Source organism: Vidua chalybeata, chromosome 5, assembly GCF_026979565.1.
Source record: "Vidua chalybeata isolate OUT-0048 chromosome 5, bVidCha1 merged haplotype, whole genome shotgun sequence".
Lineage (NCBI taxonomy): Eukaryota > Metazoa > Chordata > Aves > Passeriformes > Viduidae > Vidua > Vidua chalybeata.
In genome coordinates, this window is record NC_071534.1 from 62398124 (window position 1) to 62470212 (window position 72089).

The following is a 72089-nucleotide window of genomic DNA, read 5'->3' on the forward strand; positions in this document are numbered from 1 at the left end:
CCCATAGCAAACAGAAAAACCAAACCAAACCAGTTCCATGTGCAAAGAGCTGATCTCAGGGAAGTCAGTGGTGTGCTGCTGAGTTTTTTTCAGCAGAACTTGCTGACTTTTTTTCCCTCAAAATTGAATTTCTTCTCTTAGATTTATCTTTCAAAGAAAGAGACCTGAAAACAATACAGCTCATGAGTTGTGGTCAGAAGCTATGTGGCTCCCGAGCTCCTCAGTGGCCACTCCTAAGGGCTGGGACCTAAAATTATTGTGCTGCTTTCTTTCACCTAAAGTTCCTGGAGGGTAGCCCTTAACCTTTGCATTTGTCTCTGTAGAATGTCTCTGTTTCACACCAGGCATCTATTCACTATTCATGTGCAGGCAGACCTGCATCTTGAAGAGCAATCAAAAGCCTTTTGTATGAGCAACAGTCTTTTCTAAGAATTCTTCTCTTTTCCAGAGTGAGTTTTCTTGGTCTACTCTCCCACACCACAGTTGTCTTTACAGGCATGGTCTCTGGAGAGAGTGAGGCAAATGTAGAAATGCCACTCTGCTCCATGCCTTTGCTGTATTTTGCTCTCCAATACAAATTTGCTCAAGTATCCCTGGGTCAGGATTTTGCAGAGGGAAAATGTCCTGCAGTGAGTGCTCTGCACTGTTGCTGAATCAGCACCTAGGGGCACAGATAGCAGCGTGGGGTGGGAGAAAGAAGGGAGAGACACAAAGTGACTTCATCACTTCCACCCTTACAGAGAAGATAATGAGCAAAGCACTTTCCAAACAGAGAAAGTGAAGTGTATTCAGACAGCAAAGGAGGCCGAAAAAACTGCCAAGAGAGGATTGAAGAGAACTTTCCAAAAAACTGTCCTTAGCAGACCATAAATCTCACCCAGAAGACAGTTCAAACACAGCACTTCCACCAGCCCTACTCTTCCCTGTTTATTTTCTTCCTGTCAGCGTTAGAATAGAATAATAAAGTACCAGACAAACAAACAAGACAAACAAGAAAATAAGCAAGGAAACCCAGTAGAGAAGAAAAAGAATCAGCGACCTTGTCTGTCAACAGTGCTGAGAAGTCTCTTGGATCACTCTTTGCAGCAGCCTGTGCAAACATCCCTGCCTCACCATTTCCGATCTTAGAAAGGAATTCACAAACTCTTCTTAAGTATCTGAAATAACCATTCAGAGGAATATGGGAATCCCAAGACTATATTTAAATATTTAACAGGGAAGCGCATCCAGAGGTTTTGCTTTCTGCTCAAGTGAGGTGTTTGCCTGTAAGCTTTAGCTGTCCAAGGTTGCATCAGCTTCACCAATTCCTTCCTGCATTTAGTTGAAAATTGCTTTAAAGGTAAGAAGTATTTTACTATCCTGAAGAATTTGAGAGGGAAGCAGGAAAAAAAGTCCACCCTCCACAGGGTAATTTGGGAAAGATAAGAAACTCTGCTGCCAATTTTGAAAGGCAATGTGCAATACATACCCAAACAGGCGGGGAAATACCTCTTTAGAGGAAGCCACACAGAGAGTGAGCCTGGGGAGGTGTAGCAAGCATGTTGGAGGAAAAACAAATGGATTTCAGTTGGAAACCAGCCTGGTCTCTGTCAAACATACCAATAAAACTGACATGTTCCTGCAGACTGAGTTGGTAAGATCTGCATGTCGTGATGGGAAAAAGCACTGATAAGAAAATTTAGCAGCATTCACGCAAAGGCCAGTTACAAAAAACTGAAAAGCCTTTTTTTTTCCTCCTTTTTCTTTCCAAGCATATGTATAAACCAGGCAGGAAGGTAGGACTTAAAAAAACTTACAAAGAAAGCTAAACGAATTAATGCTCAGGGATTAGTGTTAGGGAGTTATATGAATTAAGAAGTTGTTAACACTAAATAACATCAGAGGGGACTAAAAAAACGCTTGCAAATTCAGCCTGATGTCTCTGCTAAAATAAAAAATAAAATAAAGTGAGAAATCAGCCTGAGAAAACAGGACTTTAGAAGAGACTCCTAACCAAATTAATTAAGATAACAGCCCAGAAAGAGCTCTGGTAAGGAAGCAGGTTTCTACAGGAAGAATATTTGCTTTTAAGGCAGCTCTAAAATTAAGGCCAGCCTCTGGTGATACCTACCAAAAATTAAAGTGGAATAAAAGGAAAAAGGAACTAGTTAGAAGGATCTCCAAAGGCCCGTGCACTCTTTCAATTAGCAGTGTAGATAGAAGTGATTGATTAGCACTGATTCCCTAAAATGTTTGAGCATCTTAAGGCCCAAAACTGAACTTTTTAAACTTCTAAATGTTGGGGCTTTCACATGCAGGTTATAGTTACACCAATGTGTAAAAACTAGAACACAGATGGCTGAAAATTAGCCAGGTCTACTCTGCTTCCAGAACAATAAAAAGCAATCCTAGAACCTGTACATTGTGCCAGGAAGAATAGATACATGTGTCTCTGCACGCATGGGCACGCACCGCACACACCCCCACAAAGACATATGCAAACATGCAATCACTACAGACCTAAGTGTATTGGTTTGGATCCAGCTAATCCAGAGCATGGCCAAAGGATAAGAGGTACATAAGATTTTATTCCAGCTCAGGCTTATACTTCAAATGTTTGTCATCACAAATGTGTCAAATCAAGATATCAAAAATTCATATCTCTGGCTGACACTATAAAACTTCTCCTTGTTATTCTTGGCTAGTTTGAAAGTGAGATAAGTTGTCCTGGTAGGAGAACTTCTCTTTGCATGCTACTGTGGTCCCGTACCAAGGCACTTAAGTTATCACTGCACTGGGACACGGAAAACCCCAGGTTATAATCCTTTTCCTGAAGTATGGGTGTAGACTGAGAATTTGTTAATTAGTTGGCTAGATACCATTGTGAAGATATTTTTGTGCATTTGTGTGGGTGTCATGTGCACTTGTTTCTGTATCCATGTTTAATTTGTGTGCTTCTGGTGCTCAGACCTCTGCCAATGTATGGCTAGTTTGGTATGGATGGCTGTGGAGCACCTCCCCAGGCTTTGCTGATATGGGATGAGTAGAAGCCATCTAGCCCACTAGAATATTCCTTTCCATGAGTTAATGTACTTGATGGCAATCTGGGAACAAACATGCAGGTAGCTGATGGTTGGGCTGCAATGAGTTTTCACCTCCTAAAGGTATTTTGAGGACTTTTTCTGAATATATACAGCAGAAAAAAATATACAGGCCGTGTGGGGACTTTGCCAACAGAAACATAGGTTTCAAAGAATTGAAGGATCAGGCAATAATTTGGACTCATCTGCCTTGTGAGGATGCATAGAAATGGAAAGCAGAGGCTTTGCATTTTTTAAATGCAAATCTTCCACAACTTACACTGCTGTGAACAGAAAGTTTTTGGTGACTTCATTTATTTTTTTTTTAATTTAAAAAGTAAATTTAAAAAATCGAGAAGGAGTTCTGTGATGGCAGTTTTGTAACTGCTCTGTAAAGTGAGAGTCCTGTTAAACACAAGGCTGAACAGCAGATGGCATATTTACACCCAAGACATGAGACTGTTGTTGACATGGTTTGTAATAGCAATGTTGATGTAAATGCATATTTGCTCATTGTGTGACAATTAATCTCAAGAAAAGAAAACCATCTGGATTTTTTTAGTCAGTATTATATGAACTGAACTAAATCCTATAAACTCATATATTGCTGAAGGCAAAATTCTCTCTGTGGAAGAGAAGGACTATATCCTTATTTGTGTGTTACACTAGCCTCATCTAATCTAGTGTATACCTCTAATGTTGTGTTTCTTGACTTATTTTTGATAAATTGTTATGAATTGCACTGTCCTTTATATAATTTTTCTTCCAGTAGAATGCATTAAATAACATAATTGAGGTCAACACTAGCTTCAACAGATAAAACTTGAGATATCTCAAGAACATGATATCTCTTGGACACTGCAGTAGTACATTTATTTGCTCTGGTGGGGAGTTTTTCCATAAAAAATTTATTATTTTGTGTATAAAAGCTACATTAATAGCAACTGCATTCATATTGGGTTTTAAAACTACTGTTCTTCTTCTTCTTCTTCTTAATAATTTATAATGATAAAATTATTGTTGTTATTATTATTTAATGAACAATATCTGAATAGTAAGCAAATTAACCAATTCTCATCTTCAGTCAGACTCTGAGCAAATTTGATAGTCTGTAGTTGAACTTTGATTCCCATCTTTGAAATAAAATGTATACTGTCTCCCTCTGACACTCACTAACAGTCTGGAACATGTCCTGAGCAGAGTACTTCTTCAAGTCAGGATCTGAAACAATGTCAAGACAAAGTCTGAGAGGTTCAGAAGGAAGATTTGGGACATATCTATTAGCCCTAGATTGGGCTAAATAGTGTTTTAAAATAGTGTGTTGACAGTGATTTTAATGCAAGTAGGATCAGGACCTTGGACACAGAAGCACAACTTGTCCTATATCTTCTGTGACCACATGGAGAAACCATTGCATCTTCCCAAGTGTTCTCAACAAAGTGAAGTAGATTTAGCTATTAAGCTATTCTATTGCAGCTTTTCACATCATATAGCCTATGCTATAAATACTGAGACAACATGAAACAAATCTTTTTATTTTAGGGCTTATTTTGTTATTAATCTCTTTATGGTTTGCCTTTTCCCTCCCAGCTGTTTTCTTTCCTATTTATTGCACATGGGTTTTATTGGAACATAGCTGTCCAGAAATCAGTGCTTTTGAAGGCAGAGTAGATGCACAACTGAGCCCTACTAAATGGCCTGCTCTGTTTACATGAGGCTTGTTAAAGAACACAAGCAGTGAGCATCAGTGTGGGTTTCCATCATTTATCATCTGCAGATTACAGTGTTCTTGCAGCTATAAAAAGATAAAGTTATGACAGAATGTAATATGAAGGCAATATCCCTTTAGGGATTTTTGTGGTGCAAATTTGTGTACAAGCAGTTAATTCTCATGGCTCCCAGAAGACACACAGGTCACCTGAACATACTGAAAACTGAATGTAAAATACTATAGCAAAGTATTGTTTTGACATATGGACTATTTATGGATTTTTTATAATTTTGAAAGCATTCCTGCATGATTGAAGTTATTGCAAACTTCCCAGTGATTTCAGGAGTTACTGATAAAATCCATTGATTTTATGGATTGATTAGAAAACCCCCTTTTTGAAAAACAAAAAAAATAAAGTGATATTTGCCATGGAAAACTCAGAATCAGACTTCAAACTCTCTGCATATGAGTCCATTTGAAAAATGATTCACTGTGGATATAGCTGGAGCAAATATATATTTAAATCATCGAAATCACAGTATAACCAGAAATGCTTACAACTTTGAAATTTCAGCTGGATAATGACAAAGAAGTAATGAGCTTACTGTCCCTTATTTGAACTCACCAGAATGCTCTGGTGTTATAGGAGTTTGACAATACTTGGCACTGCTCTGGTGGGGTTAGTAAGGGTGTTGCTTATTTCCTTTTCTGGTAGCTGCTGGCTGGTTCTGGTATTAAGTGCAGCAGCAGCACCAAAGCAGCACCAAAGTTTGTTGCAAGTTATTGGTCTCCTTTGCATCATCTTTTGTACCACCAGTAGTATTAAGTGATACTGAGAGAGGAGCCCTTTCCAGAAGTTTAAAGTGTATTTATACAAATAACTAAAATTCCAAGCCTTTCATACTGGAATTGCAAGGAACTAAAAACTCTAGGAAAATATTTATTTTTAGCTTGAGAACATCCTTTCCACTGCAAATATACTCTCACTGTAACATGCTTAGACCATTCTCGGTGCAGAAATAATTCAGAAAGGTCTTGGTAACACTCAACAAGATCACCATGTATTTGACTCTTTCTTTAATTTTATTTTCAATTCTCAATTGGACACAAGAGGATCTTTACAGCACCAGTCCTCCTTACTTTGCACACTAAAATCCCTCACTGGAATTGGAACTGGGAAACTTGCAGTGGGGTTGTGGCTTTGTTCTTTCAATAAGAAATGTAATGCTAATTAAGTTGTTGTTTTTTATAAAATACTTTATTAAGAATAATAAGAGTAAACAAGGTTACAAAAATACTGACTTTATTAACTAATGAACATGTTAATTACAGAAGATTTGTATTACAAGTTATAACCAGAGTGTTCCCCTTTCATTAGGCATTCATCAAGTTGTACTTAATGGGAGCATTTTTTTTTCCCACTTAAATAAGAAAAAATACTTTTATCATACACTAAACTCCACAGGCAGCTCCCTGAAGTTAGATCCCATGCAAGAAAATGCCATACATAAATGCCCAAGTGTGTGTTTAAAAAGGAACACTGAAAAATTTTAGGGTGAAAAGCCATGTCAGTTCCTGCCAGCAGCCCCAACATACAAAAACAGTAATATACCAGTGCACATGAGGGAGGAAGAAAATAAATGGTAAGGAGGCAAGGCTAAATAACCAACCCAATAGGCTTCCTACAGTCTCCATGGGGGTCAACTGGTTTACAACCAGCTTTCCAGAAGGATGATAACAAAACCTCAACTCCTGCTGAGGTTGCTTTGGAGCTGAGAATGTGTACAAGGATCCATGTGGAAAAGCAATGAACAACTCTTAAGCCTTGCTCTTTTGACAATCTCATTCACTGAATTCAAGGGGCATTTTGCCTGAGTAGATTTTGACCCCCAGAAATATATTTGGACCCTCATCTGAAAAGCTCTAACTCAAGTGAGTAGCTCTGTCAAGTACATTGGCATTACCTGCACGAAGGGATTGCAGAATGCCTCAGAGAATTTTAATCTTAAACTAGAGAAGAAGATTTCAGCAGTAGCAGCAAAAATCTAGACCAGTACATTCCCAATGAGAGCTACATTTTTTCTGAGGGTCATGAGACTTATGAGAGAAAAAGAGATAGGGGAAATTTTTTTTTAAGGGAAAAATGTTTTCTTTAATTAAAGGAAGACATGTTAGCCAGTTCCAATGCCCAAAGAAAGTAGTAATTAAGTTAAACTAACTTCAGTTGCACAAAATCACCTCTTAGGTTTTAATTCCATGATTTTATATTCAAAAATTACACCTTTCAGAGATCGAGAATTAGTTACAGCAAGGAGAATGAGAATGAAATTCAATGGAGTTTAAGAATGTCCTTAGATAAGAATTTAAGTTCTGTAGCCTTTATTCTAATCTGATTAAAATTACAACTATGAAGTAAAGTTCAGATCCCACTGAAGTTATTAAGGGGCTTTTCAGCATTTAGATGGGCACTAGATCAGGTTCCCTTGTTATAACAGAGAGAAAAAAATATTAGAACAGTGAAAAAATATCTACAGAGTGTCCTTTCTTAAGAGAGTTCTGTAGTTATAACAGTTGCCTGGTACGGTACCATTGGTACCAACAAGAAATATTCACAGGAATAAATGCAGTACAGATTCATTACCACATATCATTATTCTTCTCTTCCCTTGCTCTTCAGGATCTCAGGTGCCCTCCATTCTGAGATAGGGAGAGCAAAAGTACCTGGCAAGCAAGTGCATACAAACTTGTTAAATTCTGGAGCATCAACTCTGCACAATTTATTTTACTGAGGCACTGCCCAGAACAAACAGGTAAAAATCCTTACACATTGTCTAAGAAAAAACAGTATTTTTATCATATATATATGTGTGTGTGTGTGTGTGTGTGTGTGTGTGATATATATATATATATATAAATCACAGTCTTCTGCACAGCAGAAGCTTATAACTAAAATATTTTAGGATTCAAATTTTTTAGATAGACATAACAAAATGACTGCAAATATAATACAGTGAGCACATGACAATTCTTAGAATACAAAGAGTGAACATGGAATTGTATATTTTATCCACATTCTCCTTGTGGCTGAGAACAAAACTCACTTGGAGTTTTTAAAAGTCTTTCTTAAAAATGTAATCCTTTCAATAAGATATGGTCAGTATGCACTTAGTATGAATACACTCTTCACCTACATGACAATAATTAAGTGTAAATACAATAGGCTAAATCCTGCCCTCATTAGGCCTGGTAAGTAAGAGAGGCTAAAGGGAGCATGAAGCCTTCAGAGGTGGCCAGAAAAGATCGAGACAACCTGTCTGCATAGCATCCACAACCTTGAATCTGCTGTACAGAGAAGTCACATCTTGTCCAAAGAGACTATTTACATCAGGAGGAATTTCAGAAGCTCTGCTTGCTGAAACACTTCTTCCTATGTGCCAGTAGAATCCGCTGGATATGTGACACAAATCTCAGCAAGCCAAGCCTGTTAAGCATGGCCTGAAACTCATCCCAGTTCACCAGATGTAAGCATACTGAGTCCTACTGAAGTCAAAGTGCACTGCTGAAAAAAATTCGGTGAGTCAAGATAAGGCCTGTCTCCCAAGACATCTCCCCTGAAGTGGTTGCTTTTTGACAGGGCAGAATTCAACCTTGCATTTCTGCATGAAATGTCCTTTTGCATATCTACACCACGGTGTCAGCCTCGTGGCTGTGCAGTTACATATGATACACAGACCAAACACTACTGGAAACATTTACAATTTACACAGTCACAAGTGAAGCAACAGTGCCGTTATTTATGCAATTACATGTACAGTAGTAAAATGAACAATTGGATATATGTCTCATCAATTATTCCAGAAATACCCAATACTGATTAAAGGGTAATCAGTGCCACCTATAACAACGTATCTGTACAAAATTTCCAGACATAAAACTAAATGCCTACAGAAGAATAAGCACTTTTCATAGATGATGATTTTGTGTTCCCTTTCCCTATCATCATAAAGGAAAATGATTGTTCCATATATAGGCAGGAAACAAGCAGCTAAACTATTGGTCATGTTGTCCATATTAAATACAAGATCATATCAATCTCTGCAATTGTTTTATTATCTTGAAAGGAATTATACAAAAGATAGAATTTTGTCCAAATCTAGTTAAGGTTTTATTAAAGTTCTCAAGTCTCTGAAAAATGATTAATATATAACTTACTTTTCCCAATCTTAGGTCTCTCAGCCAGGTGCTAGATTCAACTGTTCTTTTTCTTGCTGCAAATGCAGAGTTTCATGAAATAACTAGAACCAACCAAACTTTTAGTACTTGCTTGTTTAGAAAGATCTGGGTATATTTGATTTAAATTTTTTTTAACACCCAAAATCTTCCGATAGCTAATCAGGATTACTTTTTCAAACGTATGAGATGCCGTCTTTAGCATTGCAAATCCACAGTTATTTCTGGGTCAGATTTTAAAGAAATGATCAATAGTTTGCTAACCAAAATGGGGTTTGAGATATCTTTTAGAGGACCATATATGCAGTGAAGGAACCAAGTGCAGAACTAGTCTGTAAGCATTGTGAAAAAGAAAGTGGTAGTGACTTCTACGAACTCTGCTTATGGCAGGCTTGTCAAAGTCTATCAATAATGAAAAGATTACTTACTAAAAATATGATTTTTTAATAAAGTACTGAAATCTTTGACCTCCTATAAGGGGGAAAGAGAAATATGATCATAAATGCTGTCCTGGACAGATGCATATATTTCTCAGTAGGGCTTTTGTTATATATGAAGAGAAATATATGGCTCATAGAAAGAATAAGATGTGTTAAGTGGAACTGTAATTTGTTTCTCCTAAGATAATCTGAAGAGCAGCATTAAGGAGGTCATATGATCTATTTCTACAAAACCATTTATCATCCAGTAATGTCTTTGCAAAATTGTTTATCCATTCAAGTATCTTCAGGAGATATGTCACCATACTTGCATATACTGTAAGTCACTTCAACATTTATAAAACAACACTGATAGACAAAATCACCAAAAACACCCATAAATATTAAAAGAAGCTCAACAAACTTGACTATCAAGTACTTAAAAAATTGTTGATCTTTACATTACACATTAATTACATGCTGTCCAGAATCTTTCAACGAGAGTTCTTGACTTTTTCAGGGTTTTCTGTAGGTCATCATAATCTTGTGAATCCACCGGGAATAATATGAGACCCGAACAAAAATCCCAGGACGATTTCGAACTGCACATCCACGGCCAGGAACAATGACACCAGTTACTATCTTCAGCCTGTTTTGTTCACAAACCAAAGGACCGCCATAATCTCGCTAGGAAAAAAATAAACATGAGTGTCACTTCTCAAAATGCTTCAAGACATAGCTCCCACCAGTCTACTACCGAATGGTTTCTTTTGGGGATGACAGGATGCACCAGGCAATGGTGTTCTTGCCATAGGACATAAACTAACTTCCAATATCTTTTTTTTTCATAACCAATACTTTTGACAAACAGTGTCAGAGTTGGCCTCTGACCTTTTCTTCCTTTCTGTGCAAATTAAGCTCTGTGATCTGTCTTTACATGTCATTCTAATGACTTCAAACTACCAGATTTCATTCACCTCTTTCAGCTACCTGCAAGCCTATTATTTTTTATGTGAATATAAACCAGATGAGCAGAATGTGAGTTGACAGATAAACATCTTTGTTATGATGACAGGCTTTTCATCAAACACTACTGACAAAGTCAGGTTAATATCTTTCTTTCAGTCAAGCATCTTGCAAGGCCCTAGGATGAGAATCTGTATGTACTAATAGGCAGGGGGAATAACAAACATAACAAAAAGGTAATACTTTTTTTAAGCATTGTTTTGAGACATAACTTGTTAAAATGATATTTTTTGTTATTCTGAATGAATGAGACACCTCTACGCTAGTTTTTGAATTCTGTGAAAATTTGGAGTATGATCCACTGAAATGGATAGATACAATCACACAGATCTGGTACTTGAAGATAGATGCTGCAGTTTCTATCCAGGTTAAAGGTAGACTGGACCCTGCAAACTTGCTGCAAAACTAGACAGCAAATTCTCATATCAGACCATGAGTTATTGTCTCAAAAAATGAAAGCTGACAATTAGCACTGCATTCTTTCTGGATCACCAGAGAAACAACAATGCTTGACCTTTATTTGGTTTGGGATTTTTTTTGACTGACGGCAAACTAGTTCCCAAATGAACAATGAACTATGTCAGAGCCATCAGAGCTGCCCATAAAACACTTTCAGGAGTAGAGTTTCACCTGCCAATCTGATTTTGCTCCTCTGCCTGTTCACTGCTGAGGAAAGTAGCTTCAAAGGAGAACTTAGGGAACAGGAAACTGCTCAGAGATTAAGACTGATTGCTAATATTAATTAATTCCATTTCTTCTTGAAGGGGAAAACAAAGTGCAGGATCCCCAGCAGACTCCCATGCAGATGTTTCATTTATAAACCTTGACAAGTCTAAGACCTCAATTACAATTAAACATTTTCTTTTGAAGAAAATACTTTGCAACAAAAAATGATCCCATAGATTATTAATAACAAATGGAAGAGGCCTCAGCTTTATGAAGATGACCTCTGTTCCCCATGGTTTCCCTACCCTTGAGTAAGGAAAATTTTACTACACGGTTTATGTTGGTATTAGGAAATCAACAATCCTATTTCAGATAATAAATACTTAATAATGTTCATGACTTCCCTCCTTCTAGATATCCTCAGTCAGATTTTCCATTAAAAAAAATTATATCTTCCTGTAATAAATTATTTACAGTTTTTCTCCTCAGATGTCTTTTCTCCATCATCAAAACTAGTGCTAAGCAAAACAACTGTACCAAACTATATAATCACTGAAGTAGTGCTTCTGTCCTCATCAATATGTTGCTCAGGCTCAGGAGACCAAAATGCTCCAGCCTTCTGACTCATAAAAAACGTCAGCACATTTTTGGATCTTTCTCCTTCCTTCATAACTTTATCACCTCTGTTGAGTACTGACTGCTGTGTATTTTGCATGTAACACCTCATCTAAATATATGGAGGTAAATTTGCTCAATCAAAACACACAGCTATTGCTACCAGAGAGCCCACCTTTGTCCTTAGTATACAGAACACAAGTTTGTCTAGTCTAGTGAAGTGTTTTAGTATTTGATTCCTGTAAATCTTTCAATGGTGTGGTAGCACAGTGAAATCAAAGTAATTTCTGCACTCTGATATAAAACAGAAGACTTGTAACATAAATCATTTTCCAATGAAAAAGTTTAGTACAATGAGAATAATTATAAAAAAACCTCCAGTAACTTATTTTTTGGGAAAGAAATAGCCAGGGTCCTAAAAATTTATTATGAAATGCAATATTTACCTCACAAGGCCCAGCACCTATGGTTTCAGCCACAGCACAGATTTCAGACTCATTCACAGTAATCTTCCCTTTGAGATATTGGTTGCATTTCTCATTTCCCAAAATAAACAGGTTTGCTACTTGGAGAAGGCCATCATAGTTGACTACTACAATTGAAAAGAAAATAAAAATTTTATTGTATTTTAGGGGAAAAAAAGTGTTTCAAGATACAGTCTACATAAACTTATTCATGTAATTTCAGTTATTGTACTTTCTCTCTAAAACTCATGTTTTTGTCTATCCCCACTGTTATCATGCTTTTTGTATTTTGGATTTCATATATTTTCTGAAAATGGGATTTGCCAGACATTTGTTTGGTTTTCATGTCTGTTAGTTATCTGAGAATATCTGGATAAGTTTTTTAGTACTAGAATAAAGGGCTGTGTAACTGGACTCACTCTACAGCTCACCACTAGATTGCCCAGTCATCAAAGAAATCAGAAAAAGAGCCTGAAAATGTCATCACTTCCATCAGTAGAGAGAGGATCCTACTCCCTGCCTTAAACACGAGTTAATGTGTAACAGTGCCTGCCATGGCCTAGGGAAGGACGTGTGACTTGAAAAATACAGAGTGGAGTTTTTCTCAATCTGTGCTGGCTCAGCTACCCTGAATGACTTTGTGCCTGCAAGGGCAGAGCCACAGCCTTGTGCAATCTCCATTCATCAGTGTGAAGGTCAGGAAGCAGGAGCCCTGTGGAGCTTACTCTTGTTCTACATGTCGAAAGACAAGCCTGTACAAGCTGCAAAGATAAATAATAGGTCTGGACCTGCCCATTCTCTGCACAGCCATCAAAAGAAAACGCCAAGCTTGCCCTCCACTGACTTATTGTCCTGTTTTCTTTAAAAAAATGGATGTAACACTTCTTCCTTCCCTGACCGGGATTCTGTGAGGATTATATAAAGTAGTGCAAAAAATATAGTACAAAGTCCTTGGATGACAGATGTTATGTATTTACTGTATTACATAACTCCACAACATTGCAAATTCCTTATCAGTTCTCTTAAACTAAGCTTTCCTGTGATGCTGTGCTGTGCTCCAGCCTGATGTCCCTGTCCCCCAGACAGCCGATGCCCCCAGAGGATGGCTAATATGGACATGCTGGGAACATCAAAGGCAGTCATTTGGGAGAGGGCTGGTACAGATTAATTGCCACCCACAAAGAAATGGCAGAGTAGTGGCTATGAGGAAGACAGCCTCAGAATTCTAGCCTAGCTTCTGCTCTGCTTCCAGGGCAGTGTGAGTATATTGCTGCTGCTTACTCAGGGTCTGTGGCAAAACAACATTTAAACACAGTAAATATTGGAGTAATTATTGTCAACTGGCAGCTATTAACTTTTTATCAACACATAATTAGCCAGATATAGCATTTACTAGACTAAATAAATGTCTGTTCTCCCACATATTTGTATTTTCTTCACACAAAACTGTGTTTAATAAACATTAGAAAGGTTGCAAAGTGAAGAACTCAAAAGTTAGGAAATGCCAGACTTAGGTTTGTCTGTGCATCCCTAGTTCACTGTTATTGTGTATGCTAATAAAGTCTTTGATTACATGTTTCTGTATTAGTTTTCCCACAGGGTCCTGCTTTGGATAACAGAAAGAGACTGCTCAAGTAGATGAACAAAGATTTGTCAAAAAGCACTGTTAACATTCTGCAGAGCAATTTTGCTATTTTTGTTTAACATGCAAATTGGTATTTTTCTCTAATTCACTTCTTGAAATATTTGAATCATTTTGCCTGTCCCTGAAACAACAACAAAAATGGACAGTGGAAAATAATTCATATTAAATTAAGTTGGATAAAAGGCTCAGAGATTTACAAAATTAGAAAAAGAAAACAACTCTATTTTTTAATAAGAAGTGTTGGACAACCGTGGCATCAGGCCATACCCGCAGCCTCACCTATAATGACAAGAGGAAGTAAGTTGTCAACGTATTCATTTAGTTTTTAAAAATAGTTTCTTACATCCAGTGTATCCCCATCCATAAACACTGCAGCTGGTCTTCTCTGGAATGGTACATCCAGAAATGGGCAATCGGATTATTTCTACAAAATTTGTCAATATAGCAGGTCTGAAAAGAAGAAAATATATATTATATATATATATAATGGATTTTACTTAAATTTCTCAACTGTGTTTTAACTTACATTAAGTCTATTATAGACCACAGCAATTTAAAACTGTGCCAATTCTTTTCCTTTCATTTTCTGTTTCTGAAGAATGTGATGGATTCTTCTACCTATTTTTTGTACTACAGCTGCCAACTGTCAAAAAATCCTTGAAATGCTGTCACCACTTTTATGCTATTTAACTTGGGTTTTAATCTTAAAAGTAAGTAGTGATGGCATTTCATTTGGATATATACGTTTGTTCATACACAGAAATTTTGAAAGCTTGTATATACACAAGGATCTGAGCTACAATCTGGTGCTTATTCTACAAATTAAAACCATATACTAGTCCATGTGGGTACTCAGTGAGTTTTCTTTAAATCTCCTAACTTAAACACGGTTAACAGGAAGAATAATGTAGGTATGATTTCACAGCAGTAACATCTGTTTTCTGAGTAACATTGATGGACCTGCATTAGTTGGAACTTTACCCCATGGAGACAGCATCTGTAGTACTGGAAATACTAGAGCAATGAACTTGCAAATCTCATTTAGGAAGAATCTCATCCAGCAGATGAAAATGCTGGAATTCACAATAACACCTACTAACCTGCTAAGTTTCAGTAAGACCAAATCTGACCCTGTGGGGCCATATACCAACTGGGAGATGTTCCGGACTTGTTTGCGCTTCTCCTCTCCCTTTCCTTTGATATTATGGACTCCAAGCCAGGCTTTGTAGTCTTTCAAATCTTTGTACCTAAATGAGGCAAAGTTGGTTATAATTTTGCTGACTGTATAATAAAATAACTAAAAAACTCTGCTTGATATGATTATGCTGGAAGATCTTAACTAATGCTCCTTAGCAGAAATGGCTTCATGCTGCCAACTGCTATTCCAAAATCAACATGCTTGGATGTAAGGTTTTGGCCTGAAGCCATTACATAATTTTATCTTTAACTGTTACTAAAATCTATTTGATTCTTCATAACAGTATCCAAACATTTAAATCCTTGGACAGTATGAACCTTTGAACTTTTCTAGATTTACCCGAGTTTTCTCTTTTATTTTGTCCAGTTAATCAGAAGCATGAGATTATTCTCATAAAGAGGCAATTGTCTAACTATGACACTTGGAAAATCTATTTATGCTTCTATGTAAAATAGCCAGGGCTATTTAGATTTACAGCAATAATAACAGAAAATAGCAAGGTCCCACAGGCCTTTTATATCAGAAAAGCAGTGTTAAAGCCAAACAGGAGGAAAAACTGCTGCATTCAAGTTGAAAAAGCATTGTGCTGATAAGTTCCCGAAAATAGATGGATTTTAATATTGCAAAGTTCCAGACTACTGTACCGAGAAGGGAAACACTGCCTTGCTGTAAGAACCCACTCTTCTTTAATCAAAGTACCACCACAGATATGCTTATTCCTGGAGGAAAAAAAGAAAAGGAAAAAAGATTTTTAAAATCTCCAAAACCACTAATATTAGTTTCTACATAGTTAAAAAGTTTAAAGAGTGTTTTGCTCCCCACACGTTTGCTGGTGAAAAGTGGCAGACTGACAATATTCAAAAACTTGTCTCTGTCCCTTTGCTCTACAGTTTCAACACTTAGAGTAACATGACTTTGCAGAGCTTTACTCCAATGTGCAAAAAAACAGAAAGAAAGACAAATTCAGTTACTCTGTTCATTTAGTGGTTTCAAAGCTGAATTTGTAATAAGACACCTAATTTAAAATTAAAAAAAAAAAAAAAAAAAAAAAAGGGCCAATTCTTTGTAACAGGAACTGGATTGAAACTTTCAAGCAAGTCCCCAGACTGCCACCAGATGTAAACAACATTTGGTCATTATTCATGTAAGTATTATTCAAAGCATTGACCTCAAGGTGGAGAGTTCCTATTTGATTACAAGTCCTAAGAGATTTGTGTCCCCACATACTTCAGTTGGAAACAATCTGCAGTGTATGACATCCTACATGTGATTATAGAAAACCTGAAGCATAATATATCAAGTAAAATTAAAGCAATTAAGCATGACAGTTCTTTAAAAAAAAATTACTGTGGAATGTAGATTAATTAGTTTCCTTCTTTGTGACTCCAAAATCACATTTATTTTCTATAGCTCATTGGAAAGTGAATCAGAATTGTCAGCAATTTGGGAAAAGCTTAAAATCTCACAATTTATAAATTCAAATCACACAAATGTTCAGAGCTTTGCAAAGAACTACTGGATGTATACCAGACTATATATGGAGTTCACAGACAGCAGGATAACACAGAGCTTTGACTTTTTTTTTTTTTTTAATCATATTTTGATTGAGGAGCAAAATATCTGGTCCAAAAGGCTGGAGTCTTTTAAAATATAGGTTCTAGCTTTTGTATTATAAAAATATCACAGTTGGGAGAATAGCTATGTTCCTCCATGTTAAGTTTGTATCACTTATTGTTTTATACAGAATTTCATCATCTGTTTTAGAAGATTCATTAATATACATAGAAAGGTCAATTCTTCACTCATATATAGGGCAAATTTAGAGCTGGTTCCACAAAGCAGATGAAATCCATTTAAATACACTTAAATGCATTTAATTACAGAATCTGAATTGGATATACAAGAAAATTTCATTGATCAATTTAAGATTTAAAGCTGGGCTTTAGTTATGAAATATGAATAGTTTCTAAGTTTCACTGGGCCTTCACCATTCAGACACAGCAATTCCATTTTTGAGTGTATGGTTAGGCTTTCTTGCAGAAAGATCAGTTGTCATTAAGATTTTGTTTCAGACAATATTCTATTTGCTTCCTTGGTAACAATACAAAATAAAACTACATTTTTATGCCCGCATGTAATACTTCAAAATATATTTTGCTGCTGGAGTATTCCAGGAATCCCTTATTCATAAAAGGATCTGCTATCATTTAAGCACTCATGTTTCATGGAATATTATTACGTAGCAGAAAATCCAGGTTCAACTACCCTAACAATAGCTATTTCAATTTTAGATACCCAGATGTATTTACCTTACCTGCCTAAAAGTTCATCAGATATCAAGGCTACTTTTAAAACAGTGCAAAGATTAACCTTTCCAGGGAGTGGTTTAGCCTGCCTATTTGTTACTTAGTCTAGGAATATAGTGATCTTCCTCTAGGAATGTCTTTCTGAACCATCTGATGCACTCCCAAAAAGGTCGAGATCTGGTGGACCTCATATGATGCAAAAGTTATAGGGATGGGAAGAACCCGCCCCCCTGCACTAACTTCTCTAGCAATGAAGAGATCTAGAGAATGTATTTTTTTATCTTTTCCTTTACTTCCATTTTTCATTTAATACCTCTTTTAGAACATAGTTTTAAATTAGATGATGAATCATAAGCTAATAGAATTGATCTTCCCTTTAGTCTGGCCCAGCAGACAAAAGATGTTTTTTTAAACTTTTTTTTTTCTTGAGAAAAGAACCAGGGCTGATGCATGAGATATATCCTGTTATAAATTAATGATTCACACTTCCAGCTGATGAGTTATGAACCAGAGTAAAAAGCATAGGAAACAGCCATTCTGTGTTCTGGCTTTTACACAGCAGCAATGATCTGCCATAATATAATACATGTGTTATACACAAGTTGTACTTGTCAGGGTCTTGTTTTACAGAATTAAAAGGATTTCCTTATAGCTCATAATTATTTTTTTTTTAAATACCAAATAAATTTTAATTGTATGTAATGACATAGGAGAAAGCTTAATTTGACACAGGTATAAATACTGAATCCTACACTTCACAACTAAATGCTCTGCCATCAAAGTGAAAATACTGATCTGAAATTCAATTTTTTTCCAACAGTCTCTAAAATAAATAGTTTAATGCTGAATGTGAAGCCAATGTTATGAAAAGGTCTGCAGTAGCTAACTGGAAGAGCAGAACACTATGAATGCTTTGCAGGTTCATGTGTATAAGTTAGCTATAATGAACATGTAAAGTATTTCACTAGCAGAGTGAATACTAAGGCATCGCCAGACATTAGAGGAATGCTGATTCTCTGCTTTTACAGAACTTAACTGCAATGTAGAAATATTCTTTTATTGCTATTAGCTCAACATTTTCTACAATTCTAAAACAAATATCCTAGTAGCTGTATTGCCCTTCTAATCAAAGTGATAATTACCTGTACGTCAAACTAACCACCCATCCTTCGTTAGTTTGTGTTGGGATTCCATTTACAACTCTCAAATGTTTTGTTGAGGCACAAGGAATGGCAGTATCTGAAAGCAGGTCCAGAGATCACATTTTACTAAAAGCAATGGTAGGAAACCTGCACAGTTGCACATAAGGACCACAAGAAGGTCAATATTTATTATGTATTAACTTTCCTGTGCTAATGAAATATATTTCTAGGCCATCAAAACTACTTCAGTGAAGCTGAGTAGGTCTATTTAAATATCCATAGGGAATATAAAATACATAAATTTAAATAGGTTTTTGAGATTTACATAGTTAAAAAGCAAACATTGAAGCTCATTACGAAATCTCACCACTAACAAAACATGACAGTGAGAATAGATAAAGGAATATAACAAAGATATTCCCCATTCTTCTCTTATAAAATTAATTTTGCTCAGTCTGTATGGTGGGATTTTATAACTTTACTAATCTTTATTTTGTTTCCCAATTGGAAAGAAATTTCTGGATTTAGAGGATAGTCATGCAGTGCACAGTCCATACACAAACTTACCATCCAAGCTGGTTGTAATAGGAGTTGTATCACCTTCACCTAGACAGACACACAAGATAGCCATAATACAAAATTAAAATTCATTTAAACATGGAATAAATTTCAACAGCAAATGACATATTGTTAACTTCAATGGTTCACAAAGTTTTAAACTTCAATGATTTCTTCAGTACACTGCAAAAGCATATTCAGTAAGGCTTAACAAGGGGGCAGAATGTCAATAGAATGAAATAAGAAAGAAACATTTTGGAGCAGGGATGTCAAACATTTTTCTTCTTGTCTGAATCCTGAAGACATCAGGCTGCCTATCATGTTCAATTTACATGTTTCATTCAAACAAGCAAATACTGAAAAATTAAGTTATCACTTTTATATAAGCTTTCAGGAACTATAGAAGTCATGTGATTAAATCCATAGAAGACTGAAAGAAATTCTCAATTCCTTAAAGAAACTTTGAAAGACATTTTAGGTTCCTATCAGCAAAAACTTATTCTTATCAAAACATGATTACCAAAATCGAGTTCAGTACTTCCATCTAGTCCATTTAAAAAAAATAGTTACAACAAGTTTACTTAAACTTGTTTCTAAATGTTTACCTTCAGTGACACATACAGAGTGACCCAGCATTATTAGCTAGAGGTACAGGGGTAACTACTGAAAACTTGCACAAGGAAAATTTAAACAGTCTCATCCAACTAGATTTCCATCATTAAGAAAATATGTGTGTATATATAGATACAGACACACACACACACACACAGAGGTATAATCATATATATAGATACAGTTATATCCATAAAAAAAAATCTATGTGCATGTATACACACATGCATATTTGTATGTGTATATATGTATTTATTTGTGTGCATACATACATGTGTTTCTATGTATAACTGTATGAATGTGCATATATATTTATACAGTATTGTAATACTAGTCCATACGAGTTACAATTGTAAAACTGGGCATATTCCCACTCTGGTGTTTGATTGCAGAAATGTACTAGTCACCAGTTCTGGATACCCTACAAATGTTTACTGGGAATACATCTTTAAGAATTCACAGATCCAAATAATGAACTCAGAATAAGCGAACAAAAAGCATATTTCTTCAGCTATTCTTCATTTATATTGACACAAATAACCTTTTGCACAGTTTTGTTTACTCTTCACATAGATTCCAAAATATCACCTGAGACTTCAAATACCACTTTTTAGAGATGCTGGAGTTCAGGCTATGAGGAAATGCTGTAGATTGCCGCTAGGAATGAGTGTAACATTATCCTTAACCTCTAGAGATCACAGACATGCATTCAAAAGCCTGATTTACCATTTAAGTTTTCTCCCAGGACATACAGCAGAGTAACTTAGAAATAAGAATTAAAGAGAAAGATTTTGAACATAAATGTGAATTGCACATTTTTCAGCATAAAACTATCTTTTTCTACTTGTCATCAGTTTATTGCTGAATTCCCTAGGATTCTTAATTCTGTTTATTTAAGCTATTTAGATTTAAACATTCAACTTTGGAGGCATGATTTTCTTAATTCTTGCCGGGAGTTAAATCATCCCATAAACATCCGAAAGCAGAATCTAATCTCTGTAGCACATATACACTTCAGCATATATATAGTGAGTTATCCTAACATTACAAAGACAGATCACACAAAGAGTCTCTGAAGCCTGTAGCCCAGAAGATAACTCTGCCTGGGTTTCTTGAGGCCACAGCCAGCATTCTGACCGCTAGACAATTCTTTGTCTCCGTCCAGCCCTCATTCAATAGCTAGATCTGTTGGAAAATGTTTGACCATCTGTAATAGCCCCTTTGTGCTCCTGCTGCATAAATAAGTCTTGAAATCTCCAAGCTGGTCAAGGAAAAGAACCCCTTGTTCATATATTGCACAAGCAGCTTCTGTCTGCTCCTTCTCAGTCACGCACAATTGATTTTTGATAGAATCACACATTTTCTGCAGCCACAAGTGACAATAGGAAGGTGTGCACAGGCATGTGACACCGTGGCTTCACCAGGACTGCACAGCTGACAATGCCAGTGGTGTGCCAAGTACTCACATCGAGAAATAGGGCAGTAATCCCAGGGCACAAGAGGATCATCTGTGTAACACCAGGGACCATGAAAATCATCATCTGGATTGCGGCAATAGTTTTTCTTCAGTTTACTAACATCTGGTTCTCTGAATATTTGTATATGCCTACAGGGAAAAAAAATTCAAAGTGTTGAAAAGCTTTATACTATAGCCCAAATTTTCAAAGGTTAAATGTTGCTTTGCTCCACATTGCATTATTAGCTGATTGAGAACCCTACAGGTCAGGGTTTAGGGCTGGTTAAAATCAAAGGGAAGATGAGACACAAATATTTTCTGGATCTGGGTCCAACTTTCCTCTGGTTGGTATTTTAAGCACTGTGTCCTCTGGACAGCTGGGAGGCTTCTAGATCTCCCACTCAATCTAAAATCTCTAGATAGAGGGATCATTATACTGATTAGAAGAGTGTCTATAATGCCAGCAGAAAACCCACAGACCCCTTTGTGGAGCACAGGTTCCTTCTCCTGCAGGTTAACAGCACAAGGGAGCATTGAATCTACAAAGTTGAATCAAAGGCAAAAAGAAAGGCAAACTAAGAAAGTTAGCAAGGATGAGCAGCAGGCAAGGAGAAAGATGAATGGCTCAGACAAACTGCAATGATAGGTCACCTAAGTTGCAAGCCTACATGAAGCAGGTGAAATTTTGAGGCCAAAATCGGAAGCTGAGGAAGAAGTTTATTTTTGGCTTGTCACAGACAAGGATACAAGCTTCTTTATTTACAGCTGTAGTACTCCTTCAGTCCATAACCAACCACTCATGCTGCCTGTAGAACACCCTTAACGAGAAAAAATATTGGATTGAGACAGATAACTCCCCAAAGAAATTCCCAGATGGAAAATGTGTGGGCTGATCTATGCTCTATTAGATGAATGCAATTGCATCAAGCATCCAGTAGGTTTATACTGCCTTAGCCACAGCAAACTAAGACTTATCATGCTTCTCAGACAGCATGAGCTTAAACCTCTGCTTCCCTTCCATGGGCAGCATACTGGAATATGTATCCTCTCTCTCACCATCTGTGGGAAGAAACACATGTAGTCCAGCTGATGATACCAGACAGGGCCACTGAAGTCTACCTTTTGCAACACAGCTTCCCCAAAGGCTGACTTCCTAACCTACACAGTCCCTCCAAAGGACAATGGCTTATATGTTCAGCACTGTCACTCTACAACAAGTACCAAAGGTAATATTGACACATTTGCATCAGCTTTAGAAACTGAAGGAAAATGAAGGAGAAGCTATTTACTAGTGTGTGTGATATCTCATACACAGCAAAACATTTTATGAATCCCTTATGTGATATATAGTCTTTATATAGTCTATATATAGTCCCTTACGTGCTATATATAGCGCATATATATATATATATATATATATATATATATATATATGTGCTATATATAGTAGCACCAGGGTGATTCAGATCCATCTGGATTTCGGCAGTAGTTCTCCCTCAAATCCCTGTAAAAATTACAATATAATTCATTTTACTTCAACAAATAAATTAATTTGCCATTTCTACTACTTGAATATGAAGCCAAATAATGATAAACAACAAAAATTGCATGTCCTTTTATTTGCATTTGTCATCAGTGTCACTAGATCATAGACTAAAGAGTCAATTGCAAGCTGCAAGGGACATTAGGTGGTTTCAAGTCCAATCTCCTCCTTGAAGCAGCATGAGCTATGAAATGGGGCTGATGAGACAACCATTTCCTCTCATTTCTGATATACTCTCACTTTACCAAACTTTCAAGGACAAGGATGGGGTAAAATAGGCCAGTATATTAAACACTAAGAAACATCCCAAAGCCTGCAATTACTGGTTAGCCTGAAAAAAAGTCATGTTGTGAAATATATTTAAACACACACACAAAAAAAACCAAAAAAAAACCCAAAAAAAAAACCACCAAAAAACCCAAAGAAACATAAAGGTTAGGAAAACAAAGGTATTAAAAGCTCCAGAGCATAAGGGGCTACTTTAGAATCAATGCAGACAAAAAAGAGTTGCCATCTGGAGGCAGTATTTATTCAGGACTCACTGAACCATCTCTTTTTGTTTATATGCACACACCTACGTAAATCTTCAATATTTTTGTCCCATGTGGAGCAAGTTAGCCCAAATCTTGTCTTGGATAGATTCCCCATGTAACTCTTGCCATTGCCTCGATAACAATCTGAAGAAAGAATGATGAGACAAAAAAGTGGAGGGTGATTGTGCAACATTAAGAAAAAACCTCTTCCTGTCCATCAATAATCCAAATCATTAAAGACAAGTGTTCTTTTAAGCAAATGCTATACACTATTAATCAGTCAATTGCATAAATCAGATCAGAAGAAAAATGGAAAATAGTTTTCAAATTTACATATATAAGCTCCTGTTTGAGACCTTCATTCCCAACACAGCAGTATTTTAAATTTTGTCTTACTTACATGGACTTGGAAAATTTCTTTCATAAATAGTTGGTTTATGATTAATTTAGAAGGGTCGCACAGAATATCCTAAAAGTTGTCAGAAGCTAGTTTATACAAAACCAAGAATAAATGGTCCCTTATTCCTCCCTCCACAAAAAAATAAGCATTCGGTTTAGCTTTGTGTCATTTTGAGATATTGGCAACAGTATATAATTCTAGACTTAAGTACTTCAGCAAAATCAAAAAATCATCATGACTTTAATTTTAATGTAATTCAAAAACTTGCCTGTTCGCTCCAGCAGAAGTCATGTTTAATTCATAAGCTTTTATCACAAGCCTTTTTGAGACTTTTCAAGAGAATTGTTTAAAATTATCAGTACTATAAAGACATTTTGCATAAAGCTCTTAATTTCATATTCATCAGTATTTTTACTTTTTGATAATTGATACTTTACAAGAAACACAAAATGAATGCAAAAGTTTAATCCTTTCTCTGACATAAGTCTTGCAACTGCAACTTTTTAAAATTTACAGTAACATTGGCTAAAAATTAAAGATGGAGACATTAATGCAGCCTGATGTAGGGTTATAGGTCTGAGGTCTTAGCCTCAGTTTATGCTGTGATTGACATCCATTCAGGATGCAACATTACTCCTTACAGTAATACCAAAACCTCACAGGAAAAACATTTGCATGGAGACTCAGAATGAACCTCACAGGCAGAGGTAGGTAAGAACTGGAGGATCAATCCCTTCTAGACCAGGTATTTGCAAGAAAATAAAATTGCTTTTGGTAGCCTGATATGCAATTATTAGAAGATTGTGAACCAAGGAAATCATCTCAGGTGTGGAAAAAGGCCTTTCAAAAGGTGACAACAGTAGAGCAGATACATAGACAGGCCTTGTCTAAAAATCATGTCCAATAAAATCTTTGCTGCAGCTTTCCCTGCTGGAATTACAAATTAAAATGAGAAAGGAATCTCATTTACACCACAAGGAACCCCAAGCATGCCAATAAAGCCAAAGCAGAATTACACAGGTGTAATACAGACACAACTTCTCCAGTTTTCAAGGCTGTCTACTTGATATTTGGAACAGTATGGCATTCACTTAAAATCATGTTATCACCCTTTCCTCTGTTACCTTGTTCATTTGATACATCACACTTAGGAATCTGGGAGCAATAACCAATACGGATGTTTGGGTCAGTGGTAAAGCACCAGGGTGATTCAGATCCATCTGGATTTCGGCAGTAGTTCTCCCTCAAATCCCTGTAAAAATAAATATGTTAGCTCGCAGCAGGGATAACCTAAACCCACCAATGTGGTCCATTGTTTTTTGTCATGGATTAACAGAAATACAGGCTCATTCAGGTCTCTGTGTTACTGATCAGTGTCAAGTGCAAGGAGATGAGGAGTAAAAGTGCAGTGTACAGAAAAAAAATAATAATTGTAATAGGAATATGTTTGTGGAAATTCATTTTTAGCAGATATAGGTTTTGATGGGATATAAGATTTCATTTGAAGATTAACAATATTTTCATTCAGGATCCCCCTTCAAAATTTGCATGCAACTGACATTGGATACACCTGCAATATATTAGAAGTGCTTTTAAATACAAACATTACCAAAGTGCTTAAAACTCCCTGTACTTTGAATGGTTCTGCTGAGTTTGGAGAAACAGAGTGTTTTAGACTATCAGTAACTTATTTAAAAAGCTGAATTGTGGAAAATAAAAAAAAAAAAGTGTATGTCAAAATTCTATACAGCTGTTACCTTTACAGTAAAAGTTAGTCACAAGGGAAAATCTTTAAATGTCTTTTACAGCTTGCATGAAATATTCAAACCTCTTAAATGTAAGTTTTATTTCCCTGTCTCCTGACAATTGTTGCCATGTTCTGTGCATCTCCATATTTCACTGTATTTTTTACATCTGCAGCACTTACTGATAACAGACTATGGAAAGAATGGGCCTAATACTGTAGTTCTTACTGATATTTACCCATCAATAATGATATTTAATGCAAACTGGGCTGTGACTCCAATCTGGTCAGCAAGGTTACCTCTAGGCTTAGTTTAAAAAGGACTGAATGAACATTACAAAGGTAACTGCCTAAAATTAGCAGATTATTCATGTGTTAGAAGCTTATGAACCATAGAAAGGTTTGATGACCAGTGGTCACTCAAGTATAAGCACTCCTATTGATGCATCTATATTTAGTAATGAAACAGAAAAAGGATTTTAAATATGAAAAATTAAAGAAATGTTTTCAAATATTATAAGTGTTAAATATTACAAAGAAGATTATATTCAAGTAATATTTAGGGCATATTAAATTAAAGTCAGCAATCAAGCTCCAAAGAAGTTTTTAGTTCCATGAAAAAAATCCAGTGGTAATGTATCAGCACTGTTGGGATTCAGGTCCCAGCCTGGAACACATTCAGACTCTTCACAATCATATTGGTGAATACATGCTTAAAGAAGAAGTTCACGAAAATCCTTAGGGTTTCACACAAGTTCATCTAGAACTATTGCTGTGAGATCTGAAAGACTGATTTTCCCAGGCTAAAATGATTTTGAGGCTCAGCAGGTAGAGTGGCTGCATCAGAACACGGGGCAGGGACAGAGTCCTATGATCTTCTCCAGTGGCACGAATTCTTAAACATTTTAAAACTCAGCTCTTTTCCCACTGCAGAAATAATACCCACATGCCTTGACTCACTTGCATTTGAAGTTCTCAGGAGTGATGTTGTGCTGGTGAGGGAACTGGGAGTCCCACCTCTGGCACTGGATTCCACTCCATATGGTGCTGACGGTGCCACGGTAACCCTCACCCTGTCCCCGAACGCACGTTGTGGTCTCGGCTGTCGCCTCTGTGCTGTTCACGATGGTTTTCTCTGCAGACCCAGACAAGAAGGGCTCTTTCATTCTCTTAAGAATGGCTCAGGATGCCTGGTTTGAACGCTACCTTACTGATAGAGTCATGGATTACATGATGTTCAAATCATGGTAATTGCAGTTTTATTGGTGAAATTGACAATGCGATTATAGAATAATTTTCTCCTCTTCACATTTACAACATCCACCAAAAATCAAAAAACAAAATAAGTGCCAGACTTTATGCTAGTTTATCTGCTTGCATGCAAAGAGTCTGCAATATTTTCTTGCATGAGACACCTGGCCTATGCTGTACCATTGGAGATTAGAAGATATTCCTGGTTACTTTTTCAAGTTCAGCAAATATCATTCCTTCAGTTTTAAAAAACTAACTGGCCACCCACACGCACACTGTTAAACACGGTAACACATATTTGTAGGCTTAAAACACAATTGGGTTTCTCTAAAGAATTCCCAGAACATCAGGTCACAGGAAAAAAAAGATGCAGATAAAAATAATAATTTAAAAATAAATCCTATTATAAGTTAATGTGCTAAATTCTCCTAGAAGTTTGTTTTGTTTTTTGTTTTTTTGGTTTTTTTATGCCTCATATGGTTAAAAGGGTGAAAAAAAAAAGCCCAGCTTTTGAAATCAAAGATCAGTATTCTCTACAGAGTGAAAAATGTTTTAAAGACTAACAAATTCATCAGACTCAAGATCTCTTACAGATGTTGATATACTCTGCACTCATCCTGGTGTGGGCTGTCTTGAACTAAATTCAGAAAAACAGTGGTTTTGAAATGACTCATTCACATAACTTAAAAGTCGCTTTTTATTTCTTATGCAATTTTCATAATTGCAAATTAATGGCACAGATATTGCATCAGATATATACAAAGTAGTACAAAACTACATGCACTACAGTTAGAGCAATTCTTCAATATTCTTAAAAGTTCCCAATACAGTATTTTAAAAGAAACTGTATATCTGTTGGTAATTGTTATGGTTCACAAGACTAATTTTATTAATTATCTTAAAAGTATTACTTGCCAGCAAAAAGTATGTCAACAAACTTCTTTATTTATTTTTCTTCAAATGGTCCAGTGAATAGAACAGTATTTGTGTGTTACTCATATTGTAGTCAACTCCTGGTAACTTGAGCCAGTTCCATGAACTCGGAGAAAATATGGATCTTAAGGAAACCAAATGTCATAACAGATGGTTTTGGCTGATTTGACTGATCTTTGACGTTAAAGATCATTTCCCTGTCAGATGATAGCATCAAGTTGTGCAGTTGAATTATACATGTATCTATGCATCCCTTTTGCTCTTCATCTGCTTGATGTTTTTAAGTCAGTGTTTCATGGTCAAATTCATTTCCTGTCCCTCCTTCCCAAGGCAAATGTTCTCCTCTTTCAACGGGATTTTGAGTTCCAAGCTCATTCCAAAGCCAAAAGGATATGGCACTGCAAGTATCACAAGGAGGTTTCTGCAGGCTGACAAATGTACTCTTTCTAGGGGACTCATCAAAGTCTTGCAGCTAGTAACTTTATATTTAGTCTTTACATATCACTTTTTTAAATAATAAGACTAGAAAAAGATTTATTCATACAACTTATAGTAATAAATAGCTGCAATATTTCTGTTTTCCATTATAAATAATATGTGAAAACAAATGGAGTTATAGTCTAAAATAGCTTCTAAGCTGATTAGAGTGAACATTGCTATGCAACATTCAAATACATATTAGTCTTTTTCAAAAATACACACATTTCATTCATATAAATGAAAGAGATCTGGGGAAAGACCTGAGAGGGCAGGAGAGAAGAGTTCCCTAAGATGATAAATTGCAGCATATGCCCTGGCTTCATAATATTTCCTAAGTAAATTAATAAATTGAAACTGCATAAATCTAGCAACAAGTCTTCTTAAATAATACTAATAATGTACAAAAAATCAATCAAATATAAGCTGTTGCAAAGACCTTATCTATACACAAAAAGTTACTATTTCAACTGTAATGAACAGTATAGGGCACCTCCTCTCTACTCAGTCATGCTAAAGAAAAAGTCATTAGATTGGTGTTTATATATCATTATGTGGGTTTGTTTTTTTTTAATCAGATGCCTGAAATGAAATAAGTGATGCATCAATTTATTTAATCAAGGCCACAGTAATTTTGCAGAGCATTCCTTCTTCTACATCTGCAGATACACAGTTAATTGTTGAACCTTACATTATGTGTCTGGATAGTGACCTCTACCTGTGGATCAGATTTACAACTTTGCCATGTCAAAATATACAACGTAAAGGCATCAGAAGAACTTAACTTTCACATTGTCATGAATATTTGCACAGCCAAGCCACTTCTGGAAAAACTTGCACTATAATGACTAAGAGAGAAATTATTTCAAAATCTGCTATTACTTTGTGGCAGCTCTCAATAAGAATTCTTGTAATGAGAGGGATCAGTAAAATATTCTTATTATAACTAATAAAGCAGTTTCATTGTTCCAAAAGGTCCACAGAACCCTCCCCAAATTCTTCTTGCTGTACCACCTGCATATACTACAAATGTCTCATTTTGAAACATGAAAAAATGAGACTCCAAAATATTTCCAAAATTTAATTCTGAAATTCTGAGGGCTTGTGCCCTTGGAACCAATTCCCATTCTAGCTATTGAGTCTCACAGAAAGCTGAAAACTTACCAATAAATGCTTGAGAAATCCTTCATTCATCTGTCGATTCCACAAACAGGCATGATGGGAACAGTCTCCCTATTCCTGTTAATGAAAGTTGGGCTGGATGTGCACAGGAACAGGCAAGAGCTTGAGGAGCAGTGCCTGTCTCACCAGACACTGCAGATTATACAGCACTTGCCAAACTAAAAAGTGCCCAGGCTGTCCAAGCCTACAACTTGCATAGTCATCTCCATTCAGTACTGGTCTAGTTTCTGGGGCCAGTTACTCATCACCCAATACCAAGTTAACTAAATTTAATAACTTTGAGCATGAACATTAGATGTGCAGAGCATTGGTGAAAGAGCCCTAAGACCACACTCACAGTTCTCTTACAAGGCAAAATCAAGACCAAGATCAAAATCTATAAAATCAAATTCCCATCCATATCCCAGTAAATCCTCTAAAATATAAATTAAGATCTAAAAATCCAAGGGATTGTGCCAATGAGGAAGATAATATAAAGTTAGTTAGATTAATTTATAATCAATGAGCAATCCTTACTTTGCAGTACTTACTAATATTTCATAATGGAAGTTCCCAGGATTTTTTTGCTTCAGTTCAATTTTTTTAGTTCTGAACTGAGATTAAAAGTACTGTTATTGAAAGATCACACAAAATTCCGCCTTATAAAGGACTACTATTTATAATTTATGGATTAAGTGTCACTTACTCCAGTAGGAAAGTTCATTATGAACAGAAGAATTTGGTAGTTGTTAGCAGCATTTTGCTTTTGAACTTTGTGCGTTTTTGTTTTCTTTTTTTAAATTCTGGATGACTAAGATTAAACATGTAACTCAGACAACCACATGAGGGGATTTCCCATTAGTAGTATTTCTACCTTCACATGTTCACTCTGAAGTCCCCAGTCAAAGGTCAATAATGCAAAGATATCCTTTTTTTTTTCCATAAAATCCTCCTTTTTTTTGATACTTCAAAATACATAACTTTCTTAATATGGGCCGGCTCATGCATTCATAGAATCTTAAAAAGATGAAACATTATCCGGAGCCTTATGTGTAAAGCCACAAATAGTCTTCTTAGTTGTGGTTCTCACAGCAACTCCAGCATGAGGGAATCAGCAGGGGCCTTGAGTCATTCGACAGCTGAACTAACCAGCTAGATACTATTTCACACTTAAATCCCAATGACCCTGAAGAAAATCCTGTGCAAATTTTAGGTCAGTGGTGAGAATCATATTGACTTATAAGAAGGTAGAGATTTTGCTGGAGAATGCATGTTCTTTCATGACAATACAACAGTATTTGTGGAAAAAGACATAGTTGGAAAAGAAGCAGAGTCCCAAGTTATAGCATGAGGAAAATACCTCTTCTTGCTTATATTCATGCAATGTCTCTTCTACAATGTCAGTCAACAGAAGGAAAATGTACCCTGATTTGTAACAAAACAATTTAAAAAGTTGATTGTAAGCATGATCCATGCAATTCTGCAAATGTTAGTAAGAAAGCTGAGTGGTGTTTTGAAGCTGCTCATGCTCAGTTGCACTGCTTTCAGGCATCCCTTCCCTTAGCAAAGGCATTTCCAGTTCTGGACACTAGTTTAGTGGCAGCTCCTTCCTTTTCACATTTTCTTCAATGTACCATGACACAGTACAAGAATGGAAGAAAAACCCAACTGACTTTCAGTGTTTTGCTTTTTATTCAGTAAAAACGTATGAGAAAGTGAAGAAATCAATTATAGTCAAGCTCAAGAATCAGAGAACCAAAGAACTCTTTGTCACCTAAAACTTTCACACGTGCAATTCATTTGTCCGTGAGCACAGAGAGATCTTTACAGGCTGTTCCAGTGTCTACAACAAAGCTTTAAATGCAAACCATTTTTATTTTAAATCTATTAAAAAAATCTCTTCATGTTTAGAGTTCCTAAATTTCACTTACAAATTATCATAGAAATGATGAAAAAGATTTGAGAAAGATCCTTTTTGAGGCAATATGGATTAAGCTCTTGCATAAACAGTGAACACTGGACCTATTCTTTGTCTCTTTTTAAAGCAAGATGGAAAGTAAGACTTTATCAACTTCTAAATATCAGTCTCTTTTCTGCCTCCTTTCTATAAACATCTTTATCTTGCACAAATATTAACCTTAAATTAGTCTAACTAACTCTTTAATCAGAACTCTTTAATCAGAATAACTCTTTAATCAGAACTGTACATTCAAATGGACAGTTGAAATCTCTGTTTCTAAAGAATGAGTAATTTAATGTTGGTGGGTTTTTGCCTTCCCAAAAGCTGTGGGCACATTACAACAGTTCATTTTAAGTCTAGAGTCTCAATTTTGGTGTTTCATTACTTGTTCTTTCCCATCCAACCGAGGCCTTTATTGAATTTTCTCAAGGCTTTTTCAGGCTCTGGTCACCCCTGACTACTGTCAGTGACTACTGGTGGCAAAGGCTAAATCCATAGTACAGGCATCTGGGTTGGCTAGACATAGGTAGGCATCAATGAAACACTGTCCTTAACACAGTAATTCCAAAAAAGCTCTGCAGTTCTCAAATGACTGCTATCTGTAGCTTCCTTTATGGATCTCAGTACCTCTCTAAAGCTCATCCATAGAGGAACTGTCTGGGCTTTAAAAAAAAGCAATATTAGTTCTCCACTCCTGTCTTCCCTGTAGTCAATGTTCTCATTTATGCCAAAATAACAGTCATCTTCCTTTTTCATGTTTGCTGGCACTGCTTCCATTTCTTCATTTCATCCTACACTTCTTCATTGCTGTTAGTTGTCCTTTTATCCTCTCTTCTAACTAAAAATTGTCTCAAGCCAAAACCACAGACACATATGTGAGCAACTTCAAACCAGTCCTGGGGTCCCCAAAGTCTTAATCCAAATCCAGTTTTTGCAGCTTGAGCCATCTCTAATTCCTAATTGCTCCTGTCATCTCTTTCTCACAGCCCTGGCTTTAAGCCACAATGTTTTATGCTGCATTCAGTGCTTGGAAGTAAAATTACAATGCCCTCTCTCTCTTCAGTCTTAAAACCATATTTATTTTCTAAACGCTTCCTTCCACCAACTTTTTTGCAGAAATTTTTGTATATGAGCTGTTGTCAGCATTTTGGCTATAAAGCGCACTAGCACTCACGACATGTAGCAAAAAGCCACAAGCAGCATGCTGCCTTGTGGTCACTCCCCAAAGAGAGGACACCTACATTTTTGTATATGGTCCAAGGACTTGGATTTGCAAAGCATTTTTCCTAATTAGTATTTCTTGTAAATTAAATAAACAGTCCTCAGCATAGGAATTAAAACCTGTGTGAGAATCCAAACCACAAAGCTATAAAGACCTATAACTCATGATCTCTTTTTAGTGTTCTGAGATTGCAAACAGCCCCAGCATCAGAAACACAGAGCAGCCACCGAAACCCAGAATAGCCAAGTGTTTTGGGCTTCCTGCTAGGAGGTGGGAAAACAGATTTTTTTATGAGCCTCAAGAAAGACAGAAATCTGAAATAATTTCTGTTAGTATTCTGGTCATCAAGATGGTGATTTAACAGTAGCATCAGCAATAAATTCCCTCAGTGGGTTATAAAGGAAAGCGTTGAGCACAACTGTATCTTACATAGAGGGCGATGTCATATGCCTGTGAGAAAAACTCTTTGAAAATATCTGCTGGATTAAGCTTTCATGACCCCTACTTTTAAATTTTTTTTTCATAGAGGTTGCCTTATTAATTTCAAAAGAGATACAGTATTCTGCAGGGAAAATACAGTTTTACATGTGAAATTTCCACTGATTTTAATATAGTTTCTAACTGAAGGAAAGACTTTCTAGTTCCTACAGTGAACTTTTGCCTAGAAATGAGACAAAAGGCTTTCATCACAATATGAAAATCATTACACTGTGTCTTGAAGTTGTTTTTAATTTCATTTTGATCTTTACCTTTTCTTCAGGGCTCTGCTATGACTTGATAGACAAAGGTGATAATCCAGTAGTTTTCAGGAGATCTCCCACCCAACCATTTTATAAGGCTGAGGCTAGACTGTAGATACTGGAAGTTGCATGAGGCGTAAGCTTACGTGACCAACAAAGCCAGATGTGAATCCTCAGAACACTGACACATCAGCTCAGGAAATGCCAAAGGATAAAGGTTTATAAAAGTTGCATTTGTGAAACAGTCAGCTGTAACTTAGGAATACTTTTTTTCATAATAGTAACAGGGGAAAAGAACAGTTCTAGTATGCTACACATGATTCATATGTTATCTAATAATTGGAGAAGTGTAGGAAGCACAGTTTACTTTAAAAAAAACAAACCACAAACCAAAACAAAACCCAAACCAACACAGGCCAAAAATCCAAAGCAACAGCTCCTCACTTAATAGAGTAACTGAAAAATTGAAAGATGATTCAGTTGCACAACTAAGCAATCTGTGTTCACAAAGGAGGTAATCTGAGATTTCCCCTTTATCAAAGATTATCAGTAAGTAGATACAAAAACATTAATTAGTCCTGTAGTTCACAGGTAAGACTTTCAACATGGGTGTGACTTAATGGGTGCCTGACCCAAAACAAGCAGCAATCCTGACAAGTTTCTTCTGTCTCGGGAGAGCCTGATTAGACATTGCCCAAAGTATCAAAGTAACTTTGTCTTTTTTACAGTGGAATAATTGTGATAATTTAACTACCTTATACTTGAATTACAATGACATAAGATAAAGTTAAATTACTCTACATCAGGCGGTACAGAATATTCTTACTCAACCCTTGGATTTCAAAAATTGACAAATTGATTAGACCAGACTGAATCTCCAAGTCATTAGAACTGGCCTAAGCTATGAAGAGTCAAGGAGATAAAATTCTGAATTATTGGTGATTCAGGCAGAAAACATGGCATAATTTGTTTGAAAAGAATTCTAAGTGAAGGTGTAGAATCCCTCTTTAGGCAGCAACGGCTCACAAATAAAGTTTCACATCAGAGCTATTACCTCTTCCTTGCCACCCATTCCAATATTTAAAGCAAGTCTCAGTAAAACTGACTCTACCATCCACCTTAGCCCCGGTATTACCATGAAAGTATAGAAAAATTGCTTTGCTCAAGTTTTCAAGGAATGACCAAGAGTTCTACCTTCCTTGTTGTTCCTTTACTTCTCATTTAAGACGCCTAATTATCAGTAAAATAGAGCTTTCAGAGCTGTCACCAAAATTAAGATGATCTGAGCTTTGTAGACATAACATATTGTAGTAAGCATTAAAATGCTGAACAAGAGCATCTCAAAGTGAGCATCCAACCACTGTACACCTTAATGTCACTTTGATTCAATTCCTTGTCTCTAAAGTGTGGTTAACAAATGCCACCGTCTTGTAACTGATGAATGAAAAGAAGTTCATTGCCTGTGGACTGTTTTGATATGGAGTGCTCAATATCACAGAGACCCATATGGAAATTAATAATTCTGTCTTCAGCACAAGAGTGAATTATGTGGACCTAGAACTGCAAAGCAGTAAAGAGTTGTTAGCAGAAGATACTGAGGAGGGATTGTGTGTGTGCACCAAATGATATTTGATACTCTCAAATGATAATGCAAATGTCCAGCATGACCAAACTAATTAATACTGTACATGAGATCCTCATGATTTTGTTGCCTCACTTTTTTAGTTCTTGATTTTCATATGTTTTAATGTAATTTACAGTACATAAGACATACACATATTCCTGTGGTAAGTAATGCACAACTCTTCTTTCCTGTCCAGATTAAATATAAGGTGTTTATAGGAGACCCTCTTTGAAAGCTCTGTTTTAAAAGCCAGTGAAGGGCAATGAATGAACTAGCGGTGGTCCTACGCTGCTCAAAATATCTGTGTCCAGATTTTGGAAAGGAAAAGGAAGTAATAAATTTTGCTTGAACTCACCACACGTTTTAATTGCACAGAACTCCCAGGGGGTGTTAGGGTCAAGAGTGTAGCACCATGGTCTCAGCTTGCCATCAGGATTTCGGCAGTAATTATCATCAAAGCCCTTGTCAGGATATCTGCAAACCACAATGAGAAATGCGTCAGGAAAGTCTTCCTGGCAACACTGCACTGCCTTCTACAAGGTACTTAAAGGACAGATTTCAGCAGAGGCAAACAAGAACTGGTTCCTATTAACCTTGGGTCTGATCCTGTAGGATGGATGCAAATATGCTTTTAACGCTGTTAAAAAGTTAATAACATATAAACACTTTCCAAATCTGCAGCGGAATCAGACCTCCACTGAGGGGACTCCCTGCTGTGCTAATGCACAGGGTACCGGATAGGCTAACTCCACTAATTGCTAAACTCTTGCTCTTGTGTCTGTCAACCGATGACCAGACACTTAAGCCACTCTTTTTTTTTTTTTTTTTTTAAACAGACCAATTAAATGTGGATTATCTAAATACTGCCTGCCATGCTGGACTCATTAAGAAAACAGGTTCTTCAGTGCAACAGCCCTGGGTTCAAACTGGAAGCTTTTTTTGGGTAGCCTTGCTACTAATGATAGCTCCATTTATGTAACAGAGCTCATTTTTGGTCATGCCCTCATTTAAAGCACTAGGAGAAAGAAAGAGACAAATAAGTAAATAACTTTCATCTCACTTTATCTCATTAAGACTTGATAATATTGTGCTATATTTATGTTTCCACATTCCTACAGCCATCACTGACAATCAGACAGATATCCAAGATATTTAGGTTATTTTAATATAAATACATGATACTAACATCTGTAAATTTGAAGAAGATAAATGCATCAGGTTGGGTTTTTTTTTTTTTTTTCTCTAGTGAATACAAATTGTCTTGGCCTTCCAGTTTTATTGAAATGTGTTTGCAAAATAAACAAAAAGTAGATTTGCCTTTGAGGGAAACCTGAAAAGTGTGTAAGAGAACAATAAAGTTAACTACTTGGGAACCTGAATCCATTTACAACTGCAAGCAGATGTGCTTCATACAAGCAGATGAAAATATAGTTTACAAGTGTACGTTTTTGTTAGGATGCTTTGTCAAATGATCATGCTAATTTTGACTCATTTGCAACTTGATCTCCCATTTCTTAGGAAAAGTCAGGTTCCTTCAACTCTACAAGGGACAAGGATAAGACTTAAGTAGAATTAAATAAAAAAAATAAAGAAAAACAAAATTACATCAAAACCACCAAGGAGAAACCTCACCAAACTGGGAATTCAATGGAATTCTCAATGGAAGTCAAGAACATGGTAATTTCAGATCTAGCAGCAGTACCCTGTTTTCTGCTAGGTGTAAAACAAACTGTAAAGAACAAGTTGTGTCCAAGGATTTCCCAAAAAAATAGTTAATGCGCTAATAATACAGCAGAAAATTATATGGGTTTGGCCTCTCAGTAGATGCAGTGATAAGCCTTGCTGGTGGAATATGTTCCATGTCAAGTAGCATGGAAGGTGCATGTTAGCACCCAAGAACCAAGGTGAGTCCAGAAATGGCAAAGTATATGCAATCACAGCTCACAAAAAGCATTCAAAACAGGTCTTGATGCAAAGAATTTGCGTTCTAGAATACAAATGTCTGTCTTTGCACTGAATGCTCCATCCTTCCTAATATTATATGGCATATTCCCACAGTATATCAAATATGGGTTATTTTAAACTTATTGGGTAATTTTATGGGTTATTAAAACTTAGGTAGAGATGTTCTTCCAGGATCAAGCTTTGTGTCGTCATGGGATGGTGTAGTGCTTGTGAGCCGTGTCTTTTCACTAACTAGATCTACTTGTCCTTTTCTACATCAAAACTAGACTTCCCAGTCAATGGTTCTTCCCCCAGTATTAAGGGAGGTTTCTGTCTTCCTTCATACCCAGCAAGCAGCAATTGCTATTAAAAAAGGCCAACTAATACCTTTAAGAAGCAAATATTAACAATAAATAACAGGTCTTGAAAGTGTTCCACACAATTCAACAGTGAGGCTATGTAGGATTCTCTGAGAGCTGTCTCTGTTGTACATACTCCTCCTCCCCCGTACATTTGGGCACAGACCCCTTTCTTAGACCTAAGAAAGAGCCTGAGGTGTCAGAGATGATCTAGAATTCTATATAGTTCTGTTTTTTCCCCCTTGAAACATCAGTAGCTGTACTTCAGTGCCAGAACTGAAATGAAGCATGAAGATACGTATCTGGTGTCAAAATCAAGGCTTTATCTCAGTTTCTAGAGAAAATGGAGGAGAGTATTAGCCAAAGAGATAAAATTTATTCTTTTTAATGACACAGATGCTGATCTCCAGCTCTCCTGGAAATAAAATGAAACTTAGTATCTAAAGCTCTTCACCAACCTTTCATTTCCCCTTTGTTTTTTTTTTTTTTGGTTTTTTTTTTGTTTTTTTTTTGTTTTTGTTTTTAGTTTTTGTTTGTTTGTTTGTTTGTTTTTGTTTTGTTGTTTGGTTTTTTGTGTTTTTTTTTTTTTTTTTTTTTTTTTTTTTTTTTTTTTCAAGACATATAGGACTGGAAATTTGATTTTTTGATAAAGTAAATTTTCATACAAGAATTAGTATACATTATTAGTACCAGGGTACTAATAAAGCAATATCTGCAGTTATTCTCCTCCTATGATACACTTCAGTTCTACTTTCCTCCATGTAATAAATATTTTCATAGGATGTTTGAGTTTGAGCAGAAAAGGACAAAAAACTTTTCCCCCTTATGCTGCTCTATGCCCAAGACATTATCCTCAGTGGTCTTCCTTCCATCCTGAGCCATAACTGTGCCCGTGAGGAGAACATGGGAGAACATAAAAGAACTGGAGTTTCAGAACACAATTCTGCATCCACTAATAGCTGAAAGTGGGCCATGCAGGAGCTGTTTGGGGGAATTCCTTCTGCCTGCTTCAATCACATCTAAGCAGACAGTAAGCATCTTCAGTAACTGACCTCTGAGTGGAGTAAATGTAGAACAATTCATTGAGGTGACAGAAAAGTGACTTGTATTTACCCTGAGCCAAAAGCACTGTCCAACAGCATGTAGACTGGTGCACTTGGAAAGATTACTGTCTTTATTCCTTTTCTTCATCAGTGTAACTGGTGAAGCCATAAATGAAAATAGGTTTAAATCTGTCCAGATAATCCTTCCTGGTTTACAGGTTATTTACATCACACCTGGATGATATACTATAAGTATCTCTAGAGACTGCTGTATTTTAATGGGTAATTTGTTCCAGACCTTTTCTCTTATTTTCAACTTATCTGACTATATAAAAAAAAAAAAAAAACCCTTCAGCTGCTACTTTTAGTGACTGTTCACAGAGCTAATTAACATCAGTATATCAGAAATATGGTGGACTACATTACTCTTCTGAAAGCCCACTCAAGTGAGTTCAATCTGGATGGGTTGCTTTTTGGTTAAAAAAAAAAGCACTTTATTACTGTCTGAAAACTCTCAAGAAGATGTTCTCAGAAGGAATTATTTCAAAGAAGAAGACGATTGTTCGTAAGACTGTGGTTAGTCTGAAAAGTCCTTTTGCAAAACAATCAGAAATTAATGAAAAAAAAGAAATTACCTCCTGACAGTAAAATTATTATTGTTTGTACCCATGAGTTCTATAAATGTTTCATTCCAAAGGAACAAAACTGTTTCTGTGACTTATTCTAGAATACACAGTAAGTGCATGGCAAAACTCAGAAACAGATTATCTTCAGTCCCACTCTGCTAATACAAAATATTTATTGTGGCAGAACAATGGGATAGACTGCTATTATTCATGAAACAGATCATCCAAGCCAAGGGAAAAAACAGATTATACCACATAAGCTCCAAAACTGCAGATTCTCCATATTTTGCTGAATAATCAGGCTTTCTAAAATCTACCAGTACCCATATCTCTTAGAATAAAAATAATGCTTTATTTGGTGAAATGCTTTAAAATATAAAAAGATACTTTCAGTGGAAGGTCTTAATCATTCTGGTTTTGTTGATTCTTGCAGTCTTTTTCTGGAAGTTAGACTTTATTCAAAACAATATATAAATGGATTTAATCCAAAATAAAACTAAAATGAAACTGTAGTCCAGTTTGAGATGAACAGAGACCCCCTCCTGTGTGGCCTAACCCCTTCCTACCCCGTCCCTCCCACAATACTTTCAGAAGTGTGTATTATAGATGACCCTTTGTAGCTGGATGAATTTGGCCCTGTAGGACAAACCCTAACAGGGATGAAATTTGTCTTGCTATTTCTGACTCAGCTTTTGGCACTGTGAATCAGTGCCTAAATTAAAAAAGGAAAAAAAAAAAAGAAAACAAGTCTATTAAAGAAATCCATGTTCATAAAATGCTGAGCAGAATGATTAAATCCTTTCCCAGGGTGAATAAACAGATGTAGTGGTCAAACAGTTCAGTCAAACAAATTGGATACTTAAATGTGATTATTACGGAAGGTCACCTACAGCTTTAAAGCTGTTCAATATTGCAAAAAGGAGGATATTGTTATTTGACAATATTGGAAGTTTATATTCATCAATTGTGTTAAGAGATCTAACAAAAATTTATGACTTTAAATCATTATTTACTATGTGATTACTTTAAGGTATTTAAGCTGACTGCAGCTGTATATTAATATATACAGAAATATTCAGAGGTTATTTATTTACTGTCAATGAACTAGTGTAGATAGGAAGGAACTTTTGATCAATTAAAGCAGAAGCAGAATTAGTACACCAGTCAGGCATGGGATGTAACCAGAACTATACAAAACAGCCTCTTCTCTCCATCCTGCATCTCCATTGTGTCAGTAGCCAGCCTACACCAGGGGCCAGGAGCCCAAGCATCTAAAACTGGTGAACTCCATAAATTTCAGTTGAGCTAATGCTAGTTTTGCTTAGCTGGTTCCAGAATGTGTGTAATTTTCAAATTATGAACACATGGTCTTGCTTGGGGGTAGGAGAGGTTACCTCTCTGGACGAAATTTGTGCTTGTGTGGTCTCTGAAGATCCCAGCGCTGACACTCCTTGCCTGTCTCGGTATGATCCATTGGCCCTCTATAACTCTCTCCATTGCAGGTCATGCATTCAACTGGGAAAAAAAAAATTAGACACTAGTCATTTATTACACCAATGACTTATACCACAAAAAAAAACCCAAAAACACGAAACCAAAATAAAACCAAACCAAACCCCAAAAAATCCAAAACTAAAACCAAAACCAAAACCAAAACCAAAGAAATCAACATAAAAAACCCCAAACGTGTCCCTGCTCTAATACAATGATACCAACCTAAAGAGGTGTTAAACAATGATATCTTTCTGTTGGGTTGGTATGTGTAATGCTCTTTGGAATATAATTGTATCTGTTAGCGCTAATCCAGGTGCTTAAATTTTATATCATTTTATAGGACACTTACAGTTTTGAAGCAGGTAGAGGGGAGCTACCAGAGGCATTCATGTTCCTATCAGTCTTTTACTAATCTTACTTATGGTTAGTAAGAGAGAGAGACCCATCAATCTAAGTTGCAGTTCACATAAATCACTCTAAGTCACAGTTTAATTACAGGACAAGTTTAAGTGCAGAACATTGGCAAAATCCCAATTTCAGTGCAGTACAGTATGTTTCTTTAAATACCCAGCACTTCCAGCTATGTATGATACTGTATCTTTTTGATGATAATGGTTTTTAGCAGCTTAAACTAAGATACATTTTCAGTCCTGGTTTGGGAAAGTGGGTAGGGGGCATGGAGGAAGAGTGGTCAAAAGTTATCAAAGGAATTTGAAATCATTGTTGAACAGAATTTAGAATGAAAGGTCTGAAAATATAAAACAAATTCACCAGAATTAACTGTAGACAAACTTCTCAAGCAATCCCTAATTACAGTAACTGTAAGGAAGGATCATTTAGAAAATACTATTTTAAGGAATTACAGACATTACAAAACATCAGCTACCAAAGTCTTCATCCTAAAGTGAGCTCCAGGTCAAATATCCCATTTGCAGTTCACATAAGTTTATCTTTAAATGATAAATTTTAACAAATTCTCAAGCTCTGTGTAAATTATTCTATTCCTCCTTCTCTTCCTCTCTCCCTTCCAGTTTCCCTCCCTCCCTCCCTCCCTCCCTCCCTCCCTCTTCTCTTCCTTTCCTAAGGACAGCATAGCTATTGCATGTGACACATTAGCAGGAAAATTAAAAGCATCCTATCTTGAAGTCTTAAATAAGTTGATTGACTGGAACTGAATTGACTGATTAGCAAGATATAAGAGCTTAATTTGGAGGTTAACAGAACTTAAAAGTCAACAAATGCAATGGTGCATATAAAGTGTCTTTCAAATTCTGTGACTTGAAAGTCAAATGGGGTTGGATTTGCAGAGTTATGCTTATTTACAGTATTTATTCAAAAAGCAAAATGCCTGCTTATCTTAAGCTTTCATCTTGTAATCCAGTATCTATATTTTCATCAAAAAGAAGACGAAAAGCTGATTTTACCATGGAATGGCACTAGATGATTTTATCACATAGTAATACTGAAATTGTAATGGATTCACTATGGACTAGACAAGCAAAAAAAAAAAAAGGACCACATTTGTGTGATCAGCATAACTTCATTGTTCAAGCTCCTCCATAACCTGAAAAAAGCTGCTGAGCCTGAAACCTTCCAGCATACTGGAATGTCACAAGATCTCCTCTTCCTCTAACAACTTCTTTTCTTGCTATATGAGTTACTCTCACTGAGAAATCACCTATTCTTTCTCTAAAGGCCATGAGCAGGTGATTACTGGGAGCTCTGTGCAGTTGCTGTCAGCAGAGCAGAGGCAGCTTTCTGCAGGAGCTGTGCTGGGTTACCTTCTGAGCAGAGGGGGATGTCACAGACTTCGTGGCGCGTCTCTGGACTGGTGGTGAAACACCACGGGCCTCCCTCTTCCCCTCGGGGGTTTCGGCAATAGTTTTCCCTCAGGTCTTTTCCCCGATAGCTCGAAGGCAAAAAGCTAGTTTTAAAATGACAATCATTACAGTATAAGAGCATGCAAAGGTTGGGGTTAATCATACTATTTTTACAAACAGTTAGAAACAATCACATTTCTGCTTCCTTCTCCCTCCACCCTCTCTAAGCAAATGCACACACCCAAATATCTGTCCGTACACAAATACACATCTTCAGTTGGGATTACTCAACCTAAATGGCCTAAATCTGGGACAATTTGTCTAGCTCATAGCGTGCTTGAGAGAGTCTTACTCCCATCCCTCAGCTGTCCAGAGACAACTATCTAGGGCAGAGCCAGAGGCAGTCACACACTCCCTGCCAGCCTGCACTGTATTCTCCTTCAGGAGCTCTGGGTGCACAGGGGTTGATTGGGTCTGTAGCCAGGTGAGGCCTGTCTTTCCTGTGCATGTGGGCACATACAACAGGTCCAGCTGGGCTCAGAGCTCACCTACTATGTGAAACCCACAGGCAGAGAAACCTCTTTGCATCCCTGGTTAGGCAGCAGCAAGAACTGATCAGCAGCAGCATGCGAGTGTAACCAACTCTGTGCTACACCTTGCAGAGAGGTTTTCACTGCCTGAAACCAGGGACTGCTTTGTATTTCAGCACAAGAGATTTCCCCAGATGCCATTTTAGCTGTTCTTAGCTAAAGAATGTTCATGTTCACTTAGCATGTTCCTTCATGTTCTTCCACAAGACCCACTGTTGTCATCTTAGGGTCTACTGCTTACAAACCCACTGATAATGGCATTGTATATGTTCAGACATTTAACAGCACCCCAGCTGACTTAACATGTCCAGGGTCAAGGTGTTTTCTTCTCAGGTATCTGTAAAAGTATGTCTTTAGCCATGTCAGACAGGGTGACACACACACACTTTATATACTAGAGCTATATAAATATTTACACATAAAAGCAATGCTAGCTTATTTACCTCACAAAATAAGGAACAGCTAACCCAATTGTAAGGAACCCAGTTCCAGAGCTGGTCTGTTCAATGCCACCTCAACACCTCATGACCACATTCAGGCTGCACATTGCAGACAAATCCAGAGCATTTCTCTAACAGTTACATTGCAGCAAAAACAGTAGCTAAATCTCTGGAGGCTCCAACAGGTACAGAAGCAACATTCTTGAGAGAGGATGAGTTGTAGTAAAGATCTACCCAGAAATGGAAGAAAGGGCCACTCCTAAAACTGATGATTTAGTTCATCTCCATTAGGTAAGGAAAGAAAGAAAAAAAAAAGCCAAAAACTGAAGCCAGTAAGAGTAATGGTAAAAACAGATTCAACCACACAAAAGGTGTGGAAACTAGCCAAAAGTCTATGAAGCACTGGTCTGCTCTTTGACCATTTCTCTTTGAGACCTTTTTACTTCAGACTTTTTAATTTGAAACTCTATAAGAGTCTTAAAAACTGTACTAGGATGGAGATGACAATAATAGAAAGCAGGGTTTTGCTGGGAATCTGTGTTCTGATGGAATACAAATAAATAAAAATATGACTTGCTAGACTGAAGCAAAAGTTTAAAGTTTCAAGATGTTTCAATTCTTCCTAGAAGTATAATTAAAAATCATTAAAATACATTTCTCCCTTAAATATGAAAAAGGCATTTATTTTCCAATGGCACATTGTGATAATCAGCTGTTGAGAAAAACTGACCTACAAAGCTAAGCCTTTTGTACTAATAAGTTCCAAACACACCACTACTGTCTGTTTCTTCCCACCTCCCTCATGTCTCTGATGATGAAATCATATTTTCTGATGTTGAAAAACAAAATTAGCATGCAGCCACCTCATTTATCCGGTGACCTTTTAAAAATTAAACTTATTGCACAAGGCAGGAGAAAAGTCACTCTCATAAAATTCATCATAGAAGAGTGGCTGTCCAAATGCATTGGATAAAACTGTGTATGCTGTGTATTAAAATGCAATTTAGTGATAATGTGTGCTATCCAGACACTTTCCTTTCTCTAATTATAAAAGTCACGTGTATATTATGTAGAATAAATGTTCATTTTTGCTTAGGTTATAATGATTTAGAATTCTTTCACTTCTGAAAGATGAAGATATCTAATTCAAGGTGTTGAGTCTCAAGAAGTCATTGCTCTGGGATCTGGTGGTATTTATGGTATGCTCCCAGTTAAGAACAGGTCTGATCCCAAACTGAAGGGCAGACACTGCTGTCTATACTGTAAGAGCCAAGTCCAGTAAGTCCAAGCCTGAGGCTCAGCTTTGTAACACATCATAAGAGGACAGAACTCAACTATCCTTTGCCTTTTAATGTTGTTCCAAGATATCCTCTTGCACACTGGATTGATTTGGTCAGGACAGGACTGAGCAGTGCACAGCCCAGCTCCTCACCAGTGATCTCCAGTTTGAAACAAATTGCTGACCCTGGGAGTCTGTGGCAAAAGGCAGCAATGTGGATAGCAAGCTTATGGGTGAAAGGACATTTTGGTTTTGTCTCTTAAAGTTTTATTATCTACATGGTTAAAGCCAGTGCAAAAATGTTTAAAGAGAAGTGGTTAAAGAGTAAACCAGTACTTCGTAGTGCTTTTACTGGTTTCTGGGAACATTTGTTTGGGATGAATCTGTTTTTACCATTACGCTTACTGGCTTCAGATTTTGGCTTTCTTCTCTTTTTCCTTAGCCAATAGAGTTCAACTAGATTTCCTCTCAAGGTGCAGGTTTGGCCTCAGTTTCTCACAGTACCAGATCCTACTCTGAAAAGATAAGTCCTGTGCATGCTCCCTCAGTCTTTATCTTGTATAATCTGAAGCGAAGGATTTCAAAAGCCCTTTCCATGGATTTGTTGCCAGGCCTAAGTGCTCCATATAGTTTAACATATTTCATAAATAACAGAGAATTGACAGTAACTATGTAAAATATACTAACAATACTATACACTAAACAAATAGGTGGTCTACTATCCCCTGCTTCCTAAAAATGTGGTTGTCAAAATTGCTCATTCCTTGGGAGTCAATTAGAAAACATTGACGAACTTTCAGACCCTGGGTTGAAATAATGCAGATGTTTTGTTTCTGCCAGTAGCTAAGAGATCAAAAGGATATAAACAGCTGAAAAGATCCCCCAACACAGGAAAGAAAGAGATACAGACACACAGGCTGGCATTAGGAGAGAACTTTTTGCAGAAAGTCCAAGATAAGAATTTTCTTGGATCTGGAGAATGGCATCTCTTGGAGAAAGGCAAGAACATACCTAAGAGATTTTGTTGTCTAAGGTTAGTTTTCCCATAAATTCTTATGCTTTATGGAAGCTGTCTGAGCACTATTCCCATTGTCTCTGCTCCTGAACTCTTACCTGTGCTCATGGGGGATCATTGAATTCCAGGCCTGACACTGGATACCACTTTTTGTAACAGATATTGTTCCTTTATAGTCTGCTCCTTTTCCAATGATACAATTTCTGACATAATCTATTGAAATAAAAGAGAGGAAAATGAGATATTTGGTTAATGTATGAAAAATTAAAGCTCATCTTCTGCTTTCACATAAAATATTACATTTATTACCATTTACCTACTTAATTCTTCAAAATACTGTTTATTTGTTGACATACATGCCTGTCTTTTCTTTTTTTCCAAATATTGATCACTATCTGACCCCAAAAAAATCCTGCAAATGTTTCCAATGTATCTGATCAAAAAAAACTCAATGTCTGAAAACATATGTATCCTACTCATTAACGAGGTACATGAGAGCAATATTAAGTAATAAATGGTAACTCATACAACTGAGCTGCTCAGTAGTAAACTGAAGTACAAAACTGAAATTAGTATGTATGACAGTAGGCAAATATGTAGATTGGAAAACTGACCAACAGCAAGTATGTAGACAAATTTGCATGACAGCAAACTTAGGATATGTGTAAATAAAACTGTAGGATGCAGCTTTCAAAATGCATAAAAACATCCATACCCAGGATGTTTCTACACCCAAAAAAATCACTGACTGACCTCAGGGTTCTTTTTTTTTTCCTCCCTAGCTGGGAAAACAAAATCAGTAAATAAATCAGTTACCCTTCTTTTCATACAGATCAAACGCATGGTCTTGCTTCTTTCTCACACCATTTGTCAAGCTGTTGAAGGATAACCAATGGCACCGTTTTGTAACTCTGTCATAAGCAAAGGCCCTGCAAAGAAAATCTGGATGAGAAAAAAAATCTCTGTGTGGTTTATAATAATGACACATGGCCTGCCAAGGAGCATGCAATGACATCAGATTTATTTTTACTGGGAAAGTCAGAGAAACAGTCCAAATTACTATTTAAACCCACAACTGTGCTGACAAGAGCAAAGAAACAAAGAAATTAAATTGATGTGGTCATTACATTAAATACCAGTTTGGTTGTTCACACTAATCTAAGAGTTCCCTTGTCATTAAAGATCTTTATTTTAAAACTTAGATAAATGTGACTGAGACAGCATTTGTGTCCTCAGTTATGCTGCTCTCTCAGGAAAAAAAACCATGAAGACTAAAACATCATCTTTTCTATCCTTACAATATGCCTCTGAAATAGTTAAGTATCTCACACTGATGGATTCAGAAAAATTCAGGTACAAGGAATTTGTTTCTTGCCTAGAACAACAGAGCTGTTTAAAAACAAGATTAGTTTTAGTTTTATCAATAACATAAACTGTGATCGTGTACCTAGAATTTTTCCTTGCTCACTTTTCTTTTATTTTTCTCATATTTTTAACTGCTAGGAGTGAATACAATTCATGCTGAATTGACTAGATATGGGGGAGGGCAAGAAAGACAAACAAAACCACAGAGTAAAAACACCTTTCAATACTTGAAATGAAAAGTGCAGACCTTTTTCTCCTATAACAGTTCTGAAAGGATAGTCTTTAAGTATAGTAAAATCACATCTGACCACCTTGGAGGGGGCAACAGTTATCCAATAAGGAAATTACAAAAAAAAAAAAAAAAAAAAAAAAAAAAGGCAAAAAAACTCCATTGTTTTTTTTCCTTACTTTTTTTTATTTGAACCAAATAACAAATAACTGACATTATTTCCTCTACCTTACCACAAAATCTTCATTTTTGTCACTCATCCCATACCTTCTGAGATATTGTATTCTGATCTGAGAAGGCATGGCATTTTAACACTACTTGGTAATAATCAAGAGTCACACAGATTTCTTACACTTCATCCATACTTTAGCTATGCCATATTCTTCAGCACTGCGTCCTTCACAAAAAGTTCCTTGATCTTATTTAATTCACCATACAAGCTTTCTGTGTGAGATCTTGCTGGCTTCAGTTAAAAATGCTGCAAGATTCTATCCAATCTCCCCAGTCTTCTCTCTTTCAAACATCTTCTTCATTATCGTTTCCATCACCAAACAGATTTTTCATCCAACTGCTCTCTACTCTGTTGACTCCAAGTGTTTCCAACCTGCTAACCTTCATCCCTCTGCCCTTGTGCAGCCTTCTGTTCTCTTCTGGCTGATTCTCAAATTTGAGCATATCCAAGTGCCTCTAACTCCATCACTCACAAAAATATCCTTGACCTTTCCTGCCTTTCCAATTACATTCTGGTTTCCGCTCCTCCCTCCTAAAGTGGGAATGCAGAATGCACTGTTTACAAACTATTCTTTCAGTTTTTGCCTTTCAGTTGCCTTTTGGTTTCTTTCCAGTTTGGCTTCAACCAGTTCTGCACATAAAAGTTTGTAACAATCTTTTCTTGGACCCAAATCTGGAGGGTTTTTATACCTCCAAAGTCAACATACTTGAGCAAATTCTTGGACTTTCTTCTACTGATACTGCTGATCACAACAATTTTTTTGGTTTCTTTTTGCACTGAGATAGTCTGTAGATTTTCTTACAGGTACTGAAATTCTGTTGTCTATACCAAAATCCCTTCCTGGGTAAATGCAGACACTCCAAGCAGATAACAAAGGACAAGACTGTGACAACTTTGCAGCTAAGGAAGGGACACACCTGCAAAAGTCACCTGTATAGTAAATAAAAGAGTAACTGAGTTGTTTTTTTTTTTTTTTTTCATCCATAGGAATTGTTTTGGGAAATCTCCAAGGATGACTGTAGGAAAAAGAGGGAGTAATGGACTGCTGAGGGTGGTGAAACAAAGGAATAGAACAGTTCAGCAGCAGCAGCAGCTTGATAAAAGTGATAGGGGAGGCAGAAAAAGAGGCACAGACATTTATGAAGTCAGAAACACAGTGTAAGTGAATCTCAGGAGTTCTTTGATGGACAGCATTTGTGGAATAATGTTACGAAAAAGAAACAAGTCTAGATAAAGATCTTGTAACTCAGCTGGAAATGAACAAGATCTGTGCAAGCATGACAGCAAAGGGAATAGAGGAAATATCAGTTCTGAAAAGTTACATATATTAGCTTCAACAAAAAATTGTTAGAGTTAAAACCATCAAGAATTAATGATTAAACAATAAAATACTCAAAATTTACTTTCATGTGACACAGAACTTATAATGAAGAAATAGAAAGTTTTCTTAATTTACCCCTCCCTCCAGAAAATAAGGAGTACCTGAACCTTTACAAGCTTGCAGTGCCTGAAGTCTGCTACTTTTACCACTTTCTGGCAAAAAAAGAAACCTGACACAGTTCCTGCTTGTGTATCTCAGTGCACAGGCGCAGATGTTGTTGCTCCCAGTACTATTGTTACAATTATGTTACAAAGTAATTCAATTTTTAATTCTTACATAAAACTTACATACAGAAAATAAAACATCAGTGCTGTGACCCAAGTGATGGAGAACTGCTGCATGGATATGGAGTATAAGAATAAAGCCATGAAAATGTCAGTAAACATAGGAAATTTTAAGTCTCATATTTCAAGCATTTAAAATGTCATTTTGTGTTACTTCTTATTTTAGAATGCTCCCACAGCAGGCAGGAAGCTAATTGGTTTTCATTTAAGTTGGCAACAAATTTCACCTTGTAGCAACCATGTGCTGGTATGAAGTTAAAGACTGGGATCCTAGGAATAAAAGGGAAACATTAGTAAACACTGGATCCTTTAAAAGGGAACACACGTAAAATGTGTGTTTACAGTAGCATCAAAGAACAGTTCACACTACAAAAGGATCCATATGGGGCCAAAAGGGAAACCACAAGAATATTCCAAGACCCCTGTAAAGAAAATCCCACGTACTCTGTGCATAGTGGTAACACAGGCAAGATCTCTTCACCTACACCTCTACTGCTAAAGCAGGTTTTTAGCACCTTCCCTGCTAAAAGCCCACCAGGGAAAACAGAAATTCAGAGAGTAAGTCATCAGGATCTGTAATTCTGCTCCAGATTCAGTGCAACGTAATTGCATGACAGATTGCCATTCTGTTATCTGTGAGCAGGGCTTTTCCAAGCTGTACTCTCAAAAGTCTCTCATGTCTCCTTTGTGTTGTTGTATCGATTCATTAAAGGAGAAATTACCCCCTAATATATCCATCAGACACTGCCTCAAAAAAAAAAAAAAAAATCTACAAAACATGAAAACATTTTAAAAATTCTAAGATTCTAGATTTATTTTATTGTAAAACAGAATAGACACATATAATAACTTGCTTTTTATTTTCAGAACACAAAAGATAACATCCAGAGAAACTACAAGTGGCTTGAGAAAGTTTCCCTAAACAATGCTAGAATATAGAATTGTTTGCAATACTCCTTGCTGCCGCTCATCAGAACTCAAGTATATCTTCTGTATTGAATACAACCTGATCCTTTTGGCAATGACATCAATGGAAGCCCTGCCAATAGGGAAAGGTGTGGCTTGTACCAGGTGAAAAATATTAGTGCCTGGAAAATATTTTCTATCTGAAAAAGTTAACTCTGCTCATTATTTACACGTATAAATAGTCAGAGTGCAGAACAATACAAATGAGAACTTGCAACAATGGAATTAAAGGCTTAAGGAAGAATTTAATCACAGTTGAGAATCTTCTCTGTCAAGGAAGAATTTTTGTTGTCACATTTCATCCAGCTTCCATTTGTACCAATTGTCAAAACTGTTTTATGCTTCAAGTTCAGGCTCACATTTAGCCCCTTACTCACCAATACAGAAGTCATGCACTCCCTCCAAGATCTGCAATGTCTTTCATTGATTGCTAATGGTCTAGACTAAGAGAGGCCAGGGGAATCATGTAAGTCTAATATGTCAGAAAAATGATAGTGATTTGTTCCAAAAAATAGTTGAGAGTATGTTCAAGGCAGACAAGTGATCAGCTGCATGATCCCCCATCTCTGTTTCTAAGAGACAGCAGATGCTGAAGGATATCTATCCACAGCCCAGGTTTGATTCCATTGTACCAGATTCGCAGTACTTGCCAGTGAACTTCAGCAGGGCATGTATCTGTGCTCCATGTGTGAGGGTCTCATTGATTTCAGCAGGAGTAATGAGCAAAGAATGAAGACAGAATATGGTCTGAAGTGGTGCTGAAACACTGCAGCTGTGATGTGTGACAATAACAATTTTATAAAAGACATAAAAATCTCAGAAATATTCACCTAATGCTATAATGCAGCCCAAGTCATCAGCATCTTGACTACATTTCTTCAGCTGTGTTATGGAAAAGATTACAGATTGGACAAGCTAACAAGACAGACAACTCAGATAAAGCCTCAGAAAAGACTGACACTCTCTGGACAGGTAGAGCAAGGTCACTGAAATCAAAAATCACAATCTTTAGGTTGTTCTTGGTACAAGTTACCATTGATGACAATTGCAGGGAGATCTTTGATCAAAGGCTGTTATTGTGTTTCCTTAGGAAAAAAAAAAAAAAAACAAACAAAAGAGATACATAACTTACTTGCAAGTGAAGGAAAGGCCCTTGTTCCTGCTGCATCTCTTTGCACATTGCTCTGTGGTATTTAACAGCTTCGTTTTTATTTCCAGTGTTTTGTTTACTTTAATGAGCATCAACTCTCCTGTTTTTTTGAAGTCATGAAGAGGACTTCTCTTTTTGCCTTTACCCTCTAAAAGAAGAAGTGAAGAAGAAGAAGAAAAAAAAAAAAACACAACAAAATAAAATATTGTTAAGAAGAATGGTGAGATTAAGGATGGCATTAGATACAGACAACATTTTCTAGGAATTATAACATCTTCAGAACCTAAAGCATAGAGAATCTCACAAAAATAAGGTATAAGCATATACTGCAATTGAATTTATTATTTTAGACAATTACTTCCTTTTTTAAAGCCAAAATAATAGGAAGTATAGCAAAATCAGTTTCAAATAAAGACTCGCATAATGCTGTAAAAGGGTGAAAGGAAAATTTCTCACCCTTTGTAAATTTTTTTCAGAACCTGCAAAATATGCCCAATAATTATCTGAGATCTTGTAAATATTTCCATGAAAAGCTCAAGCAAAAAAGAGCATCACTTGCTGAATGCAAAAAGCAGTTCTTAAAACAATATATTTATCATAAATTGTGAAAAGAAATGGATTCTGAAATGGACACAAAATAATCATTTGTCCTCTCACTGAAGTCTCAGTATGAGTGTTGTGTCCATTTTAAGTGTGACTGAACAAGAGTTGTTAGCTCACAGAAAAGATTATAAGGTCAAACAGAGGCCATAGCATGGAAACAGTCTGCAGTGTTGCAAAGATCCCTGCAAAAATGAACACAATGATTTTGTTTCCATGTTTCTATTGAAAAGCCTAGACAAAGAGGTATCAAATGGAGGGAGGAAGATTGGCTAGAGATGTTTGGCTAAAATGCAAGTGGAAAGGTCTTTGATATCTGCAAGAAAATTCCAGAATTTTCCCAATATTTATTTATATTTTTACTTTTATTTATTTAACCAGTCTACCAGTGAAGGCTATTCCATTGTCTCTGAAGGCAGATGAGCACATCTGGAAAGTAACTGTCCCTATTCTGTCAGATGAGCAACATAGGGAGAATAAATTGCCCTGTGGATCTATTTCTCCTATTTCACTCAGTGATCCCAGATGATCTTTTTGGATTAGATGGCTTATCCACGTAAGGTTAGGTGAATAAATTCCTCCTTAGTTTACAGAGTAGATAATAGCATTTTCCGTAACTTCTTTCCATGTAACTGTATTCACAGCTGTCCTTTCATTTTTCTCTAAAGACTCTGCAACAATAATAGAACACAAATGCTCAGGTTCAATTTATTAAATTTATTAAATTTTCCAATAGATAAAACCTCAGCCTGAACCTCATGCGTGTGCAGAGTGCACTTAGGCCAGTAAGGTTTTGCTTGGTGCCCTCTGTAGAAGTTCAGAATAACTGTAAATTGCAATAGCTGAGGCTCTGGAGGAGTTACTGACAGCTCCACACACTGGGAACCCAAAGATGGCTCAGGGGTGTTCCTTTTGCAGAACTTCCATCCTGATCACTGGGTTCACATTTTCACGGGATTCAGCTAAATCACACCTCTCAGTGGTGAGTTATCCCTAAAACACCTAGAAATATAACAGACATCTACATTAGATTTCATCAATCTTCAGATCTAAAAAAAAGAAGAAAAACAAAGTAAAATTTCTCTGCTATAAGATCCCTATAAAATAATCTTCACCCCATCTTCCTTTCTTTCTTTTTGAACTGATGAAAGTAAACTATGCTACTCCCCAGCATCTAACTCACAATTTTAATCCCAATCACAAAAAAATTAAGGAAAAAAAAAAGAATTTATTTACCTTTAAATATAACTATTATTATTATTATATGAAGAAGCTTTTGATCAAAAAATCAAATGCTAATAATTTTGGTGCTGTGTTAGGGACCCATATCAGATCTCTTAAACATTTTCAGCCCTCTATTTGTGAAGTGCACGTGCACCCAAAATGAATCACTGCTTAGAGGAATGTTATGGTAATGTTCTCATCTTAAGGATCCGTATCCTGCTACTGGAAACAGTTGTGTCTACATTGAAGCTGCTTTATTTTTTGTTATACCTATGATAGAACCAAAGTGCTTCAAAAAGGATTGCATTTGCCCCTTATGTCAAACACAGAAAAACAAATCTTCCATAAAGCTTCTGTGGTGTATTTCTCAATCTATTATCTTCCAAGACATATTCGTTAGTTTTATGTTGTCTTAGTCAAGACTTTTATGTCAAGGGTGGTAAGAATCTGTAGAGAAATATCAAAGTGTTTTCTTTCAGTTCCTGATACTAACATTTCCCATCTACTGATAAGTGTCGTTATCTTAATTCCCAAGATAACAGCTTCTTAAACTCACCAGCCAGCATGCAAGAATATAATTTAAAAAATCAAGAAATTCTGTTCTGCCTGAAAAATATGATAGAGAGTTCTGCTTTTTCTTTTTGTCCTTCTTTTCCTAGCAGTTGTCCAAAGAGGATTATGGGTTTGATCTTGCATTTAGCAATTCATAACAGCCTGATTTAGTTTAGCTTTCAAACAACAACATTCTATGTCTTGCCTATAATCCAAGAGGCAAAGGGCCAAGTGCATCTGTGGTGTGACTGTTAGAAACATCAGAATAATGCAAAGCACTACTTGAACAATTCTCCCAACAAAATATATAAAAATAATATTCTTTTTTGTCAAATTAGGTGCCTTTATTAATAAAATGTTAACTCAAACAGTATCTTCTTAGCCATTCTCCACATTAAAGGTTAGTATGCAGTATGCAATACAACTAATTTGTGATTGCCATTCATTTCAATTTTTTAAACTTTGATTAATCAGGATTTCTGCTCATTTTGTGGGCCATGTCCTCTGATGTTTCCTGTAGTTTCATACCACATTACCAAGGAAGTCTGACATTCCACTTAAATATGAAAATATTAGCAGCTGATTCAAACACAAAGGAATCCAGTCAAATATGAACCAACATTTTTCTTCAACAGAAACAGCCACTAACTAAAAATATTTCTTCAGTCAACTTCAAAAAGTGAGTGTGATGCCTTTTTCTGTTTCTTAACATGAAGTTGAATAGAAAAGAGAAGACCTCAGTCAGTTCCCAGTGGAAATGGGAACTGACACATCTGCTCTAGTAGGGTGCAGCATTGGACAAGTGCTCCATAATCTCATATGGGATTTCCATTGTCTCCCTCCTGGTGTTCCCATTTTCGTGAAAGACTTTAAATATTTACTTAAGAAAAGAGGTACCTCACAGGGAAAGACATTTACCTTGCAGCTACAAGAACTCACCTTTCAGTTCCCTTACTACATTTTCAAATGAGGTTTCTGTACAATCTTCTCAGACAAGAATCATTGACTGAGACTGCTATAGGGCACCTGGAGGAAAATATTTCCAATAATACCTTTTCTTAGAGCAGTTCCAGTCCATGTAAAGTAATCTCAATAATTTGAGATAAAGAAAACTGACATTCTACAGCATTTTTGTAAGAAAACACACCAGCGAGTTCCAGTGTCTGTATTCTAGAACCTGCTTAACTTTAATTTTATTTATCTTTATACAAACCAGAACCAGTAATACAGAGAACTATGAGCAATGGAGGCCACAGTATGCAATAACATAGAAAGACACTTTCTTGATTAACAAGAGAAGCTGGTTTGAATTGTGTTTGTATTTTGATCTCTCTCTCCAGGTATTCTGTAATCACTGGGCTGATAGAAAAATGACAGCAGTATAGCTTCTTTTTTCCCTTCTGGCTTCGTGTCCCACACCAAAAAAAGGCTTTGGGCTCCCAAACCACCACATCAGTCAGTTCTGTAACCTGATTATGCTCCATATCTCAAATTAAAACTTATACATTGCAGAATACAATTGGGTTGATACTGAACTATATAAGAATACAGAAATTCAGTAGTTTCAGGTTTTTTAGAGTTCAAACACCTAAGCAACTCACATTTTACACCCTCAGGTCTTAGTCTGATCACAAAAAGTATTTGGCTTTGCATTATCAATTTAGTAGTAAAAAACCTAATACAGCAAATACAATACCATTTTTGTGGTAATCAAAATAGCATACAGGGTGTTATAGGGCCCAAAGATCACCTTTGCTCATTATAATGAGATCAAAATATTACTTGTATTATCTACAGCAAAATTTTACAAGGAGATTACTTGAATTTATCTGCTTCATTAGTAATCCCTTTCTCCTTCCTCCACCACTCCAGCTTTTTCTAATAAGGATGTACATTTTAGGCTGCAAAGCTATGGTCTTACAGAGCACAACTGGAGCATGCTGGCTGCCTCTCCTGGAAAAATCTCTACTTCTATGGACTTGTTATAGACTCTACAAATCTTTTATTAAATACCTGTTATGATGCACTCAGCATGTCAGCTTCCAGGGTTTCCAAATTTCACTCTAGTCTAGCAAAATTTGGTACTTTCTTAAAGAAACACATCTTTCAACTATGTGGGGACCTTTTATAATTTCCAGTTTTTAAAGAATATAAACATTCATCTAAAAGCATCACTGTTTTTTGTTTGTCAGATGTCAGAAGTAAACTAAATCTATGGGAAAATAAATGAAGAAAATGAAGATACCTGAATTCCTTAGACTAGCAGATGCTGTCAGAGAACTACAGGAATCAACTACAGTCCTTCCAAATGGAGAATGAAATACAAAATAGCATGACATGAGGAGAAATATTCAAAATAGGGAAATTGTCCACATGCTGTGCAGGAAGCACAGAGAAGCTGATGATTCAAAATATATTCCAGTGAAGAAAAATGGTCATATAAAGTGACACAATTATTTCAGAAATATAAAACAGATACAGGCGCTGTTGTTAGTATCAACTGGCATATTAGATCTCTGTTTAATATTTTGCATCATATTTGTAATGAAATTAAGCCACTTGACCTTGAGCAGTTAACAGATGGACTAATTAGAGATTGACTTATTTGTGTTATCATTGATAACCAGGTCAAAATGTAAAAATTAGATTAGCTATTAATTTAATTTTGCAAACAATCACCACTGCGAGATAAAGAAAACTAGATTTTCCCAATAAGCTAAAAAAATTATGAGAGAGGAATATCATGTGATTTGTAACTTGGGCACAGGGGGTGGGAAGTCAGAAATCTACCACAATATGTAAGATCTTTAATTAAAAAAAAATCCCCAACTTTAAACACACCTGAAATAAATGTAGGAAAGCACAGTTCAATTCAGTAAAAATATAAAACATTTTATCAGGGGACACCATACTTGACAAAAAATGCATGGTAACTTAGATTCATAAGTTTCTGAATGGGGAAAAAAAAGTGCAAAGCAAAAATCTGCAAAACAATGTATTATCATAGTGTCAGATATATCAAAGCAGAATGCTTATCTCAGTATAAACATTGACAATTTAATAAGAAAATTATTGAAATGTGTGAAAACACATTGAGGTGTTTAACTTGTCTAAAAAACGTGATAGAAGGGATAGTTTTAATTATATTCAATAAAGTATTTTCAAGACAATGCTCTTTAAAGGATGCGAAACATCAAGGGTAAACTGCATTCTGGTGTGTACCTCAGTATGATAGCATAAATATACTGGCTTCATCAAGAAAAAAAGAAAAAACAAACAAAACCAATCTTCACCAGATGGTGAAAGTAGATGTTACTAAATGCTTTTGGATACAACATGCTTAAGTCAACAGTGTGGTCACAGAAAAAAAAAGAAAGAATGCTAAAGATGAATGTTGATACTAACATCATTAATAGGGTCATCACAATATTGTTATCTGTGTGAACCATTAAAAAGCACTTTTTCAATAAATACATTAAACAATTTTGTCTCTTAAATCCTGTCGTAACAGAGTCATTCTGACAAAAAGAATTAGTGCTCAACACTTCTAACTTACTTTCATTTACTTTGACTTTTCCTTCTGCCTGTTTCAATATCAGAAATATCCAGATTCCTGGCTAGAATGCAAAATGTGAACACCTTTTCCAAATGACTTCTCATTTGTCGGGAAAAGAAAAAAAAAGGAAGAAAGGCAGACCAACAAAATGAGAAACTGGAACAATCTGAGTTGTGCCCAAGAAAACAACTTTGTAGATTGGATAGGCTTAAAATGCCAGATTAAGTTTAATGCAGTTATTTATGTAAGACAATAATTTGGCGTAAAAGAAGTTTACCAACCATACCCATAAAATCTACAGTCAGCTATATAGATGGAAAGTCACCAAAATAAAAGCAGCTGTCCAAGGAGGCATCTCTAGCTTGTCAAAACGAAACAGTTTCTCAGATGTACCTGGAGGATGATGTGAATATTTTAACTTCTGACATTTATTTTCTTGGCATAAGAGCCTTACGGGGAAAAAACCACACAATTTTTAGAAAGTAGTTTGAAAAACATGTAACTATCCATACGATATCTATATATAATAGATAATGTTTTCCTTATTTCTACATTGGCTCTCAGTCTAGTTGTTGAGCAGATTCAGGAAATGCAAAAAGATTTTTTTTTTTGGCTTTACATTACCACTCACACCCCACACCCACGCCCCCTTATTAACAACTGCAAAGACAGCCATGTAACTGGGAACCCAACTTCATGCTTATGCTAAGTCCTGCCTTTGGAACCCACTCCTATGGTCAGCATGAAAACTCAAGGAGCTAAGGATAATGCTAACAACTGATAGTATATTCTAAAATATATATTCTATAGTATATTCTAAAATTGGATGGTAGCTGCAAATGGACTTTTCCTTCCAAGAAAAGGTTATCTGCTCAGCAGGATGATGGGACCCAGTGGCAGAAACAAATGTGCTGCAATTTGTACTCTGACTTACTGTATCTAACCTCTGGCTAAATTACTGAGAGGATTTTCCCTTGTAAGATTTGTCTTCTTACACACTGTGCACAAGTATTAAATCCCCACCATTTTCCATGGCATTCCACAATCTTTACAAGCAGTTGGTGTCTCCTTCAAGGCACTCACCATGTTGTGCCCTTCCTTTGTGATGGTGTTCCAGCCAACTGGAATTACGGGCATGCAGCAAGGGGTAAGGAAAAAAGCACAAGTAGACAAGGCAAAGATTGGGCAAAACAAAGAATGACAGATGGCTGAGGGCAGCAAAACAGCCCCTGTGAGGAGCAATGAGAGCCTTGCTTCATGTTGTATACATAAAAATAGTGCTGCTGGCCAAGGCAGCGAGTCATAGGAAAAGCTGGAGCTGAGGGGGGACAGAGGGAGCAGCCAGTCCCCAGCTGGGCCAGCAACACTGAGGACTGCCAGGCATGGCTGGGCTCATCAGACAGCACATGGGTGGAGGCCCACAAGCCACTGAAAACTACAGCTAGATTTTGCCAACACATTTGACTAATCTGGAGCATGTTCCCAGCTCTGCTTCACCACAGTGCTGCTTTGCGTGTAGGTATTAACCACATTTGGGAACAGCTCTACAACCCTCTGGGCACTGCCACAAAAACTGACAGGAGAAGATGGGGTAACAGTGAGGATGTCCTCACCCCTTCTTCCCATTTTTTTCAGCTGCCATACTTTCTCCACAGCAAGGTTCAAATTTTGCTTATATTATGGCAGTTGTCATACTATCCTAGCTTCCCAAGTAAGCATTGAGAACAATCCTTTCTCACTTCCATGATCAATCCATTCTCACCTCTGTGCTGCCTTCCAGGCCCTGCCATTCCACACCATCTTAATGCTGATGGGAAGAAAGTGAAATTCCAACACTCATCCAGTACAAGTAATTGTAAAACATTCAGGACAATGCTTCTTTCCTTTTACTCAAAAAGAGGCCCAGTTATCCTGGTTTTAAACCTCCTTGGAAAAGTTTGAAATACTTAAGTGGCAAACTAATGTTCAGCATAAAGATGCAAAAGGGAGATATTCTGCTCTCTGAGGGAGACTGCACATTTCCCTTCCAACCCTGGCCTCAGTTGAAGTATTACAATAATGACAGATGAGCTCCTCCAATAAGAGGCTTTCCTTTCCTTGACTTCAGTGGTCAATTTTCCAGAGTTTTATGCAACATTTTAATCTCATGTCTTTCAACTCTATATTTTCCTGCTATGTTGCTTATGAAAATGGCATTAATAGAAACAGAAAATCTGTTAAGCAGGGTAAGTGCTGTATTACATGTGAGAGCAAAACAAGCAGCCCCTGGCACTGAGCACCAAAAGGATTCCATTAAACAGAAGGAATACACTCTTCCAACTGGCACAGTATCATTTCACTTTGTTGACAGTATATAGTATAATGATTATCTACAGCTGGGATGGGAAAGTATAAATCACATTAATTTTTAAAAATATACTTTGCTATGCAGACCACAGGAATACACAACATTCAAAAATTGATTATGGCTATGGGATTTGATTTTTTTTTCTTTAAGTGATAATTAGATATAGGAACTAAGAGCTACTCCCACATCTTCATTAGCAACTTCTTCAGATCATCCAAACTACAGAATGTGCTTTAAATAAATTTGAATAAACACACTTGGCTGACAGTCATCTCACAGAAAAATGTATCTTTAATTTAAATAAATCTTTAACATTCACTCTTTTGCGACATGCCAATCTACTTGTTGCTTTGATTAAAGAGTCATTTTTAGTTTCACTAGATGAACATTATTAAAGAGATTCTTCCTAAGAATACTGAATAATAAGAACATTTGATCAAGAAAGAAAACTCCTTGATAAAGTTATTAGCTCCAGATTAATTTCTTTGTGCAAGTGACAGAGATTTACAGAATATTGGTAATGACTAGGCAAGCAGTCTATAGGAGCCATGCACATTTATCTTTCATCAATCACAGTCTTATCTTTTATATATTAAAAATAAACTCAGAAAGTGATAGCGTAGACAGCTTGCTGACATTTAAATTTCTTGTGTTTTCTTCACCCTCCTTTTTCTTTGCCCCTTAATATAACCCAATTGTATTAGTCAGCAACTTCTGTTACACAGCACATTGTCTTTGCAAAGAACTTAGGGCATGGGATTACAAACCCAGAATATTCATTCACATAATTTAGCATGTTTTTCATATCTGAAAATAATCATATGTAGGCAAATCCTTATCTTTCTTAAAAACATCCCAGTAAAAAGAATCCAACATCCCAAACAAAGACAACATATATGTTTACAAAGCAATCATTTTCAGAAATGATCCAGAAATTTATATTTTCATAAAGAAGTATCACAACTTTCCCTTGCCTACAGTGTAAATATGCAGACACTTTTTTTGAAGGTTATGTATTTTCAAAAACAAGGAAAACAAAATGGCAGCATCTTTCTTGCCAAGAAGGAAAACAACAGGATTAATTAATATTAAGGAAGGTATAGGAGGAAAATTAAGAAAGGCAGGGCTGTCAAGAAACTGTCACCACAAGAGCTGGTCAGAAAACAAGTCCTATTCTGAAAAACTCAGAAGTTTTGGAAATCTAATTTTTCTCCTCATCCAGGTGAACCATCCACCTCTAAACTGGAGAGCCTATTGGTTAAGGCACAACTCTATTCATCAGCCCAGTACTGATACAGGAAGTACAGAAGGTGCCTCTCAAAATATTAGATAGATCCAATATTCATTGAAGTTGGTAACTAGAGACCAGCACTAAGAGCCTACAGTCAGGGACAACAAGGACTTTCTCTGTCTCAGGAAAAGCACCCTGACTTACCAGGAGAGCAAAGCATGACCTAGCTTATTATGAGCTTGGCTATAGACTAGTTGTGTACCTTTGGTCCATAGAATAAAGTGCATGTGTGTGAGTGTGTCTGCAGTGTTTATTTTCCTTTTTTTTTTTTTTTTTTTTCTAACTAGCTCATCATTTGATGAACTTCTGTCACAGGTGAGGGTTTCTCAACAGCAGGTTACCACAAGCTATTGGCAATGTCTTCTGCTGCATATTTCTCTGTCATTTGATTTGAGGGAAACAAACCAAGGAAAGTTTCTCTTTAACAGGAATTATTTTGGTGAAAAGTTTTGATGTATCAGCATTTTCCAGTAAAAGAAACCCAAAACATTTTCTCAGAAAATTCCTAACCAGCTCTAGTCATCACTTTTCAGAGAAGCTGCACATCCAAAAAAATGGAAATTACAATGTACATGGAAAAGGAGTTCAGGAAAGTTTAGCATCATGGTGTCTGTATCTGTGTGTCACCTGCTAAAGAATGCCTGTGAAAGCAATATCCTCAGTGAGCAGACTGAGCACAGAAGCTGTAATGAGATTGTTCAGCATCCTACAGAACCACACTCTTCCTTGCAGGGGGAGGAAAACAACAGGTTTTACTGCATGGGATGCTGCCAGTCTGTTTTTGACTTGCCCACTCAGATCACAAAATATTCCACTTTGAAATTCCATTTCAAAATATTTATTTTTTTAACTAGAAAACAGTTATGTCTTGGAAGCCATCAGCATTCCTTGCCATACTGTGCCTGATGCCCTCAGATATTGCCCCAGAAGCCATCTGCCACACTTCCCTGCCCTTGCTTTGCCCACTCCTGGCAGATTCTTTCCCTGAATTGTGCCTGTCCTTTGTTTCTGTCTGTGCAAAGGTCTGACCCTAACAATGTTGCCGGAAGGAAGGAAAGGTTTGCAGAAACCTTTACAAACTTTTTTCCTTAAACGTCTTCCCAGAGGGCCAATAGAAAGCACAGAGTTGTCTCTTCAGATAACCAGTCCAGGGGGGACACTTCAGGAAAGAAATTCAGCTAAAGAGCATCCAGCACTTGATTACTTATTGTTTGTTCCTTGCCCCCCCTCCATCTCCCGGATTTCAGCGGGAACATCTAATGAAATTACAACTATTTCAGTCTGGAAATAGCACGTTCATGCTGTTGAACTTCAGCAAGGACATTCCCGTTCAGCAATGCACTATCCCGTGCTTTGGGTATTCCTCGTCAACTTCTGTTATTTAACATTTATTCTACCACTGGAAATTAAGGATACACGGTCGCGTCCTGATAACGGCCGGGAGCACCTCTGGGCAATGATGAGATTTTCTTTCCCCTCTCTCCCGGTTTCCAGCTCTGCCAGTCCTGAGCGAGCCCCGCGCCCCACTCACGCACGGTGCGGGCGGTGGGAGCGGCGGCCCCTCCGCAGCGCCCGGGACGGGACCCGCCTCCCGCGGGGCTGCGCGGCCGGAGCGCGGCTCGTCCCGACCGCCGCACGCTGCGCTGCGCTGCGCTCGGTTCCGCGGGCGCTGCCCGCCCGCCCGGCCCCGCAGGGCGAGGCGCTGCCAGCCCCACCTGCGGGCAGAGACCTGCGGGCAGCGACATGCGGGCAGAAACCTGCGGGCAGAAACCTGCGGGCTGCGCCCGGCGCGCCGCCCCAGCGCCCTCCCTGCCGCGGCGGAGCGGGGGAGAGGGGACGTGCTGCGGCTGCGAGGCGGACGGGGGGTCGCTAGCGAAGTGATAGAAGAACTGACCTGCCGCGGGGATGGCGGTGGGCAGCAGCAGCAGCTGGTGGAACAGCAAGGCTGGCAGGAGGTGGGTGGCCCGCATGGTGCTGGCGGCCCCCCCGGCGGCAGGCGGGGAGGAGAAGGGGAGATGGCTCCTCGGAGGGACCCCGTGCACCGCCGGTCACTCGAGGAGGCAGAGTGAGCCGAGCTTTTTATTGCGATGATCTAAGTTTGTTGTGTGATTAACTGGAAAGATCTGGGTCTCAACTCCCTCTTACGGTAAGAAACTGTTTAACAACATCCCCCTTCTGCCTCTTCTTCTCCTCCCCTCTTCAGGAGCTGCCTCCCTTCCCTCCCACCCCTCAACCAGCCCAGGGAGAGGGCTTCCACCGCCTCATCCCTCCCTCCCTCCCTGCCTCCCTCCCTGCCTCCCTCCCTCCCTCCTTTCCCCACGCCTCTCTCTCCATCCCTCAGAAGCTCGGAAGGAGCAGTCGGGCCGGGCCAGGTCCCTCAACTCTTGCCGCGGGGCTGGTGGCTCCTGCGGCAGGATTCACTCACCGCCCCCATTGCCATCTCACCTGCAGCCAGGACAGACCTCTCCTTCCCTGCAGACATGTTTCTTCACAACCTCCCACTTTCTGCACCTGCCCCTTGGCCTCATCGCCAGGCAGCACCTCCATCCATGGCCATTTCACTGGGATTCTCCCACCACACGAACAATTCCTTACAGTGAGTAAGGAAACACCTTTCCTCTGACCTGCCCATGGCTGCCACCAGCCTGGCCTTTCCATCACCCTCTTTGGCCATCTGACAAATGTCACTTCCTCAAAATTGTGGCAGCTCTGGGGAATTTAAAGGTCAAGTATCAGCTGCTGGCATTGCTCCACGGAGACAATCTTCAGTCCAAAGCAATGCCTGACCTTCCTTCTGTTGCAGGCAAAGTCACTGTAATTTTTCTCTTGCACTTCATTTTAACCTCATGGAAGCAATGACATTGGGTTTTGTTTAAAGTCATGAGACCGGCCTTCGTGACACACATGTGTTCAAAAATAAACACTTGAGGAAAAGTTTTGCTGTAATTTAAACTGTTCCTTTCTCCCATGCATCCACCTACCATCTACGGCAGGAGTGTGTGACAATAGCGGAAACTGTTTCCATCCATTTTCCACGAAAAACCAGAGACCCACATGTGGCCCCATGCCATGTGAGACAGAAAAATGTGTCTCCTTCCTAGCCTTGACTCCTTTGTCCATATTGATGATTAGCACCTATAAGTGAAACAGGTATTCTTAAAAAAAAATAGGTTGTTTCCCAAGCCACAAATAACTTTTAATCAAGTATTTCCAACACATATGGGTGGGACTTTTTATCCAGTTACTTTTGCCCAGTGGCAAAAGTTAAAATTTCCATTTGGGAATTACTGCCTTACTAAATGAAAGTAAGGTGACAAAAGCAAAAAGTTGAGAGACAGTCTGTTAAGGAAATATTTTGAACATTTGGTATTACAGGAAAAACACATTTGTGTGCAAAAATACTTTCTGTTGCAGAATGAGCATTATTTCTAAGAGTTTTAGTTGATTTTTTTTTTTCTATCCTTGTTTTCACCCAAGAGCAAAAGTTAATTTTCAGGAATTTCTTGGAGATGTATTACCTGAGAAACAGGGAACATATATTCCACTGGCCAACAACCTTGTGTGGAATCCTTGTCCACTGTAGCTGATAAAACATGGATTTTTCAGGTTTTGTTTTCTGTTTTTCTCCCTGCCAAAGATAGACATAAGTATAAACAAAAATATATCACCATTCTGAGCCCAAAATAGCCACATTCTGTTAACCAGATGTATTTGACTTGTTGTCCATGCATGTGCTGAGTGACATTTTTTGCAGAGGACAGAATCATGCACCATTAAATTCAAGTAGAATTTTTTACCACTGACTTCTCTGAGGGGAATATTTGGCCTGTATTCAGATTCATCCTAAATTTTAGGAAGATGGCTGTTGTGTCTCTTGAGGTCTGGAGTGCTCCTTAATGGAGGAAATATTCATCTGTATGGATTCCTATTATTAATATATAATCTTGTGGATTATTCATTATGTGTCTCAGTTCTGCAAGAGAGCTCAAGTCCTGGTCTAAAGCTTCTTTAGCTGCATATAATGTGCTGGGCAGGTGTAACTCCATAGTCCTACTTCTCCATTTGTCCAGTTTTGGGGAGCTGCTTGAGGATGCCTCTGCCTTTTACATAGGTCATTATATATCTCCCCTCAGAATAAGTCAGGGCACATGGATGAGAGGGCCAGGGACAGAAGGCACATTAGGAAGGGAAAGATCCTACAGATTCTATATTCAGATGTTCTATTTGTACAGAGCTGCCTTGTAGGCAGTCAAGACTAAGATTTGCATCTGGATCTGTGAAAGGAAAATGCTTTTTGGTGCCACATCATATACTGCAAAATGTGGCATGAGTCTTTTTCTGTGTCTTCTTGCCCCGTATATTTTGCAGTGGAAGCATAATATTTTATCAATTCAATCAAATTTTATCTTGAAATGGATTTTCAATATAAAGGAAAGCAGCAAAAATTTCATTTTCATGAAATAAATTTTCAGAAAGAATTCTGTGTTCAGTTTCAGCCTGCACATAGAGTAACTAAAAATTAAAATACAACATTCAAAAGTAGTAGGCTTTATGCAAGAATATTATGTTTTCTGACCCTTTGAGAACATGTTTTTGGACCTATAAATCTCTTTTTCTATTTCTGTTTTTGGGGCTTATCTGAGAGTGGGGATTTTTGGGTTGTTGGGCTTTTTAATTTTTTTTTTTTTAATTTTTTTGGCAGCTCTGCAATCTTGCTCTGATAACCTGGCTTTCAAATCAGTGTAGCTCTGTATTAGGAAAGTAGCAAAACATCTCTGTAGAAGTTATCTACTAAGAAAAGAGTTACTTGCACACTTTACCAAAGATGTATTTGCTCTGGACTGCCTACATGAGTAAAAAATTTCAAAAAAAAATTATTTTGGTTGGAAAAGTAAGCAGACATGACCAAACACATGGAAATTGCTATTTTTATATTCTCTTTTCTGACCATAACCACAGTTGAATCTGTTTTTCAGATGTAACTTGCTGTTCAGAAATGCTAGATATTCACAGTTTGGGCAGGAATCCTTACATGCATACAACATAATATTAAATCACCATTAGCTTCAAAGAAAACTTTTCTAAAGGAACTAGCATCTTTCATATGAAGCAACACTTTTGCTCATAATATTTGCTTTTTACTTCTTGATTTATCTGGTATAGATAGGTATCACTGTGATAAAGTCCTACCAGAGAATAAGCCAAATAAAATAAGTAAGTGCTTGCAGTAATTGCTGTTAAACACAGAGCTAATAAATGAAAAAGTCCCAGGCTGCATGAGTAGTTTAAACTGAGCAATTGTGCTTCACATTTTAAGTACTAAGCTTTATTGTTTGTTTTTTTTTTAATAACCTGACCTTCAGATTAGGAGCAGAAGAGCTTGTGGTATGGACCACAAGACCTGACACTGCTGGGAAAGGCAGAGTTTAAGTAGAGTTACAGCTCATGACAGGTATCAGTACTTGCTGAGGCACCTGAGCCAGAGCCCAAGCTCTGGGAACACGTGGTACTTTCCAAGATAATACCCATGCCTTCTTCCTGCAGAAAGAGAAAGGGAAATAAGGCGTGAAAACTGGGCGGAGGAGCAGGAAGAGATGGATAACAAGATCCACACATGGGAATTAATGTCCAGTTGAAAGCAAAGGCTCAGAAACTTCACGGTCTACTCTTCTGGATTCAGTCCAAAGGACTTTGCATGTCATCATGGCAAATGTTGCAGATCTGACCTGCTAGTCCCAGAGGGCAGATTCACCAAGTGTGCAGAGCCCTGTGCAGTGGACTGGGACAGTGTGTCACCTCACATGAGGCTTGGTGATGATTCCCCACCAGGGAAACTCAAGAATGAAGATGAGCTCCAGAGTGACTTGGCTGGGCTTGGTTCCACCCATTTTAATTCACATATGTTCATAATATTCAATAAAATATAATTTACAATTCTTCCTGCACCCAGAGTCCTAGGTGTTCAGGCCTGGCTGCTAAACCTGAGCCAGCTAGTCCAACATTCATCCCTGCAGTCAGTTAACATCATAAATCCTTTATGGTTTTCCTGTGTGGGGTGTAAGGTAATTGCTTTTCTCATATTTGCTATATGCTAACTAAGAGGAGTTCAGATGGATAACAGAACAATTTTTGAGTTCTAGTGTGAAAGTCATTTAAGTCATTTATGGAATGGTACCCAAGGGCAGCAGATGATAATACAGCCCATCAGAAATTACTATTTCTAATATTTGGGAAGAGGGAAAAAAGAAAAAAAGAAAGAAAGAAAAATGCAATAATATATACAGCACGTTGTTATTAGTAGGGAATATCTGTTAAAATTTTATCTGATTGAAATTTAGGTATTTCCACACCTAAATGTTTTATCTACATGGAGATGTACATGCAAAATTATTATTTTCATTAAAATTTCCAGTAATATTTATTTGAAGTTTTGTGGAACATGCAGCACTGTGGTTATGTGGACTTTGAAACACCAAAAATGCCTCACTCAACTCAAAAGAATTTGTTCCTTGTATATAATCAAAGTTTAGTTATATTGATGAAGAATGTTAAACTTTTGGTTTATATTTGTTTTTTTTCCTCTGCTCTTAATGTCTGCACTGCCAAGAAAGTCTTCAAAAAATAAACATTACTGGTAGTACTGGTAAATAAATTCTCTTACTCAAGGCCCAATTTGAACTGCAAGCCACTCACAATAGTTTTATTTATCTATATATTTATTTATTTAAATGCAAGAATGTAAGAAAAAAATGAACCTCTCTGTGACCCCGGTCTGCTAGAATTAAGTTGTGGTACTGGCCTTTGGAAAAATATCCAGAAGCTGAATCTGTTTGATATGAAGCAACAGCCCTAGAAACCCTTAATTTACAAACCATTGTTAAAGTTATTTCTCTGAGGATGTGATTTTTGGTTCAGAAAGTCCTCATTGTTTTGCATATTTAGGTAAAGTAAAAAGCTTGACCACTATCAAGGAAATCTAGATAATCTAGTAGTTTGGACAATAAAAATGTCCAAACGAACCACAATCGTTCCAGGAAAATTAATTTTGACAAAAGCAATGCAGACATGTTAATGCAGGCCCATGCATTGGTTTGTTCAACTTAAATGTGTGGTTTTAAATTGGGAAAAGTTTCCAACAGGTTCTCTATAACATACATTTTGTCCCTAAAGGAGGTAAAATAGTGGCAAAAAGCTAAAGCTCTTTATCTTCCAATATGATACTTGGTAAAAAAAAATATTGTCAGATAAGCTGAGAAAACACTACCAAAACTGATGCTGAGAGATCAGATACAATAAAAAAGGTAACATACAGTGGTTTAATAAAAATAAGATATCACTATAAAAATACTATTAATATATTTCAGACTGGTATAAATTTTAAGAAGTTTTCTCAATAAATCTAGAGTACCAAAGAATAAAATTAAACTGGTCTTTGACTGTAGATTGCACACTATGGAATAACTTCAGCAATTCAAAAATCCAGAGACAAAAGCCTTAGCTCTTTGAATTCCAGAGACTGAAGACTTCCAGAACTTGCTGTCAAGAGTAAATTCTCTAGGATTTCATATCAAAGAGGAGAATTTCTACCTAGGGTGCTGTTAAAGATTTTAGAAAGAAACGTTCATGGAGATTCATCAGTTTCCTAGCAGTCTCTCAGACATGAGGCCATATTAATAACAACTCAGAAAAAAAAACCACAAACAAAAAAGATCTCATGGTTCATGGCCATAAAATACTGATCTTTCCTGGTTTAATGTTTGTAAATCCAGAGAGAGAGCTTGCCAAGATATCAGAAAAAATGTTATCAAAGGAGAAATCTCAGCTTGACTTCTTTTAAAGAACAAGATTTGGGTACTTTATTGGAATCAAAGTCTCCTTGTTTGGGATACTAGCTTTGTAACGCAGCTACTGGAAAATACTCAAGTAGGGAAAAGGGACATGTGGCTGCAGAATCAGGACAGGAACTCTCAAAGAAAGACTAGGGCAAACTGTTAAATTTTTCTGCTGTGTAATTTCTTTATATATTAAAGAAAAACCTTTTGTCTGCCCATTTTTCTCCCCTAGACGCTTACCAGAGGTATTGCAATTCTGGTAGTGAAATTATGCTGATAACATGACGTGATTGCTCCACATCTGCTATGCCAATAAAACAAAATATTCACTTCTCCAGGCTACTTTTAGTATTCTATACCTCAACACTGTGCACAGTGTTTTCTGCAAAGTTTCCGATCCCCACATTTCATAGAGACAAACTATTGGCCAAGCTTTTTTGTTATAGGTGAAATTTGAACATGGATGATTAGGCTTCACTGCACATTAAGCAATGACAGAGTATATTCTTGTCTTAGCATATTCTCCTGATGAGGTTTTTGCTACCAATTTATACAGCAAAAATAAGACAAGCAGAATTTGGACGTCTATGGGCTGAAGTTACATTTCTGAAGCTGTCTGAAGTTTGCTGAGCTTTGCTGTAGTTTTGATCCCATTCTTTACATGAAAAATTAAACTTAACAAATGAAAAGGTTTTGAATTTGGAACACTACTGCTAAGCAAACTGTTATGATGGTCTATTTCAATGCTTTTTGTCATATTATTAAAAAGGATTTTCTTATTTATAAAATGAGATTTGTGTATACAAACATAAGCAAAAAAAAAAAAAAAAACATTTGCAACAGTGGCATAGAAAACTGTGGAAAAGTTTTTTGTTTTTTTCTTGTGCTGAATACAGTTGTGCTCTGTCCTAAACTGAAACACATTATTTCTGACATTATGTTATTACTGGAAGTTTTTTGAAGTCTTTCTTACAGCAGTCATATACAGATTAATACTCACTGCATCTCTTAACTCCCCAGATCACTAACACTGGGTTTTAATTTAAGAATCTGCAGATTGGGTTGAAGGACAAGTTCAAATAGACAAGAAATTTTATCTGACAGTAATCAATGAAGGTTGTCTAGGGAAAAGTATAAAACCAGAACAAGTTTTTAGAATGTTTTCAAACTTGCCAACATTTGATGGTGATCCAACTTTCAGTACTATGAAATTAATTATCTTCCCATTGATTTATGACTTTTTTCTCTCTCTGTGCAGAGATGTTTCCCATGTAAACAGCTAAGCAAAAATATTAGCTAAATCAGATAAGCACTGGATTTTCAAATATACAGTTTTGTGAGTTTCTTTTTTCTTCTGGTAAAAAATAACTTTTTTTCATATACTATAGAAAAATGAATATTCAGAGGTGCAATATTATTACTTTTTCTTAAGAAGAAGCCAAACCAAACCAAACCCTAATAGCCCGGCTGTCCTTAACTTGTTTTCCATGTGAACCCTTGAATAAACAATTTTTAAGAAGGAAGTAAAGCCATCAATATAGAAACATGTAGATTTACATACCACATATCTGATTTACATTTTTTTGTCATTCCTATGTATTTTTCATTTATTCCCAAGAGATAAACCAATGTGGTTTCAATTCATATATTCAAGAGCAATGGCAAAGCTCTTTATTTTTGCCTGAGATTATTTTATACACATGTCCTTCAGTTATGGAAATACTTCAGATAAACCACTGATAATGTGCATTGAGCACCCACAGGAAATACAGGGATATGTCACTCAGCCTGAGATGAACAACTTTTAAATTATTTTTCTTATAACTGCTCCAAGGAATAGAAAATTCTGGTGTATGTTTCCTAAGATTAAAATAGCCAACACACTATTAACATTTAATCTGTATTTTATGACAAGAATGTTTGATAAAGTCCTATTGAAAAGATTGAATGGGTATAGAAACCTGTCTCTGTATCTGGAAATAATTTTCCAATTTTTAACAGGAAACATAGTTAACCAAAATACTGAATGCTGTATATAATATTTTTAAATAATTTTGAGTGCTAATTACTGTGATAAACCACTTATATGCCTCATTGACAGTAGATACTGACAGTGGATGTTTTCTTTCTTTCTTTCTTTCTTTTTCTTTCTTTCTTTCTTTCTTCTTTCTTTCTTTCTTTCTTTCTTTTTCTTTCTTTCTTTCTTTCTTTCTTTTTCTTTCTTTCTTTCTTTCTTTCTTTCTTTCTTTCTTTCTTTCTTTCTTTCTTTCTTTCTTTCTTTCTTCTTTCTTTCTTTCTTTCTTTCTTTCTTTCTTTCTTTCTTCCATCTCACTTCTTAATCTTCCTTTTCCTCTCTTTCTTTCTCTTCTTTTTCCTTTTCTCTTTCTCCTTCAAAAATTTCCCTTTAACTTTCTCCCTACCTTTTTGTTTTTCTTTCTTCCTCTCTTTTTCACTTTCCCTCTTTTAAAACTTTTATTAAACCACCACAGTCTTCCTGTGTATTGTCAATTTAAAAATACAGTTATGTGGGCCAAGATTTATGAATTTAATTTTGGCCTGTGAAACAAACACTAAAAGAGAAATTTACAAGAAGAAAATCTAACAAACAATCATGATTCTGAGGGCAAAATTTAGTGGCTAAATCCCAGAGAGTATGCATTTCATGCTGCCTGCCATCCTGTCCATGGTCATCTCTCCTGACTTTGCTGATACCAGAACAACTGCTGAAATGCAGTTACAGTTGAACCAAAGATACTTCTCTGTGGTAGATTTTCAAAGAAACATTTTAAAGATGTTGAAGGCTATGAGAGCTTGAAATGTTCTATCATCTCAGTGTATCCACAGATAGAATGTCAGCACTGTAAACAGCAGCCTGTTTCAAAGATGGAGTTTAACAGCAGGAATCAGCTTTTCTACTGCTCACAAAGATCACATCTGAGTAACATTAACTAGCTGTTGTTCTGGGTGACACATTTTTAAAAGATAGCAAAATATGGTCATAAATTCAGTTATCCTTGGTTATCTCCCAGTCATATTTATGGGACTTCTAATGTTTTTAGACACTTTCTCAAAAGACCTTTCTTGGGTCTAGGTATATGGGAGTATTTTGATAAAAATAGAGGAGGTACTTCAAAGGGTGTCAACTCCAAAATAACTTACAAACTATTGATAAAAAACATATAGAGTTTTATCCTGAGTCAAAACACTCACAAAAAAAGATAAAATATAAATATCTGCCTTGTAAAATCAAGTCTGAATGAATAGCTAGGTTTTGTGATGGGATTCAAAGAAGAGAATGTCAAAATGGAAAAATGCACATTCCAACTGAAAATCATAAGTTGTTTGACCAGCAAAAATTCCAGTGAAGTATCACTCATGGTGAAACAAGTGCTCAGTCAAATATGACATGGCTGCAACAGGAAGGAAAATAATTTTTCAGTGGTGCATCACACTTTTTAAGCCAAGAGGGATCATATACTTTATGAATAACAAGACAATGATGCAACCTTATAAGCAGGTAAAAATCTCTGCAGTCAAGCAGGAACAGCAACTGCAGCAAAGGGATAAAGCTTTTTGCTTATTCATTTTATTAAATAGGTAATAGAGCACAAATATTCTGTTTTAAATAAAAGAGTCACTGTGTCATATCCAAATGGATTAAGTCAGTGAGAAAAAGGTATAATTACAATAGTCTGTAAAAAAGTGTTCCACTTAGCATGTCTTAGTAATAAATGCAGATGTACCATCTGTGTTTGGAATGGAAGGTTGCCTACCC

At 36.8% G+C, this 72089-nt stretch overlaps 1 protein-coding gene across 1 annotated transcript; it reads right to left on the bottom strand.

Moving 5' to 3' along the window:
• Nucleotides 1-9935: 9935 nt before the first annotated feature.
• HGF (hepatocyte growth factor) lies at nt 9936-57981 on the bottom strand. The gene is made up of 19 exons (XM_053943560.1): nt 57928-57981; nt 56845-56905; nt 50895-51060; nt 46122-46234; nt 45404-45518; nt 41943-42085; nt 40062-40182; nt 35051-35169; nt 26288-26462; nt 24708-24835; nt 23225-23327; nt 21118-21257; nt 19049-19087; nt 18482-18578; nt 15678-15752; nt 14936-15082; nt 14179-14285; nt 12173-12318; nt 9936-10106 (listed from the first exon to the last, which is right to left on the bottom strand). Exons 1-19 carry the CDS (start codon nt 57979-57981, stop codon nt 9936-9938), a joined length of 2220 nt encoding a protein of 739 aa, XP_053799535.1.
• Nucleotides 57982-72089: the final 14108 nt, after the last annotated feature.

What these genes read in the sequence shown, in the direction of transcription:
- HGF (XM_053943560.1), bottom strand. Translation starts at nt 57,981, where the DNA reads ATGCCCGTAATTCCAGTTGGCTGGAACACCATCACAAAGGAAGGGCAC. An exon ending in ATGATCCCCCATGAGCACAG is followed by an intron (nt 42,086 to 45,403) that starts GTAAGAGTTCAG and finishes TTTTAAAACTAG; the next exon opens with CTTTTTGCCTTCGAGCTATC. An exon ending in GTCTTACTGAAACTTAGCAG is followed by an intron (nt 14,286 to 14,935) that starts GTTAGTAGGTGT and finishes TCTTCTTTTCAG; the next exon opens with ACCTGCTATATTGACAAATT.